General features: G+C 44.3%; 2 protein-coding genes across 3 annotated transcripts; both read right to left on the reverse strand.

Annotated features, from left to right (window-relative positions):
- Positions 1-6,167: 6,167 nt before the first annotated feature.
- Positions 6,168-22,436, reverse strand: UBE2M (ubiquitin conjugating enzyme E2 M). The gene is made up of 6 exons (XM_061590100.1): positions 21,617-22,436; positions 20,316-20,410; positions 17,585-17,623; positions 13,762-13,865; positions 13,034-13,097; positions 6,168-7,201 (listed from the first exon to the last, which is right to left on the reverse strand). Exons 1-6 carry the CDS (start codon positions 21,723-21,725, stop codon positions 7,061-7,063), a joined length of 552 nt encoding a protein of 183 aa, XP_061446084.1. The 5' UTR covers positions 21,726-22,436; the 3' UTR covers positions 6,168-7,060.
- Positions 22,437-24,491: 2,055 nt separating this feature from the next.
- TRIM28 (tripartite motif containing 28) lies at positions 24,492-59,429 on the reverse strand. Of its 2 annotated transcripts, XM_061590098.1 has the most exons (18): positions 58,827-59,429; positions 47,378-47,490; positions 47,080-47,212; positions 46,568-46,703; positions 45,821-45,937; positions 44,717-44,831; positions 44,184-44,330; positions 43,723-43,837; positions 41,588-41,718; positions 41,128-41,265; positions 40,836-40,866; positions 40,432-40,474; positions 38,811-39,054; positions 36,135-36,445; positions 34,533-34,653; positions 30,128-30,202; positions 29,191-29,325; positions 24,492-25,728 (listed from the first exon to the last, which is right to left on the reverse strand). In XM_061590098.1, the coding sequence occupies exons 1-18, from the start codon at positions 59,095-59,097 to the stop codon at positions 25,501-25,503; spliced, it is 2,604 nt and encodes an 867-aa protein (XP_061446082.1). In that variant the 5' UTR covers positions 59,098-59,429; the 3' UTR covers positions 24,492-25,500. The 2 variants fall into 2 exon arrangements, with proteins under 2 accessions (XP_061446082.1, XP_061446083.1); XM_061590099.1 differs by lacking the exon at positions 41,128-41,265 and having other exon boundaries at positions 58,827-59,428.
- Between the last annotated feature and the right edge of the window lie 4,114 nt (positions 59,430-63,543).

The raw sequence follows: 63,543 nt of genomic DNA on the forward strand, positions 1-63,543 counted from the left end.
TTTAAGTTGAGGCCTATCCCAGTCTGTGTCTGTGTTGGAATTGCTTTTTAATGTGTTCTTAAACCTTTTTAAAATGTATTTAATCTTAGATGTTTTGAAAGCTTTTTTAAGTTTTTGAAGATGCTTTGTTTTAATGTGTTTTAAAGTTTGTATTTATGATGTTTTAATGTTTTTGGTACTTTTGTTTGCCACCCTGGGCTCCTGCTGGGAGCAAGGGCAGGATATAAATCAAGTAATAATAGTAACAGTAACAACAACAAAGGAAGCGGACCTTTAGTATGGTGGCACCTGCGCTTTGGAATTCCTTCCCCTTAAATATTGGACAGGCACCATCTCTGTTATATTTTCAGCACCTACTGAGGATCCTCCCTCTTTCAACAAGCCTTTTATGTAGAGACTTTATTCCAGTCTGCATCTGTGTTAGAATTGCTTTTTAAGATGTTTTAAAAGATGTTTTGTTTAAATGTTTTTAGTCTTTTGTTTTTAAGATGTCTTGGAATGCTTTTTGTGTTTTTGTTTGCCACCCTGGGTTCCTTCAGGGAGAAAGGGATATACATTTAATTAATAAATATGCCAATCTCATTTGGACCTAGTGCAGGTGTGGGAAATCTTTGGCGCTCCAGATGTTGCTAAACTATAACTCCCATCAGCCCCACTAAGCATGGCCAATGGTCAGGGAGGAAAAGAGTTGTAATTCAGCAACATCTGGAGGTCAAGGTTCCCCACACGCCTAGTGTTTAGTGTTCCTCTTACGTCTGTCAAATTAAGAATACTATCACGTCATGCATTTGACATGGACTGTGGCCCATAAAAGCTTGTGCCATATTAATCAGTCTTTAAGGAGTCACTACATCTTCTGTTTGGGATACATTTCAAATCTTGAGAGTGTGCTGGGGGCACCAGTCACAACATGGAAGGGCAGGATATAAATTTAATAAATAAATAAATAATAAAATAAAATGGCTACCATGAAGGTGTGGCGTAACACATGGTGAAGCTTTTTCTATACCTATTCCCATGCCATAAACAACTTGACTGTTGAAGTCCTGCCTGCCACACACCTGTTGAAGGCACCAGAACCCTGCTTTCCCCAATCAAAACAGCTAAATTGGGATGGGTGGCCACTGAATTATCCTGTGGGAGAAGTGCTGAGAGAGGCCAGGCCAATTGCTCTGCGCTGGTAGGAAGTCTCCCTAACCACTGCTGGCCTGGCTATGCCAAAGTGAGTCAAGAAGGCACTTCCTTTTCCTACACAGGAGCCTTCCCAGAACCAGTCGCCGCAGCCACCATGTGGGACATGTCCCACATATGCCCTTACTGCAGGAAAGGCTTCTAGCACAACCCACGACTGACATGACACCCTGCCACCTAACTCTGTGTTTCAGCACCCCTTGGGTGGGAAGCGTGTTGCCCAGCAGGTGCAGGAAGATTGTCCCTATTGCTGTAGTTACTGAAGGAAACCATTTGCTCTCAGCACTCATCTGACATGGCATCAAGAAACCCATTTGGGGGAGAGGCCCTACAAGTGCACCTACTGCAGGAAGGCCTTTGGGCACAACTCCCACCTGATCCAGCAGTGACTTCTTAATGAATGCCTGGACATCAGCTCCTGTGCAGCAGGACACATGCCTAAGCCTGTCTGCAAAGTTTTCACATTTTGCATTTGCCATTTGGGGGAGGGATCCTTGAACATCCACTTGTGTAGTAGTATTTGCAGAAAATAACTTCTAGGGACTAATTGCTCTTAGGCAAGCCCATTATAGAAAAGATGCATCCTGGTTGCTAGGGGGAAAAGGCAAACGATGGAGATTCCAAGGACTAGAAAAGACAGAAACAGGAAAAGCATTAAAAAAGAGGGCAAAACAGCAGCTCTTTAGGACCCAAGAGATTCCTATGACCAGGTGTCCAAACAACTCACTTATCAATCATAGCTCTGACTTCATTCATTAGCTAATAACACTGATGGGCAGGAACAGCCAAGCTGGCTCATTTCACAGAAACCTCTTAGAAGGGTACCTGCACATTTTGCTCTTTAAGATTCTTTCTAGGAGGGATAATCTTTGTAATAAAAATGAAAGTTCAGATTCTCAGCTACCTGCTGCGTTGCCACTGAAGGCCTTTGTGGGTACCACTGCACCCATGGGTGAGATTGGCAAGCCCTAATTTAGCTATATGGAGGGCAAAGGGATACTCAGTGCTGCTCCCTGACCTTTGGCCATACTGCCTGGGGCTGATGGGAGTTAAAAGCCCAACATGCAGAGGACCAGCGTTCCCTATTTCTACTGTAGGCTGTTTCTGCTCTCAGTGCAGAAGCCTACATGCTTCTGTGGAGGTCAAGTCAGCCCCTGCCCTGATGATCACACCACACACATGCACTGTACTTTTAAAGGATTATGTATCCTACAGAAGCACTAGGGGCATCATTACGTATTGGGGAGGGACTGTAGCTCAGAGCAACTGCCTTGTATACAGGTTTCAGGTTGAATCTGGATACCTCATTTGTATTTTTCAATATCAGCCATCAGGTGGTGGAAAAGACCTCTACCTGAAATCCTGAAGACCTGCTGTCAGACAGAGCAGCCAAGACTGGTCTAGATGGACAAATAACCAGACATAAAGGTACTTCCCAATGCCCACAGTCAGAATCATACAAGCAGTGCTGGATTAACTCAAGGGATTCATTATGTGTGTGAGCACCGTGACCAAAAGTTGTCTGGAGGCACAAGAAATGCTTTTGTAGATGTACAGCAAGCACTGTGAATATTCAGTGTAAAGATAGACACGAGAGCTGCTCTGCCAAATCAAAGATCCCATCTAATACAGCATCCCATTTCCAACAGTAGCCAAGCAGATGCTTCTGGGAAGTGCAGGATATGAATGCATCAGCCTTTGCGTACAGGCACACCCCTCAATGTGTCCTAAAGAAACATGGCTCCAGAATGGCACAGAAGGATGCGAAAGCAATGACAATAGAAAGAGGGAAAGGGAGGGATTAAGAAACTGAGCAGACTCCCTTTTGAGATGCTGCTGCAAAAAGCATCTAAAATTTATGAAGCACTATTTTAACTACACACTTTTGTTTTTAATGTCAGCAGTTAGGGCCAGCTTGATAATAAAGATGTGATTTCAGCGCCAGATGGGAGCTGAGCACACATTTCAATCCTAAAACAATTCTTTTTCAAGGCTGTAACCTAGGGAAACCAATTTTCATAAGCCCACCTTTTCTTCCCACCCCTCAGCTCCTGAGCTCTGCATTGGTTAAGTCCCCAGTAGCTCCTGCAGTCTACATTACTGGCTGGAAGACTTCCGACACATGACTGCACCTTTGGGAAAAAAGCAGTAGCCAAGAATTCTCCCTGAAGCCGACTTGTTATCATCCAGTCCAGTGCCAAGAAAATCTGATGCAAGATGGCACTAGCTCCAAGAATTTGTAAGTTGAAACCAAATTATCACCATTCTACAACAGATTCTGAGGACCGCGTGTAATTTTGAAAGCTTGTTACATTGTGATAATGCAAGAGGGCACTGCTGTACATGAATCAGTGCTAGAAAGGATCAAGTTTCTAAAGGGCTTATTACATGCTAAGGAAACACCACACTGCAGTGTGTAATTGTGCTATCTAACCTGGTCTAGTGCATCATACCCAAAGGTTGCAGTTCCTATTCCAGAAATAGCACATAGCCAGACCTCATTGGTCTTCTGCTTGTTTTTAAAAGTACAACTTAAAAGTGAGGATCAGAAAGCCAGCCAGAGAGAAGCTACTGCTGAATAAGTCTCCAACTAGCAAAGGACCTTCTACTGATTAGTCTTCTCCCCCTCAAGCTTCTTGAGCATACACCAACTGCCCTCTAAACTTAAAAGCACTGCAAACTGAAAATGTCTCAGAATCTACTAATTATCATGGGCTTCAGATTAGTTTTTTATGCAGAAACCCAGCACTGCCTACCCTGCACTGACAGTGTTTACTTATTGAAACACAACAGATCACATCCTCTCCTTTATTGTATTCCTACGAGGCACAGTTCACAGCGTAACAACCCTGGATTACAGTGCTTGGGACCACCAGGACAGCATCTCTCGTGGTGGTGGTGGAGAAAAGCACCTTCCCAAAGATTAAAATTGTGAAAGAACTATTGTAGCCAGAACAGGATTTAGTAGCGTAAAAAATCAGCTCCTTGCTAAGCCCCACAGCAGAGTGGTCACAAAGCCAGGCCTGCTCAGAGGGTCATGACAGTGTGAAGGCAGGTGTCCAAATATGCATGGAGATTTCTGCACCAGCTATTACAGCTGCACATGTATCAATGCACAGGGGTGGGGAGAAGAGAGATGTCAGCTGGAACCATCTCCAGCAAGTGTGCCAATGCTGAACAGAAAGATCATGAGTAACTGAGATCAGCTGGCATAAATATGGAATATGAGAAAGAGGATGGCCAATTTGCAGCTATTTCTTCCTGTGTCCAAACCAACATAAACCATTGCTCGTACACTAGATGAAACCCAAATACATTTGATAAGCAACCAGAATTTTTTTTGAGGGGGGGAAGAGGGCCAAGTCTGCCCATATCTCAAAAGTGCTGATCTAATCTAGAAGTGGCTAAGCTATGGCCCTTCAGATCACATTGGACTCCAACTCCCATCAGCCTGGTGAATGGTCAGCAATCATGGGAGTTGCAGTCAGCAACATCTGGAAGACCACATTAACCACTCCTGGTCTAATCAGTCCTGTCCCAACCACCTCCTCAAAAACACCATAGCTACTTATCATTCTACAACTCATGCCAAGGCACCCAAGATGTTTTAGCAAGATAAGGCTGAAAAAAGAACTAGCTACTTAACAGTCCAATCATCATGTACCATGGTTATATTTAGCCTTAACACTTGGAGGTGCTTTACAATTTCTCTTCAGACTTTTAATTACTAGGAATAGTACATACTAGGACTACACAACTCATTCATCCTTTCATTCAAGTGCTTTACTTGTAAATAAACTCGTGCACCCCTGCTCATGAATGAATTTGCCCAAGACCACTGGACATTTTTCTCTTTGCCTGCATTCATCACAGCACTTTCCCAGACTTTTCAGCTCAACAGTCCCCACAAGGATACCAACCACATTTCAATAGGAGCAGATAAAGCTGGAGGATGCAGCAGTACTTAACAATTCAGAATAACTACTTCAGGAATCCCCACAGAAAAGATCAGCAGAGATCCTTTTCACATGATTCCTTCATAATCTTTCACTGAAAGCACAATTTTTCCTCACATTGGAAGCAAGCCAGGAGAAAATAGTAGCTACATTTCAACTGAACTTTGCAGAGGAACACCCAAATAGCTGATCTGAAATGATCATAGAGCAGAAGCAGATGTAGTCAGAATTCATGATGGCTCAGCCTATAACGTATTTAGGAAAGTCAATCTCAGGTTCATATCTATAAAAATGGGAAGTAGGTTGAACATTATGCTTGCTGTGTGAACAGGTTAACAGCAAAGTAGTTTTAAATATTTAAGCTGTAGACATATGCACTTAACTGGGAATAAGCCCCACTGAATATAGCAGAAATTACTTCTGAGTATATATGCAAAGGATTGTGCTGTTGAAGTGCTGTATGTAGCAAAGCAACAACTTTCTGAGGGCAAGATCCAGTGCAAGAAGCTCGAGAGTCAACATTGCTCCTCAAGCGGCAGAGCAACAGATACCACACACAGCTTAACTGTGCAATATTCCCATCTGGATTTGGCTGCTGTGCTACGCTAAGAGCAAGGCTTTTGCCAGTAGAATGGCTGTCACACAGGCGGGCTGCCACAATTACATACCACCCTGAATTTCTAGACCCTCGCTCGTGACAGGAGAGAAAACGAAAGCCTTGTTTTTGTTTTTAATTTTGATGGTGTTCTAATATAGAATTGAATCAAGTCTTCAAATAAAGAAAATGTGGTGGGGAGGTGAACATTCTCTCAAAAGGTCTTGTTTCTATAGCCTCTCTTTGGCACACACCTCCAACTCTTCCTTTCATGGATTGTTTCCAGCAATGCAAGGATGGCGCACTGGCTCTGAGGACAACTGGACCATACAAGGCATCCCTACTGACACTAGACTTCTCTTTCTCCTCCCGCGCCTCAGGCAGAAGGAAGCAGAACACAAGATAGAGGCAAGGGGCAAGTTGAGTGCACTAACATTCCCCTTTAATAACCCAACACACTAGAAGTACAGTGGCTTTATTTTGGCCAGGGGCTCACAGGAGTCACTGGAGAGGCAGAGAGTGTTCGTTGCTGGGCAAGCCCTGGTGGACACAGTGGAAACAGCACTGCTGCCATTACATTTTTACTACTACTATTATTAGCACTGGTCGGTTTGGTTGTTTTTATTTTTCCTTAAAAACCAGACACACAAGTGAGTTGATTCTAAAAGAAATATTCCAGGCCTGACCCAGCCTCCCCAGAGCCACAGTGCATGGGGCAGGATGGAGGTGTCTGAGCACCCCCTCAGCCTTCCAGACTCACCCAGCCCTTGAGAGCCTCCCCTGTGTAATAAATATTTACGCTCGGAAGCCTTGGTGCCCAGCAAGGGAGGAGGAAAGGACAGGCAAATGGCCTGCAGTTTATGTAGTGCGGTTACACTACACTGCAGGCAGGGGGTGCCAGAGCACAGAGGGAGCCTTCTGTTCTTAGCAGCAAAACCACAGCCCCCAGAAAGGCAGACAGGCACCAGCATGGGGCCCCACACACCCAGCTCCATGGGGCAGGTGGCTACCCCAATACAGTGGGTGGGGTAGAGAAGCAGCAGTAACCTCACCCCCTCACCCCGCAGCAGCACATAGAGAGGTACAAGGATTTGGTGAGGCAGCAGCTGCTGAGGCCCCAGACTGGCAGTGGGCAGTAGGAAGGCGAGCAGATGGGGGCAAGGAAGGGGGGAAAGATGGAGGGGGCCTTCTGCCAATTCCTGACTCCTGTGCCCCCTTGGTGGCTGAAGGCAGCGGTGTTGGCAGAGTCCCTTAGGAGAGCTGGAAGGGAGATGAAGGGGCAAGGGGAGGGCAGGATTGTGCCCGGAGCCGGTCAGTTCTATTTGAGGCAGCGCTCAAAGTAGGTGGAGCCAATGTAGCCGCCCCGCATAGAGCGCTGGACATTCTGCTCAAACAGGCGCCTGTTGTTCTGAAGGACTTCAGCAGCCTCTTTGTTCAGGGGGTCTTCAGGGTTTGGCTCCTGGGAGGGAAAAAGAAACAAGATTATTAAATGCCAAAGAGCCTTGTAGCACCTGAAAAGATTAGAACGTACAATAGTAATACCTTGGCTAACAAAGTTGATGTGTTCCTGGACATTACTTCTTTAACAGAAACTTTGATACTAGAGGTAGGAATAACATGGAAAGAAAAGGGATAGGTTCCTACACCTGCTCGTAGATGGTGGGGGCGGCTTCAACAGGGGTTTACCCGGCACCCACCCCCTCCCCCTCCTCCTCTTCTGTATTGTATTGGATCCTTCCCTCCCCAGCCCTGGGAGAAAGCAACAGATCTCTTTAACGCAAAACAAACACACAGGCTTACCAGTTTTACCCTACAAAGCAAAGACACAGACTTATTCATTCATTAATAGGGAAGCAAAGACACAGTCTCGTCAGTTTCACCTTTAAGCAAAGGCACAGGCTTGAACTTTTGTCCATAGCAAAGCTAAGCTAGTCAGTTTCACCTTTAAAAAAGCCATCCTTAAAAAGAGGTGGTTCCTGGAGGATTCCTTAACTGAAGTATTACTGGGTAAGGTTTTATGGACTAGAGCAGTGGTTCTCAACCTTTTTTGCTCCATTCCCCCCTTTCACCATTGTTCAGAATATAATTCCCCCCTTCCCAAGATAGTCTCTCATAGCATGTTGATGTTTTGCGAATGACGGTGGTGTTTCTTGTGAGAGAAAAATTTCTTAGTTTATATTACAACAGAATTTCTTGGAGCACTTTCTGGTCTTTAAATAATAATTTAATTTTGCAAATGAAAATAATGCTGCATGTTCAAGAATCAATTTTAATCTGTGACATTCAATAAACTTTATTGAATGTCACAGATTAAATTAAAAACAAACTACAATTTTACAGATTGTACATAATCTACAGGACATCACACTTTGCTGAATAGTGGTCCCAATTCCCCCCCTGGAACCCTAAAATTTCCCCCCGGGGGAGAATTCCCCCCTTGTTGAGAACCCATGGACTAGAGTCTACTTCATCAGATGCAAGAGTAAATGTCAACAGTCGACTCCTGTTCTATTTACCAGTTCACAGAACTGCCGGGGGGCTCACTCTGCTCTTTTCACCACTACTCAAAAAAGCCCATTTCCACTCAATATAAATTCACCTGTGTACCAAATGGCAGCAGTTCTGTGCATTCTGCATATCTGAAGTTTAATCGTGTGGCAAAGTCTGCACTTGCATATCACAGAACTTGGCATCCTGAGAAATTATTTTTAAAGCAGTTTTCTAACTCTTAGAGCTTTTGAAATTAGCTTGAAAGTTTTGCTAGTCGGGCGGTATATAAATTTAATAAATAATAATAATAATAATACTGGTGGAGCCTGGTGATGTCTCTCATAAGCTGGAGGGGTGCCAAGTAGGACATCCAATGGCTGGCAGTCAGCCTAGTTCCTTGTCCCTCAGTTGGCCAGCAGAAGCAAAATAAATTGCTCAGAATAAGCAACACGGAAGAAAAAGGTGCATCTCTTGTGCACAGCAGTATCTCTCTCCTGTGGTCTGGCAGCCTTGCTCAGTCCTGGATTTAATCTGCCCTAGCCATTGCCTGACAGAATTCAGAACTTGAGAGAATCTCTCTCAAGTTGTATGAGCTCTCAAAAATTTAGATGTACTTTTCCACTCTTAGTATAGAATCCCCCTCCTCCAGACGAATTAAAAACTGAACATTATGCAGTGCTTAGCAGGATCCATGGCAAAAAAGATTCAAATTTCACACTGACTTTTCTGCAAATCATTGCTTTGCACAAAGTGATGGCTGAATGGAACACACTTTGAAAATGACCAAAATGGAAAGAAGAAGATGAAGGCAACAGGATGAGACTAAGAGCCAGAGGACGAGACAGTGAACTGTACAGTGCACAAAACACACAGGCAAGCCTCCTTTCAGTTTCTGAACCACAACTTGAAAATGTGGTTCTAAAGAAGAGCTTCTCCAGAATTTCAGTTTGACACCAGTTTAATTTTACACCAGCCAAAATTCAAACTGCCATGGGCTATGGCTCCTCTCAACATCTTCCCCAATTCTGGAGACCTATGGCTATTTGTCGAAATATTCAGTTCCACTCTGATCCATGACAATCTCTCTCGCTGTTCTACAAAGAAGATTTTTGCCTTCTGCCCACTTGTTTTGAAATGCTGACTATTATTCTTGTACCATGCTAGGAGACTAAGAAAACGGCACTGAGCATCTGAAGTAACAATGACCACGTTATCTTCCTTTGCTAGCCCTTCTCAAGTCTAGCAGTCTATTTTGCAAGAGGCCATATCACCAGAAAGGACTGGCAAGGACCAACACACAGAAGAGGCACCTTGACTAAGAGGAAGGCTAAGCCCAGTGCTGCAGAAAAACAGCAGTGACATACATCAACTATTTTCTAGAAGAATTCTGTAACCTCAGTTAGCATATGCACACTCATACATACATTTATTGTTTGTTTCTTTGTTGGATTTCTATCCCACCCTTCCTCCTGAAGGAGCCATCTTGGTTAACTTCCAGAAAGAAATATTTTTCATTTTAAAAATATTTTCAGAGTTGGAATCAGCAGACAGATAGAATCCAGCAAGTGTCTGAAGTGCCTCTTTGCAGGCCTCCTCCAAGCCTTCCAGGTTGAATTTGCTCCTTGATATTTAGTGCACAAATATGCTGAAATCCAAATTACATTACAGAAGAGTCATACTTGAGTGCAGATGCCTCACTCATGGTCCAAGATGAATACCCGATGTTCCAGAGCATGAGCGGAGAACCACTTTGGTCCAGTGAGACAGACCCCAAAGTAGCCACCCCTATGGGCTACTTTAGATAGGCTCCCAAATGGAGCAGATCTCAGCAGAGCTGGCATTCAGTGCTGACTTTAAAAGGCGTCAAATGCAAGACATGCTTGCAAAGGAAAAAAGGAATGCCAATTGCTCCTTTGCAGCTGTGGCTTCAGCTGCCCCACACTGGATGTCATACACGATCAGATGTTGGGAAGGTAGAAATGGCTGAGGAAAAACAACCTCGCAGGCCAAACCAGGAACCTTGGAGGACTTAATGTGCCCCAGAGGTTCCCCCACGCCTGTTCTAGGAACAGCAACAGAGGTTTCAGGGCGGATGGGTGAAGGGGTAAAAGGTGAAAAGTGAAGCTGCAAAAAGCACTATTAGACCAAAGCATATCAGTAGGCTATAACAAGAACTGAGGACATCATTAATCCCACAGAAGTGGAAGCAAGGTCTGTTGGTCAGCAGATTAATCCATATCCCAAAGCAGGCCCACCTGCAGAGAAACCTATGCAAGCTTAATAACAGAGTTCCACAACTTGCTCTGCACTGAGCCAAATTTAGTTTTGATGTTCCATTAACATCAGCTTCATATCATTTTCATCAATGTGGTCAATGCCCAAATTCACCTGAAGAATTCTATTTCCTGAAGTAATTTTCCTCCAATATGAAGGAAAACGCAAGACAGCCCTTAAAACTACATCTTTCATAAGCGGCTAGAAAAGGCAGAGAAATAGCAAAAGTAGCCTATATAAAAGCCAGCAGAATCAAGTGGCAAAGCCCTTCCTATGCCACTGTTTATCACTTGATCCCACCAATTATATAAACTACTCCCTCTGCCCCCTCAGTACTGTCTAATCAATGAATGACATGAAACAGCCTTCAGTTTCTGTGATGAGAAGAGGCTTGCAACAACTGGGTTTGCATTGCTCCAGGGGCAAAGATTATCATGTTATTATAACGAACCCCTTTCTTTTCTTTTCCTCCCAAACAGACAGAACATCTGGGGCTATCCTAATATAACAAGATAAAGCATACCACTCTGCTTGCCTTCCATTATCAACTCTTGCCCTTAGCAAGAAGTCAAGCACAAAGGAAAGGTACTGGGGCAATGTAAACCCAGAATTCTCTGAAAGGCTCCATGCAAGGAACTCTACAAAAAAATAATCAACAAGCCCACAAAAGCAACATAATTGCCTCAAGGAGCCTCAGCAATGATCATTAATGTAGGAACTGATGTATAGTCACCCACTACATTTCCTTATTATGTTGGCACTCCCTCTTGACCTAATGAAGGCACTCTCTGGGATGGTTCACAGAGAGGCCTGAGTCTGCCTGGAAACAGCCTACATCTCGGCCTGTCACCAAGAACTTGTCTCCTAGGAGACAGTGTACGCCTTCTTCCCTTGCACTCTTCAGCCAAAGGCAAACTAAGGCTTTTACAACTACCAGGACACATGAGCTCAAATGCTCTTCTCCCTCTCACCTTGGCCAGTGAGAATTGTAACCTGATAAGTGGGTCAGTTACAGTTTCCCCATTTCCTGGTGTAAACATTCCCAGCTGATTTAAGAAAAAGATGAGTCATCACTCTCCAGCTCCAAACTCACAGAATAGATTTTTTAAAAGTATGGAAAGTCTGGGACGGTAGTTAAGACACATTATGGGATCAAAAGTTGCCAGTAAGACAGACAGCTGTGAGCCCAGACGAGTACCAGCTGTATTGCAGCCCGTGCAAAACAGGCTGTATAAAAATAATTTAAACTTTTTAAAAGGTAAATACATTTAAAATCTGAGTTTAAAAAATAGTTACATTAAACTATATAAACACCCCTTTAAAATAACCTGGTTTATCAGAATGCAATAACAATAATTTAATATTAATGTAATACAAGCAGGTCTCTTAAAGCTGAATCCATGACCCCTGGTTAAAAACAATGAATTAAAGTTTAAATTTCCATGTAAAAGCATGAACCAGGAGCAAAAATCTTGCGAGCATTATCGACATAATGGCACACTGAATGCATTAATTATATAAATTGTGAATGTTTAGACTGACTGCGAAAGGGTATGGATGTTTACTTTCTAGGTCATGGAGAAAAAATGTTCTGCCCAGTAACTATCAGCCTTTGCATACATAAAGTTGTGGGCACATGATCTTCAGGTAAGTAATTTTTGCACCATTAGACATGCACAGAAAGCCAAACAGAAATCCTTAATTTCACAAACTGCTTAGGAAATTAGATACAGGCTTAAATCCTATGTACACTTGCCTGGGAGAAAGTCCCATTAACGTAGCGAGACTTACATCTGAGTAAACATGCATAGGACTGCAATGACAGATTCTGTAGTGGAAAGGACATGGGGACTGGATGACCAGAAGTTTTAAGATTATGCCCCCAGGTAAGGATTCCATTTCATTGCAAACAGATATGCTTTAATTGCTATTGCAACCAATGAGTTTGCATGCTTCTTTAAAAAATAAATGCATTAGAAAGCTGAAATCTTGATCTAAGTCAGTGTCCTTCGACCTTAGGTTTCCATATGCTATTGGACTGCAACTCCCATCATCCCTGACCACTCGCTAAACTGGTCAGGGGATGATGGGAGCTGTAATCCCAGAACATCTGGGAACCCAAAGATTAACAACACTGATTTAAGTCCACCCATCCTGGCTCAGAGGCTGTCACATCAGTCCTCTGCAAAGGCTTTAAAGTGCTTGGGCTTTGCTAATATTGTCAAGTTCACTGCTGTGCAAAGGCAAATCCCCATCTCAAGCTATTCTTGCAGGCTGGAACACATCACGCTACACACAGCCTACCGAAGTACAACTCTATAATGCCAAAGCCACCTTTATTTCAGGCACGCCCAGTCTCACACTAACACCCCACACACACTAACACCCCCACATGGCTACCTTCTGTGCCATGCGTCTCCCATTCCTATGCCCACTCTTTCTGCTCAAGCCCAAGCATGGATGGGTGACAAGAGGCTTCTGGAATGCACTGCACCCCCTTCACACTTTCACCTCCACATATACTCACCAAGAAGAGATACTGCAGGCCATAAATTATAGAGTTTATTGTTAGTACAGGCTTCCAGTCCTCTCTGTGTGACAGAAAACAAAGAATGAGTGTATGGATAGGAAAGCAGCCGTAAATGAGAAATAACACCAAAGCAAAGCATAGGATAGGATTTAGAATGGATTTTTAATTGATTTTATTTGTTTATATTTTAACTTCTTAAGTCACATTGAAACTTTTTTTAAAGCGACTAACAAATGTTAACAACAACATCAGAATCATCTGGAAGTTATAGCACCAAATAAAGGCTGAAGAGGTCATTTCGCAAAGGATCAGGATGTTATATTTAAAATCCCAATGCTTGAAGGTCACCACTGTTAAGGAACACACACTGGAATGCAATTACCAAAATACATTTGAATCAAATTCTTAAACCCCACTAATGATGCACCAAGGACAAGCCAGTTCTAAACTTTTTACTCCTTTTAGTTTCATTTTTTCTTCACGTCCCAGTACTAACAAAGCCCAGCAAAGCAAACATTAATGCCATTAATTACCCACAATGAAATGCAATTAATTACCTAAAATGAAATGTAATTAATTACCCAAAATAAAAGTATGTCCTAATATCCAGTTGAAAAATAATGCCATTCATTATCCAAAATGAAATTATGTTTTAATATGTTGCAGAAAAACAACACAGAGGCACGAAGAGTATAGGGGTTAGGACAGTACAGCAGGCTCTGTACCTGAGGATATTTAGGCAGACATTGCCTTCTAAGTCTATGTTGGGGTGATACACCATGGTCTCACACTTCACCTTGGGCGGGTCATGTGGGTACCCTTGTCCCACCTGTAAATGAAAAACAGGAAAAATACAGCTGTCAGTCTTGTGTTCATTATAAGACATTCAACATCCCTTAAGTCCACATCAAAACCTTAAGAAGATTACCAGTCAGAACAAAATGGGGACACACGCACACCTAGCAGATCACCTTCCTCCCTACCACACACCAATTTCCTGACACAGTATCATAGAGTCACTAATACACTAAGGTTTTACCACCTCTTTGCTCTAAGCCACACAGGGTGAGCCTGTGGCCATCCAGATCTTGCTGGACCATATCATAGCCAAAATGGTCAATGGCCAGGGAAGATGAGTAGTCCAGCGATATCTGGAGGGTGACAGGTTCCCCACCTCTCCCCTAGGCAGTTTGTCTCAGTGACTTGCAGATAAACAAACCACTCCTTGGAGCACTTAACGCGCCATATTTATTAGGGTTCTCTGGCACCTCTTAATCACGTGCACAATGCAATGCTGCTCCAGAAGCAAACAGGTCTTACCTTTCAGGTTGTAATTTTGTGTATTCTTTTAGTAAATCACCTAGGGAACATGACTCAAGGATAGTATTAAAAACACTTACAATTTAATAAAAAATAAGGGGCAGAGATGAAGTTGCTGATATTGTACAATCTTGATCCTTGTGAGTGGAGACACTGGGAGGCTCCAAGTAATCACAAAGAAAAAAAAAGAATAAGTCCAACATGCCCTCTAGAGACAAGAATCTGCCTGTTTTACCCTGGTTAGGGTAAACTTTCCAAAGTCCTCAGGAAAGAAGCAGCTTTAAAATCTTGAACAAAGATTTGATCGCTTGTTACCAGAGGGCACCATCTTGAAAACACAGATTTTATTGTGGCATAAGCTTCAAAAAAGGATGAGGTATATAGAGGTTACATTGTTGGGACGTGGACTGGGAAGACCCAGGTTCAAGCAGCTCAATGGGTGCTCTGGGGCCTGTTGTCATCTCCCAGTCAGATGCACCACACAGGGTTGATGAAAGAACAAAACAGCATGTGGGGGAGGAAGAACCATGTATGACACCCCGAGATAAAAATATAATTACTGCCACTATTTATGCATCAAGTCCAACTGACAAAGGGAGAAAAATCCTCGGGGCTACTCACAATTACAAAATTCCACAGCATGTTTTTGGAAACTTTCCAGGGTTCTTTACATTAGTGCTGCCTTTAAATAGCTGCGATTAAACCTGATTTTAAAGGTTTGTGTTTTATACTTTTGCCAGCTCCCCTCTAGTCAAAGCAGACTACTAATCAGCAGAAAAACCCTTCACCTTGGCTACAAGTGCAAGCTGACTTGAAGCTGAATATTATTCCCTTTTCTCACCCCTCTACATCTGATAAAGCTCCAGCAGAAATCCTAATTTCTACTGACAGTTCTGGTTCACCAGATAAATTTTCAGTACATTTTAAGACCTGCCGAGGAAGAACAGAGCAGAGGCCTAAATGGCACAGAGTTTCTTTCCTCTTTTAACGCCCAAGTTAAAAGCAAGCCAAGTTCTCTGCCAAGCCACACATGCAATATTTATCTTCATTCAAGTCATTTAGCTCAGCTGCTGCTATGCTTTCACAGAAATGATCCTGACTTGGAGAGAAAAGTATAGAAGTTCCACCTTGAAGACTTTTTTTTAATTGAAAAGGCAGGATAAAAACATTTTAAAGAAAAAACAGAGAAGGTCAGAACTGCATAGAAAACATTTCAGCTACCATTTGTTTTGAGTCATTAACAGCCTGTGGACTGACACATTTTCTCCTTATAACTAGCTTTTCTTTCTGTGAAAATTAAAAGTTTAAAGGGACAGCAGAGATTGCAGGGATGCCAAATTGTGAGCCATGGAGTGTGCACCCAGGACAGACTAACTCACTTCTAATGTAGACAGACACTAGGGGTAATGACTACAGAGTGAGAGTCATGGGCAAGTCTGTTTTACAGTGAGAAAGACCTCCTAGGTTACTTACTTTTTAAAAAATGAAACCTGATTTGTAAACTTCAAGTTTGGAAAGAAAAGTGTGAAAACATGTAGACAAATTTAACTAGATGATCACAACAGGGCAGCCTTCCCCAATCTGGTGCCTTCCACATATTTTTAGACTACAACTCCCATCAGCTCCAGTTAGCATGGACAATGGTCACAGACAATGCAAGTTGTAGTCCAAAACATCTGATGGGCAACAGGCAGGAGAAGCCTAGACTAGAGGATCTCTCAAGAGTTTCAAAGCCCCAGACCTCCCTATCATCTTCTTACCCCAGCCCATTTCTTGGCCAGTGTCACTTCAAGCACAGCAAAAAAATATTTTTTTCAGCAAAAATCAACAGCAGCCAAAAGCAAACAACCTAAAATCCCAAGTAATGCATGTAGCTGCAGAATTTATTCTCAATGCAGAAACTGCATTTCCGTAGTTTATAAATCATCCAGCAACCATGTTTTCAAACACAGTCTATCCCCAGTTTCTGTGGTGCTCTGAGAAGGAAACTCTATCTGCTATTATCATAGGCAATAGCCCATTTAGGATGCACAAGCCCATTTTAAAGTCTCTCCTTCCCTATAAGTTGTTTTTCCTCCATCAGACAGCCTTGAGGAGAGGGAGGAAACACCTGTTTGACAAGAAGAAAAACAAGGACAAACTCTCTCCCCCTGCCCCGCCACATTCCCAATCACACTAGGAACTCTGCTTGTCAGATCTACTACAGGGTGGTGCCCATGGCCTGCAAAAGCTGAGACACCCCTCTCCCCAAAGTAAAATCAAATCTCTAGGGGAAGCACACAATCCCATTTTACCTCTGAATGAACCGATCTATGACTTATTATTTATTTATTTATTAAATTTATATACCGCCCGACTAGCGATAGCTCTCTGGGTGGTGAACATCAAAAATACAATAAAATTACACAATCTAATAGAACAAGTATATAAAAACTGTACAATATAAAATCAGATTACAACAATTTAAAATTAAATTAAATTACATTAAAATGCCTCAGAGAAGAGAAAGGTCTTAACTTGGCGCCGAAAAGATGGTAGTGTCGGCGCCAAGCGCACCTCCTCGGGGAGACTATTCCATAATTCGGGGGCCACCACTGAGAAGGCCCTAGATCTTGTCAGCACCCTCCGGGCCTCCCTATGAGTCGGGACCCAGAGGAGGGCCTTCGTAGTAGACCGTAGTGTACAGGCGGGTTCATATCGGGAGAGGCGTTCCGACAGATATCGTGGTCCCGCACCGTATAAGGCTTTATAGGTTAATACCAACACTTTGAATCTGGCCCGGAAGCATATTGGAAGCCAGTGCAAGCGAGCCAAGACAGGTGTTATATGCTCAGACCGCTTAGTTCTTGTTAGCAGTCTGGCTGCCGCATTTTGCACTAGCTGTAGCTTCCGAACCGTCTTCAAAGGTAGCCCTATGTAAAGCGCGTTGCAGTAGTCCAGACGCGAGGTTACCAGAGCATGTACCACTGATGTGAGGTCTTCCTTACTTATCCCTCCCTCCCTCCCCCCAAGACCACAGTACTTGTACCCCTACACATCCACATGGCTACCAACACAATCTAATAATTTACCCCTCTTATAGTCAAAGTACAAAGGGGTAGCTAAAATGCAGTGAAAAGCAATTAGCTTCATTGTATGCCAAGACAAACCCCTACAACCAAATGTATACCGCCACCCATCCCCATAGAAGCCTGAGGCTTAGACAGAGAAAACAGGGATGTTACTTACTTTAAAACTGAAAACAAATTTCCCGCCTTTATAGAAACCCTGCAAGGCAAAAATTAGAAATTTTAAGCAAGTTTGGCGCCATATACAAGGGAACAAGATTTCCATAAAGGTCACCTTCTTGGGTAGGGGGAAGAAGGACTGAAGATAGAACAATGTAATAAACTCAGCAATCTCTCAACCAGAACAGTCAAATTTGAATGAAATATAGCAAGGTAGTTAATTCTGCATAAATCTTCATGCTTTGCATACCTGGCATTCTGGATGTACAACTGATGTCTCCAAACTAGAAATCAGAATGATTTGTGGTAATCTACCACAGGTTGGGGAAATAGCTGCGAATGGGAACTTTGGGGTGTGTTTGTATGTAGAGAAGCACAAAAAAACAGACTTTGAACCATGGTGGAAGGACTGCGGTTAGCAGAGGGGCTCCTTCACTGTTTTCCACCAATTGCCAACACTTATCAGTATCCTTGACAGCTAGAAACCCTTTGTTTGAAAATGCAAACACAGATGCTCAAGTTTTTAAGATCACACTTGCAGCTCTAGCCAACAGCAGTCATCAGAGATTACTGCTTATTGTGCTACCCCAGCAGGGCTCCAGCTCTGGTTCAGATGGTGGAAGACAACAATGAATGACTCATAGGCCCAGTTTTTGACACAATAAATACACACACAGCAACTTCCTCCTATAATTTCTGTAAAGCATGAAGCTTGAATGTATACCTATGTGACGCTCACCCTGAGGATCCTGGGCTTTGTTCATTTGCCATAACACCATGCAGAGGCACATTCAGAAGGAAGATTACTGACATGGAAGTGATAGCAAAAGCCATCTCAAAATGAGATTCAAGCCACAGATGCCAACAGTTTCATGTACCCAGTCACGAAATGACCCAAACCTTAAAATATTTAAAAACACTTAAACCCAGCCCAAATTAAATGTCAGATTCAATGTTTTGTGGCCAAAGATCAGCTATACAGATTAAATTTCTTTCTTTCCCCTTACAACGCACACTTTATCTCACCTTAGGTGCAGTTAGATGCCAAGCAGGCAGATAAAGAAAAAACCACTAAGGTTTACCACACCTTCACTCAGATCAACCACTGCCCAAGATTTGACAAGACTGCAACCAGAGAGCATTTATGGAGCTGAGAGTTACAAGCAGCACTGCCTGAAAAAGTTATTTATATGGATATGCTGTGGACTAGAAGAGAATATGAACAGTGAACTCTTGGTTGTATGAAATGAGCTAAACTAGAGGAGTCTGGACATTAGTTGTGTACAGCAGCGGCCTGACACAGGCAAATAAGGATGCACTGTCATTCATCCTGAGTATTTGAATAATATGAGGTGTGTAAAATGTGCTGAACAGCCCTTTAGGGGCAGCATGTCAAGGCTAATAGAATACGCACTGCAAAACACTAGGGTATGGTTAGTTGCCCTCTTCAACCTTCTCGTGCACGCCAATACACCCATGTTAGCGTGATATATATTTTATTTAGACATTTATCCCATCTTTTTGGCCTAACAGATCTTCAAGGTGGCTCGCATACTTAAAATGTGAAAAATACAAATTACAACAGTCACAACATACGATCAACTAGGAAACAACAAAAACAGGTGAACAAGCAGCTAATTAAATAAGCAGTGGAAACATGTAAGCGATTCCTTGCAAACATTAACATATATAACAGGATTCCAGAGACCTTAGTTTGGCATCTAAAGATCAAGAGCAAAGAGGCAGAGGGAACCTTCTCATAGAGGAGTGGCTAACCTAGTGGCTCCCCAGATGTTGTTGGACTACAACTCCCATCATCCCTGACCATTGGCCATGCTGGCTGCAACTGATGGGCGTTTTAGTCCAACAACACCTGGATGACCATAGATTAATTACACCTCCCATAGAGATAAGCTCCACAACACTGTTCTGATGGACAAAGCATCCACTGTATCCCAGACAGCATAGGGACCCAGATCAGTGCTTCTGAGGAAGACCTTTAAAAAGTGTGGTCAGGTCATGTGGTACTGTCAGAAATTTGTAGTCTGGATCAAGGAAACTATGTTGTGCCTCCCAAATCTGTAACAAGTCAAAGAACAAAAAACACTTACTTGGCATGCATTTGCTATCTGACATTTCAAGTTTTAGGAGCATCTGAATTCATTTACCCCAGAAGCAACATGGTGGTAGGAAAAGAGACAGGGCAGGTGGACTACAGCCTTATGACACAGCAAGAAGATAACAGGTATAAGTTAGCAAGAGGCAACAAGAGGTGTAAAGACAAGAAACGTCACAGAATTCTACGGGAGAGGAAAGGATGGAGCATCCTTGATCACTGATGTGGCTCAGACACATTGCTTGAACAATTTCAAATGCCATCGCAGCCCTGACGACTAAAAACATTTTTAACAAGTAGAAAATAACAGAAATCTTAAGTTCTGCAAGAGATTCCTTACACACGCAGAATAACAGAAGAAGAAAACCAGCCAGATCTGAGCACGGCCTGCCCACGCCATGACGATGAGGCTCAAAGATGTTGCACAAACAACTAGATATCACCTCCTGTCTACTGATGCAAGCTTCCTCTCTGCTGTAGCTGCACCATAGAGTTGGTCTGTTATGCAACACAGTTCCCTGGCACACCCACTGGGGCTTTCCACAGTCACAAAGAGACTGGCAAGTCCCAGAACAGTGTCTGGCTAGATGGCTCCTCTCCCCTGCAAGTCACTTACCTCATCAGGGCAGATAACTAGCTTGAAGTTGAGGAGGTCATCTTGGTCTGAAAAATCTATTTCACATGTTTTCGGCAAATTCAGTTCATTAATATCTGGGAAGAAAAGCAGAAGCAGTCAGTCACAGAGAAAGGCTATTTAGTGAGTTTCGTGATCAGACAAAAAGGAAAAATAAACTAGTCTTCTCACACCAAAGTCCATCCGTGTCCTTTTTTTAGGGTAAACTGCCAGGCTTTGTGAATTGCTGAAAGAGCTGCCGTTTCATCAAAAATCTTTAGAAACAGAAAGTCATTAGCTTCTTGGCCACAAGGCAGGAAGCAAAAGAAATGCTTCTCTATGAATACAAGCCCATGCTAGCTTGCTAGACATATAGGTCCATGGAATCCTGTGCAGAAATTACAAGAGTGAAAGGCATGTATGTACAAGAGCTAGCAGCTCCCAACGAGCTGTCGGAAGAGGACCTAGAGATTTTTTTCCCATTTCTCGCTCTAAGAGTAAGCAGAGGGAAGGACTTATTTTAAGAACAACGTACACTCTAGATACATTGTTAGATGGGGTGCAAGAAGAATGGAGTTCAAATTCTTGGTTAGGCCTTAAGCTCTTAGGCCAGTCATGCCCTCTCTCGGCCTAATCAATCTCATAGTTTTGAAATATGGATAAAAATGGGATGACACCACAGGGGGCAACCTGAGCTCCCGGAAAAAAGGACAGGAATAAAAAAATACCATAAAATAGAACGTTTGAACAAGGATGCAGGCCTGGGACTAAAGGAATAACAGACCACCTTGGGCATAAGCAGAGTGCTTTTGCTCAGTCTTCACATAAAAAAAAAACTGAGATGCTGCATTCCAACCAGAGTACAAACCCCATCTTTATACAAAGTGACTAAGATACTGGGTTATCAATAGGCACTCTCCAGTTCAAGTTTCACCTCTGCCACTCAGCAGGCTGCGTTTAGAAAGCCACACATTCTCTTTCTCATGTCTCAGTCCCCCTCCCAAAAAAAACCCCTACAATAAAAATGATACTAGAAAGATTACAAAAAGTGGTCTGAATACTCTCAACATAATTATCTTAGGTATTTTACATTTCAAGCCCGCAAGACGGGAAAATGCCCCCCTTATACTTCGATAATCACTACATGCACTGGTAGCATAACACTAACAATTGATAAATTCAGAGTATATATGCGAGTGCGCGAACGGGAAGAAAAGCCTAATAAGATCATCTCTCTCTCTCTCTCCCTCTCTCTGGAGGAAAAAAAGGGAGGCTAATTCACTTTCCCCCTTCTCTTTCCCAACCTTTCTGGATGCGGAGCTGCGCGGCAGAGGCTTTCTTGCTGGAGCCTTTGGTACCGCCGGCCGATTCCTCCTCCTTCTTCTGCTGCTTTAACGAGAAAAGCTTGATCATCCTGACTGACTGGCGGCGGCGGCGCAGCAGCAGCGACGGGATGGTTGGTTGGTTGGCTGGCTGGTCTCTCACCCTTACGGCCCCGGCCTATCCCACCCGGCTACCACAGCCCGGCCTGGCCCGTCTTGGGGGAGGGGAGAGGAGAGGGGGGAGAGGGAAGAGGGAGGGGGGCCGGCGGCAGCGACTCCCGAGGCCTGCCCGGGCCGGCGTGGCCTGCTGGGATCGGCCGAGAGGGACTGGGTGGGTAGGGCAGCCGGGGCAGGGATGGGGGCAAGAGAGCGGGAAGGGGAAGGGCAGGAAAAGGAGAGGCGAAAGAAGGAAAGAAGGAACGAAGGGGCCAAGCAACCGGGCCCGCCCCGCCTCAGAGCGCCGCCGCTTTTCCTACTGCGGGCTCTGTTCGTGCGTGAGTGAGTGTGTGCGTGTGTGTCGGACGGCAACGGACAGCCCCCTTCGGCCCTTCCCGGAAGACCGTCGGCAACTTCCGCCTCACGCCCTCAAGCTCCTCCCGCCGTCCCTCCGGAAGCACTCGGCTCCTCTCGTTGGGAGCGAGCGGCTTTCAGAACTCTCGTTACTTTCCGCCCGGACTTCGGCCTTGTGCGGCTGCTCAGACAAATATTCGTTTTTTCCGACTTGGCTTTCGGTCTTCTCTTTCTTCTCTCTACCACACGCTCTGGTAGCGCGGCCTCGTAAGCCGGGTGACGAACTGACCTCGGCAACTTCCGTCCGGTATTCGGCTCCGAACATAGAATTCTGGGACTCAAAGGGTCACATACGCTGTGAAGGTATGCAAACACGTCCGGCTCCCAGTTGAATGTGGCCATATGCAAGCAAACCCATGCACAGAAGCGACCCAAGGCACCATCCAAGGTTCAGTCTATTTATTTAAAACCTCGCCATAGTAAACACCATACAAATGCAAGGGCGAAGAATCGAGCCCATCCTCCGTTCTGCATTATACACCTGCCCCGCACAGGGAGACATCCATAGGAGAACCGGCAGTAAGGGACATAATATAGCCATCTCTTCTTGTTATATCCTCTGCGTCTTAAGTGTTCAAGCTGCGGTTATTTGCAAGCAGCAACGCCTCCTTTGTGCATGAAGGAGACTGTTGGGGGGGCCGCGACCACTGTCCTATTTAAGCTTAAGTGAGCCCCGTAGAAATACATGGATTGGCTTTGCACTATTTGCTACAGAAAAAAAATGTTCACCGTAGATCGCACAGCTACCTCCTGTCAACTTTTGCACCATCTATTTTATCAAAAACAGATGTCCATTAACACATTGCTGAGGAAAGTCGCTTTATGTTTGCATTGTATTGGCATAAATGCAAATTTACCATTTTGTAAAAAAAAAACCAGAAAAGGCCTTTCCTGCCAGTTTGAGAAAAATAAGTTCTAACGGAGATAGGGACTTGAATGAACATTTTTTATATTGCATCCTATTACTTCATTAAAATATCAAGGGCATTTACAAGTTTATTACAAGGGTATATAATAAAGTCCTTGACTCCATCCCAACTATCAGAAACAAAGCTAGGCAACACAAGTCACGCACATTTGTATTACCACTTTCCGTCAATTTCTTGGTATAGAAATGTAATTGTGAGGATCTGCATTATTTCAACAGCTGTATCTTTACAACTACAAACGAATCCAGGCAATTTTGGAAGAAATCATCCATCAGTGCTGTGTTCGACGAAAACCTCTACCGGCCTACCCAGTGTCTTCCACCTCCCACTCGACCAGACCAGCAGAGTTCAGGTCCCTTCTAAACCTTAGCTCCCGAACCTTTCTGAATGTTTGCATCTCTGACCTTAACTAACCCCAGTATTTCTTAACGTTTATAGACGTTTAATGCCACCCATTAAATGCAAGGAATATTGCTGTAACACTCCTAATGCCCCTAAGACAAGAGTCTTTCCTGAGACTGAGGGGTACCTATAGGAGCAAATCTGGACACTAGTACTTTCCAAAGGCATGTAGCTTGTATCCAGGCTTCTGCCAATTCAGTGATCTAGACCAGAGCTGGAGTTCATCACAAAACCATCTATCCATTGTTTCATCCAGAATAAAGTTATGATTCTATTGCAAAGCCACATTGATTACAACTTTTAATGTCAATTTTAGTTGATTTGAAGCCATTTTGAAAGCCTTGCTAAAGAGCAGCATATAAATTATTTAACAATGGACATGTTGAGCTGAAGTAGCCTCAAAAATAATTCAATCTCGTCTATAATCCAACTGAGCGGGGATATAGGTGTGCAGAATTTGATGTTCTGGGTCCGATATACAAGAGGTCAGAAGCTTATTAGTACACACAACAGATGGACTGGCTTTAAAATAACTTCAAAATTGTCAATAGTGCAGAGGTATCAAGAGCATGCAAGTGTTTCCCAGTTCCACTGCATTATGACTAGTGGAGGCCAGCTCATTAAATTCATTCTGCCTTCAGTCAGCCCTCGCCTGTCTTCTAACTTACAACCAGTCCAGGGGATGGTACTGCCTGCCAACTTCCTCTTTCGTTTCAGTGTCATCCTTGTAGACTTCAGCAGGGAGAATAGGCACAAAACTATTATGTTGGTTCTGCCCATCATTGGCTCTGGCTCCTCTTACTGTTGGTTGCCCTGACTTCCACCTTACCAGTTACAAAGGGGCACTAGCCACTATTATGCCTGCGTGGATTCTGCCAACTGGGCACAGATTGCATCTAGTGTAACCCAACCTGAGGCAGCCCAAACATTTTTTTTGAAAAAATTGACAAGACACACAAGTTGCAAACATCTTTTATTTTTCTCGAACATGAAAGAAGCAAAGTCTAAAATATACATAAGCAAAAAAAAAAAGCACATTTTCATGATAATGGCTCTTGGGATAGTGAGGATAAACTACTGGGCCAGAAAGCATTTGAAGTTACGTACAGCCAAAAAGTACGGCTACACGGAGGGGACAACTGGATTTAAAAAGCTACAGCTACCTTGACTTATGAAAACAGACATCTCTCCTCTTGAACAAACTGAACAGAATGTTTGGAGCCCGGCTTGGCCACAGAAAAAAATTAAAATGAACCGCCACTACCTTAGAAAACAGCTGTTATGGAGGCCCAACAGGTGCATCTATCAGATGTCCACGTGAGTTGTCACCAGGACCACATGTAAGGTCAGAAAAACACTCTATGCTCAAAAATGCATACAAACTTATAAAACAGACAAGGAAACAGAGCAGAGTCTCTGCCCTCAACTCTCAATAGTGCTCTCTTTGAAGGGGCAAAAAAATTACTGTTGGGAAAGTCAACTTGTTTCTGGGCCACAACAGATTCCTCCGTGGTTGTGGGGGCGGGTGAGGACCAAAGGACAAGGGTGCAATAATTTTTTTAAAAAAAGAGAGAAGGGAACTACAAGTTTGTTCCCACTAGCAAGAAAGGAATCCAAGAGGAGAGCAGGTTATAGGGTTCTGGATTTCCTCAATTTAATAATTTCCATTTCATTACAAAAAAACACAAAGTGTGTCTGTCAGAACAAGGGCATAAAATTTGTCAAGCAAAAAAAAGAGAACAAGTCAGACCATTTATAACCATTATCTAAGCAGTCAAGTTCTACAATAACTCTCCAAAAAAAAAAGGCAGAGAGGTGCAGAAGGAAACAAAGAAGGGCTGCTCAAGTGGGACCAGAAGAGTGGGAGAGCAGAGACAAATGAAGGCAGCAGCTTCAAGATGGTGCCCCCCACATTTCCTCTCCTCCATGGAATGCTGGTCCATTTGACAGGTGCAGCTTCTTTTTTTAGGCTGCCATTCCCTCACCCCCACCACTCCCATCAGGCTTGGAAGAGGTGGCCTCACCCGGATCAGTGACCGGGGAGCCACGAGGAGGAAAGGTGCTGCTTTCCTGCGGCTCATCTACGTTGATCGGGTCACGCAGCACTGAAAACTTCCTGTCACCGAAGGCTGCACTCAGCTTGGCCTCAAAGAACCGCTGGAGTCCAATGATAGACTGGACATCCTCTTTGTCCTGAGGAGGCAAAGGCAATACAGGAGTAGTGAGCATCCCAAGTGAGAGATCAGGAACATTTATTACCCACTTGGCATAGTAGCCATGCAGAATGTTCAGTATTGCCCTTGTCTTCATTATTCAGAGTAGGAGCTATATGACATTCACTCAGGATTATGCCAAGTCCCTGTATTGTAAGATTTGCATAAGATTGTTGTAGACACAAGGAGTTTAGGTGACATTCAGAAATTGCCTATTAAATGCCATATTTAGGGTCTATGTGGGATCTTGCATAAGGATTAGCGAAGTTCATCCACTCTGCAGTGGATGGAATTAAGCTGTTAAGCAGGCTGCGTAGAAGTGTATTAAGCAAGAGAAAGCTATGGACTCTTTCACAGCAGGTCAGCACAGTATCTCTATTAGGTCATGGGAACAACTCTAGCTGAGAGGAAAAACATTCATGAACGTGTGAATATTACTTATGAAACGAGTCGTTTTACTATAAGGGAGGGGTCATGAGACTATCAAGACAGACAGGAAAGGAGAAATAGACACAAACACACACAGAGAGAAGTCCATGGCGGAGGCCTGAGAAGAGGGAAGAAACATCACCCTGCAGAGCTAAAGATCCATCTAAGCTGTGAATGACAGAGTGGCAACTGGCTGCCCCCAGAGGATCGCCCAAACACTGCTGCCAAGGACACGAGATCCATGCTTGTTTATGTGTTTATATATTAGATGCTTATATTTTGGTGCTCTCACTGTACTTGCCTAACTTGGATTAACGATCTTCGGCATGCCCCTTCCCTGAATGTATTCCGCAAAGCCTTGAAGACCTGGCTTTTCAGACAGGCCTTCGGGACTTACGGGGAGGGTTAATTTTCAGGACTAATTGCCTATTACTCTGAACTGTTATCATTTCTATTTATAGTTTCCTTGTTATATTGTATTTTATGTGTATTTTATTGTGCTGCATTTACTGCAACTGATTTGTACGTCGCCTAGAGTGGCCATTGGCCAGATAGGCGACACATAAATTAAATTATTATTATTATTAACAACTGCATCTAATTAATGAATTGGCAGTCACCCTGGCACAGGAGTAGCTATCCCATGACAGAACAGCCCCACAGCTGTGTTGTTACCACAAATATTGGAGAGAGGCTGCTGACAACAAATGCATAGAATCAAATGCCCATTCAATGTGGTCAATAAACAGGCTCTATTTAACCTGTGAACACACATACACACACTCCTGTGCTTTCCCATAGCAAAAGAAACAGTGCTCAAATTACAGGGAGGTGGGGGGGTAGCCCCCTTACCTATTGTTTTGGAAGGCTACTGAAGGGGGAGGTGGGGAAGAACAACATGATTTGGTTAAAACTGGGAGGTGTTCATGGATTTCATTCAGGGATCTCCTGTCTTCCCAACAGATACACTTCCGTCGTCTAGCCCCACGAAAGAGAGGTGGCGTACTAGATGCATGTGCAGATCTTGCACGACCTCCACCATCTGAATACTTTTAAATTAAGATAATTATCTGACTGGTTGAAGGGAGCCTGGTGGGGTAACCCTGGGCTCTTCATCAATCTCAAATAACTGTTAAAACCGTGAGATCACTATCAAATACGCCATATAAAAGACCTGACCCAGCGTATAACCTTTAAAAAGGGGAAAGACTACAAATTGGTTTTTCAGTTAATGTGTCTTGAAGCTGTTTCAAAATAAAGCCTCAGGTAGTGTTTAAACAAGCTTCCCTAAATCCATCAAAGCAATATGGATCAATACTGGAAATGTAGCATAGACATAAATACTATACACTGATGTAGTTGTATCAAACCATGTATTCCTATTCCAATCCTCTGATAAAATATTACAAACAAATCTAATTTTGGATCCTATACTACGTTTACTGAATCACCTAAATGGCAAGATGTCAAGGAGAAGGCAATTTTAGTGCAACCCTAAAGTACTCTGCCAAATACAAGGGGTTCTAGCCAATACTGGTCCTACTCAAGAGTAGATCTATTGAAGTTAATGGCCAGGAATAACTTTGGTTCATTAATTTCAATGGTTCTATTCAGAGTAGGACTATAACAGATATTACCCTTGATATCCACAAAAATCTCAAAACCAGAATAGTATATTAAACAGTTGCCATCTTAAATAATAAGCTGACTTGGTTTACCTACTCCTGAATCCAACACTTATCACTGGAGGCTCAGGTGGCCTCAGTGGCTAGGAATGTCTATTTCCAGTTCTGGCTGGTTCAGCAACTATGGCCCCTTTTGAACAGAGATTACTTGCCCAGTGTACTCCATGCCCTGGTAACTTCCAGACTTGATTACTGCAACATGCTCCACATGGAGCTGCTCTCGAAGACAACTCAAGACTTCAACTGGTCCAAGCTGCAGCAGGCAGATTGCTGACTAAGATTCCATTCAGAATTCACATAATCCCCTACAGACTCAAGTGTTGAGATTGGCAGATGAAGCCCACTTAGCAATTCCACTACCCTCAGAAGTTCAGAGGGACAGATGGCCCAGAAAGGGCATTCTCTGTGGCAACATAACCTGTGGAATTCCCTCCCCCCAAAGGTGTATCTGGTACCTTCGTTATGTAGTTGTCGTATGACACCCCTCCTTACCGTCGCCTTGGACAGGTGAAATAAAAGATCCACCGTATTCTCTTGACTGTAATCAGTTTTAACTGATTTTATTATTATATTATTGTTGTAACCCGCCCTGAGGCCTCACAGTGAAGAGCAGGAAAGAAATCTTATATTGATATATAAAAATAAGGGAGGTGCGAAACAAAATAGGTTTACACAGCAAGTTGAATGCTTCCCCCCCCAAAAAAAACTAAGAACACTGTTGATAAAGTAACCCTTTCCTTTGTTAAGATCTCATAATTTTTTTTATTAACAGCGGTTAGACTTGAAATAGCTGCCATCATTAGGATTACAGTTCTCCCTTTTCAATGAATGGTTGGCAGCTGAAAGTACGGAACTTGGCTTTGCTTGAAAAACCAACTCAACACAACAGACACAAAGAGGATAAGCAGACAATTTTCTAGAATCTTGGTGGCCTTTGTTCACATATGGAAATAGTGATGGATGTACCACTCAACCCCAATAGTCAGATATTATATAGAGACATTAATTGTTAAATATGTTCTGTTCGTTTGCTGTATACTATCTACTTACCTGTTCTTCAATGTATTGTGCTTTACGTGGAGTTACTGGTCTTTCATTGTCTTTTTACTTGTACACATTAGGGTATGAATTCAATAAACACAATTTAATAAAAATAATAAACTCAGTATATATAGATTAGACATTTTCTTTTGAACAAAATAAACTTTGAAATGGGGAGGGTCAAGTAGCAGGCTGGATGGAGACACTGCTACTGTACTCCCAGGCCCCACATTCTGTCCCCTTAAACGAGGTCAGCCTCCTTCCCTTTGAGCCAGACAAAGCCTCACCTCCGTCAGCTTGTTAAACTGCCTGAACATCTTCCAGACATCATCTGCAAACTCATCAGGAGAGCCATAAGGCGGTGAGAGTTTCCGCTGCAGCTTGGCTCTGATCAAGGTCAAGTCAATGGTGTTCTGCCCCTCCTGGAGGACAGAAGGAGATGCAAATAAAAATCAAGCTGTCTGATGAAATGATATAGCTCCCCACTCCAAGCTGTCGCAGGGGCACACTGAGTACTTGCATTTTAAAAGTCCACAAGACATCCGGCAAAATTGCCTTGTAATTTGGGAAGGGGTGCTCACACTGTTGTGTCAATGGCTCCTAAAGAGCAGGTGGGAACTAGTCTGCCCCAGCCCCCTTCAGAGAGACCCTCTATCTAGACAGTCCATTTATAATGCTGGACTTGTTTCTTCCCTTGCCTTAATAGGAAACTTCGCCGCCACAGTATCTGTGTTCCTTTTCAACAAACTAAGCAACTTATTTTTTTAAAAAAAAATTAATTGCCTCTCTTTTCCCACCCTAACTCCTTCCCTTAAAGGGAAATGGAAGAGCGAAGTGGATAGAAACAAGCAAGCTGTAAAGTTTGGTAGAGCTCCCACCAATGTGTCCTTGGAGCCAGGTAGGATTGTAACTGAGCCATGGAAGGCAGCTGCAAGCATTGTCTGCACAGATCTACATTTTAGAGCAAATGAGAAGCAACCTATTCGAGGATACCCTCCTCCATTGAAGAAAACAGAACTAAACAATTACAACTATGAAAGCAGAGCCCCAATTTGGTTATATATGAGTAAAAATTGGTCTGGCCCTTTTTTTGAACCGGGATGGGGGTATATAATGAGAAGGATAATACTTGCAAGAAACTTCTTAACATTTTATAACTAAGTTAGCACTGTTGGGGTGAGATATATTCAAAGATTCCCTTTCCTGCACATAAAACAGACTCACTGTGGCATTGGAGAGTCGGTGAAGAGGCCTGCATGGCTCATAACACAGTAATTCAAGGAGAACTTGTTCACACCTCTGTGGGAAACAAGGTAGAAAACAAGGTGAGGGGGGAAAGATCTAGTCTCATCAGAGAATGGAGAGGTCTCAGGTTACATTCCGAAGAGCTTCACTAAAACAAGCTAATCTGAGATTCCTTGAAACCTCAGTAGGATGGACAGTTAAGGAAAATTACTGCCTCATTTTAGTCTGGAACAGACGAACAAAAAACAAAATGATTGTCCCTGACTATATTGCAAGATGTGTGTGTGAGTACTGCCTTCAATTCAATTCTGACTTATGGTGACCCTATGAATAGGGTCTTCATGGTAAGCGGTATTCAGAGGGGGTTTACTATTGCCTCCCTCTGAGGCTGAGAGGCAGTGACTGGCCCAAGGTCACCCAGCGAGCTTCATGGCTATGTGGGGATTCAAACCCTGGTCTCCCAGGTCGTAGTCAAACACCTTAACCACTACACCACACTTGCAAGGTAGGAAGCTTGTATTCAAGGAAGAGCAGCTTTACTGCCAAGTCCTCTCATTATTTCAGTTCTTCGTGACTGAGTAAAACATTGGGTTTTCACTGAGTGAAACGTGTGAAGCGTACCTCATGAACCACCACCACCAGAGTTAAGTCTCGGGATCTTAGTTAGCAGGCAGTTCACACATTCAGCAACAAACAATATGCTTGCCTGTGTTAACTTGGAGAAAAAAATCCAACAAATCATTCAGAAGGTTCATATTTGAGCAGAACTAGAACCAGGGTTCCCCACATCATAGGAACAGCCTGCTTGATCAGGCCAATAGCCCATCTAGTCCAGCATCCTGTTCTCACAGTGGCCAACCAGTTGCCCAAACCCAACACTACTCTGCAGCTATAGCATACAAGGCACACCAATGCCCTCAGCAACTGCCCCTTTCAATCCATTCCCTTCTGTGTTTTGTGTGTCCTCTTCTATTAACAATACAGAATACTTATTTTATCCCAGGAAAAGGGGGTGATGGGGCAACATGACATCGTTGGACTGCCTATCTTAGGAGGCCAGGAAAAACCTTTTAACAAAGAGGAATCCAATTGATATACAAGAGAACACAAAACGAAATGAAAGCCTCTGCCTAAGCAATTAGCTGGTTAATTCAGGTCAGTGGGGAACTCTGCTCCTGGCTCCTCTACTTCTTGCACACCTTTGCTCCTGGGGCTATTAGGGTTATAAGACTACAGCAACGAGGACAGACATCTCAACTGGCAGAACTCCATCTTCCTGCCAGGCTCACCCTAATGCCCTCAAGGTGTTTGGGACCATAACTCTATAATCATCCCTGAACGCTGGCCATGCTGGCTGGGGGAGTTGCTGTTGAAAAAATTTGGAGGGCACCACACTGGGGGAAGATGGGTCTAGATCAGCCTTTCCCAACCAGTGTGCCTCCAGATGTTGTTGGATCACAATTCCCATCTTTCCTGACCATTGGCAATGCTGGCTGAGGCTGATGGGAGTTGTGGTCCAACAACATCTGGAGGCACACTGGTTGGGAAAGGCTGGTCTAGATTGTAGCTCTAGCAATCCACAGACCTTACTGGCCCCATCCCTCTAACCCTTTGCTGCCACCTTTATGCCAACAGTGCACCATTTCTTCTGATCATAGGCCATCTGTAGGATTTTGCACCAGTCCTCCTTCCTTTTACTCTATGCATCTTCACCATCCATCACTTCTTCAAATTCCTGTTCTTTAGTCATCTACTCTGCCCCTTGGCCAGATTCACTATATTATAGTTCCCCCTTTCCACGATTAGACTGAGGTTCCTTCCTCTGCAAACATTCTACCACTATTTCCAGAGGCTTAAACATTTTCAGTGAGGGATATCAGCACAAGCATACTTGACAATATCCAAACACCCAGAGGCAGAAAACATATTTAGAGAAGGTAGAATTTTTCTGAGCAGTAAACACTTGCCCCTTCCCTTTGGGTATTGAACAAACACTACAATTTCTGGTCCTTTAAAAGCTATGGTTTTTATTTTCAATTACAAATAAAAACTATGATTTAAAGTGTGGGGTATTTTCTGGCCCCATTAATAAACCTGCAAGAAAACTGTTTAGCATAACGCCCCCAAATGCTACATAGTTTTTGCCAACCTATTAACACCATTTCAAAGAATATGTTTCCATCATGCTGTAATCTCTGAAACAGAACTTCCCACACCTGCTACACTGTTGGCTGGCTTTTTATCCTGTTCCTTAGCATAACTGTGGCAGAGTGCACCTTGTCTGGATGCTGCAGGTGGAGGTTGTGATGTGACTGCATGACCAAGAGCAGATGCCACAGCCCAGGTGGTTGGATTTGGAAGAGGCACAATTTTTATCCTTCTGTCTACCTCTGGACCAATTAGTTCTTCCCCCAGAGTTGTCAGCACTAGATGCCTTCTACGCTGTTTAGATGTATGCTTCCAGTCCATAAAGTTCTGTACCAATAGCACAAAGGGTACTAATGGTGGCAGTATCAATCATGTTGAAGCAAAGCACTACTGACCACTGGCTAACTTTACACTTGCATGTATAACATATGCACAGGTGGGCCAGACTATCCATCCCACCTGTATTTGCTACATAATGTCCTCTAGATCAGTGGTTCCCAACCTGAGGTCCATGACGTAATCCAGAGGGGGCCGTGAACAGTAAAGAAATGAATTTATTGCTTTTTAAAAAAAAATCTTCACTACTTGGATGCTATCTGCTCTCCACTGTCGCTGCAGATGACACCTCCCCCTTGCTCCAAATTGGGGGGGGGGCTTTGCTGAAGCGCTAGCGCATCTTTCAGGCACGCCAAGGGCAGGCATCTGCCTATACCACACATGGCAGATGCCAAAGGAAGCTGAGGGAGGTGCTACCAGGAAGAAGAGGGGATTACTACCCCGACTCCCATCTCCTCGCACTGCCACTGCTGACGTCCTTACTCAGAATGAGATGAGAGGGCTTTTCATGAAGCAAAAAGCAGCAAGGCTGCAAGAAAAGGCTACTTTCCTCCTTCCTTCCTGACAGCCAGCCTGCCTGCCTTTCTTAACTCCTTTGCTGCCACCTCCTTTTAAAAATTATTCTTATTTGCAAGGCCGCACAGATCAGCCCAGACGGACCCAAGGAGCAGTGAGGAAGCTCAGAACTTGCTCACCCCCCACCTCTGAGGCTGTGTGTGCCAGTGCCCCCCTTTCTTCCACCTACATTCCACCCCCCAAAACTCTCTCAAAGATACTGCAGCAATTGAGGGTCCCCCCACCACGTGCCCAAATGCATGCACGCCTGCAGATGCTTGCAGGAGGAGCTGGTGTGTTTGTGTGTGCGCGCTGATCTGTCTTCTGCTCCACTCTCATTCCCCAAGTGTATGCTAACCAAGGTATTAGTCCTTATGATCATCCCATGGCCTAAAAGCAATAACGCCCCTCCTCAACCTATCCACCCTTTTGTCTTCACAATGTAGCATCCCCACCACCATATTGCTGCTTCTTGATGATTATTTTTTAAAAGCTCAGCCAATTGGCCGAGATCCACATACTGCAGCTGAAATGTATTTAATTATTCTTGCATTTATATCCTACCTTTCCTCCAAGGTGCTCAAGGTGGTGCACATGGTCCCCCCACCTTCCATTTTATCCTTACACCAACCCTGTGAGATAGGTCAGGCTGAGAGCCTGTGTCTCGCCCATGGTCACCCAGTGGGCTTAATGGCTAGGTGGGGATTTGAATCTGGATACAACACTGTAACCCACTGGAGCTGGGAGACAGGACTGTACTGTGGGGGGGAGGGATATACCAATGTGATTGGACCTTTGCACTGAGAAGAGAAAGCAACACCTCCCTTGTCTGCAGGGACCTTTTTATGGAAAGGGGTATTTGTAGATGTGATTTTGCCACGCACCATTTTTTCAATTAACAAAGACTAAAATTACAATTAGTGTGGGGGAGGAGGTCATGAAATCTTTTGAGCTTAAAAAGGGGGTCCCATACTCAAAGGTTGGGAACCACTGCTCTAGATATTGTTGGACTCCAAATCCCATCGCCCTTAGCCAGCAACGCCAATGATCAGAGATAATAAGAGTTGTAGTCCTGCAATTCCTGATGGGCACCACATGGGCTACCCCTGCATTAAATCTTTCACTCCTAACATCCTGTCCTGGGCCTATATGTGGTTATTGTCAGCCTTGCACACTGGATGCTTCTTTGCCCAGCCCCCTATGCTGCCTTTAAAAAGACAGGTCAATCCTAATTTAACATTTAACTCTCCAGAGCACCACGTGAGCTCTGCCCATATCATCCACCCCTTGAGTTAGAGAAAGCTGTGTTTCTCTTCCTACTCAAGGCAGGACAGACAAGACATACCTGCTGGTCAGCACTTGAGAGTATCTTCAGCTCCCCATCTAAGGAGACAGGAGTCAAATCAGTTCCATCCTCTTCAATGGCTGTCACGGGTGCCTCACACAATAGACACTTCCATTCCTGGCTGCAGGGTCATATAGAGGGGGAGGGAGGGAAGGAGGGAGAGGGAGAGTGAATATATGCAAAGGTTGCCCAACGTTGCAGTATAGCTCACTGTGTGAAAGCCATGGAGAAAGCAGACCCTATACAGACCATCCTAATGACTTCTATACTGTTATTTTTATTTGGTGATTTTATTTTCATTGTTGTTACTCATAAGCTGCCTTCAAAGGTTTTTTATCCTGAAAGGGCAGGATATAAATTAAGTCTAATTAATCCTGCAAACACTATCCAGAAGCATTTAAGCAGTGGAATTTTAATATTTATTTCTGTTTGGGTGGGTGCTGTAGACCAGGAGTGAAAAACATTTGGCCCTCCAGATGTTGCTGAATTACAACTCACACCATTCATAGCAAGCATGACCAATGGCCAAGGATAATGGGAGTTGTTGTTCAACAACTGGGGGGGGGGACAAAGGTTCCCCCACACCTGCTGTAAACCCATTACCTTTTGAATGGAGCATAATGAAAATATCAGCCCTGCTGAGAGGCTACCACCTTCAGCTCCTACAACAGTTTTTGTGCACAGATAAAAAGTCACAGTTCCACTCTGCTACGCAGACAGTTCCCGAACAAGCCTCACCACACCTTTTCAGAGATTTAACTGAAGATAGATTATAGGCTCAGTGAGAAGTCTACTATTCAAAGACGTTCTGTAACTATTTGGGCAACCTGAGCCCCTCCAGGTTTCGACAGCCCTAGCCCATATGTTCAGGGATGGTGGCTGTTGCAGCCCAACACTGGGGAGGGCCAGAAGTTCCCCACTGGTTCTATATATTCAAGTTTCCATTCACCACAGAACATATGCATGGAGAAGGAAATTAATTTGATGATTTCCAAAGAAAAAACATGGACTCCTATCAATTTCCATGTCTTCACACTCTTGGAAAATTCTCTACACAGTCAATGTTTTGCTATGATTCAATAATGCTTACTCTGAATTGGCTGAATGCAGCCAACTTAGGGATACAGGATTCGTCTCAAATGCTTGGCTTAGTAGCAAAGCCATTATTTGTGCTCCACCCACCCATGCCCAGGTCCTCTAACTGTACCAGACTTTGGTGGGGATACGAAGTATTCATGTACTAACAGGTGCATTTCTTCCAGTTCCAAACCTGAATGACATAAGAAACCTGACTTGGGAGAAGGGAAGAGGAATCTCATACTGATCAGGGCAGACGTCCCTGGCAAGCAGGCCGATTTGTGGAAACCTGCCTGATTAGAGACAAAAGGAAACAGTTGATGCTGCAAGCAGAAGCTGCTGTGGGCTTCTTTTCTGCAGTGCTACAAGGATAGCAATATCGGACACAGATATCCCTATACTAAGTCTTCGTAAGGCTTGATTGTACCACCATCCCGGACTTGCAAACCCTGCTTTCTCTTCCAGAGCCAATAGGAGTGATGCCAAGATGCACGAGTCAACACTTAGAAAGTGGGGAGCCCATACCCGGGGACTTCCTGAAGAGCAGGCAGGTGGCAATCCAGGTGGTAACACTTCTTGCAGCCGTCACACATGACTACGGCACCAGCTTTCAGGCAGACCCTGCAGGAAGCAGCTTCTTCCCCATTGGCTGTACCGTCATGGCTGTGAACAGACTGCATTTCCATAGCAGAGCTGGTGCTGCCACTGGGGGAGATGAGCCGGGGGGCTGAGGACCCTTCCGGAAGCAGAACATCCTGTGGCAGGACAATTGGCTTGGTATCTTTAACATCTGCAGCAGAAGCTGGGTGATCAATAGCTGCCTCCATTTGCTCCTCCTGGAGGAAGGAGAACAGAGAGGGAGTCAAAAGGGATGCACAGTGCAATGAGAAAAGTAGCAACAGCACTCCGGTAATAGTGCACTGAGTAAAATAAATTGTGCCCACAAGCCAGCTGGCATGAAATTAGCAAATTATTATGCTGTAAAAAGTATCTCCCTGCACTACTCTCATGCATAGTCCTTGGTACTTCCTTAAGCCCTGTTATCATGTATTTAAAAGCATTTCTAAACTGCTTGATATTTAAAAGTCTTCAAGCAATTCAGCATAAAACTTTTAAAAAACTTTTTGTATATAAAAATTAACTCTGTGGGAGGAAGAACACACCCTCAAGAGGCATTGCAAGCCCAAGCTCACAATATTGGGCTAGACTGACACCGCCTGGATTTGATATCCTGGGGCACATGGTTTTTAACCCCCTTGATTAATATCGAGGGGCAGGGCCAGCACCAGGCATGACTGGGCCCTTGGGCACCAGCCTGCCCCAGGCCTGCAGTGCCATAGCCCAATACACACCCCTCCATACAGGTGGCATGGGGCTAACCCTGACGCAGATCACAAAGAGGGAGCTCCCACGCACCCCCGCAATACAGACAGCGCAGGCTTCAATAAGCCTGCATGCCCCACCTACCACCTCAATCATGTGAATGACGTGGGTGCATAGTGCGCATGCCTACCATCACCCAAGATGGCAGCAAGGGGGTCAGCCCCTTAGGGAAGTCTCCACCACCATCTTGGGTGATGGCAGGCAGGCATGCTCAGTGCCCATGGCATCCACACTGATGGGAGAGGTAGGGGCATGCAGGCGGGCTTATTGAAGCCCACGCTGTCTGTATTGGGGGATGCCTGGGAGCTCCCTCTCCGCATTCCACAGCAGAGTCGGGTTGCAGAACTTGCTGCTGCCGTGGATCACAGAACAGGAGCACCACCCTCCCCACTCTAAGGATGGGCCATGTCAAGGGGCACACATGTTCACTCTTCCACTCAAAAAGTACTTCACATTTTCCTTGATCAGCTCAAAGAGTAACAAACAGGGATCCTCTCTGCAGCTACCAAGATAGACTTGCTAATACTGCCTCCCATTGCCCAGCTGACAAAGGCTCAGAGGTCTAGGCTATTTTCTGAACAATGATGATACTCTAGACATTCCCTTTTAAGCTTTAATGCAGGCTGAAGACCAGTAGATTGTACTCCCCTTCCTTGTGATTTTACAACCTATACTGACTGCAGGAGGATACAGACATTGATCCATCAGTCAGACCACACCAGGCACCCCTCCTTCAGTGGTCAGGTTTCTCCAGACACACTTCAACCCCTTAGGTACCGTAGTAATATCTGGTTTGACTGTGTGCAATGTCAATTCTGTCACGGGCTACTCAGATTCCCCAAATTCAGGGAAGCCGAATACCCAATGAGACACCCACAGTGCCACCCATGCCAGAACTGACAAGAAGCTAAATGCCAACCCTGCAAGGACAGTTGACTGCCACCACCCCTTATTCCAGTCTCACACCTTGGACCAAGGGAAAATTAAAAATGCCTGAAAACACACTTGGCCAGAGATTGCAAGAAGCAAAAGTTTACACTCACTGCTTCTGCAGCCTCAGGCCAAAACCCTAATTACTCAGTAGCACCTATCTTCATGGTGTAGGTACTGGATTTAGGGCCACACTGTTCTCCAGTGAACACACATGGAATTAAATGAGATAGCTTTATTAAAAGAAAATAAATTCATTTAAATGAGCAGCATAACAGTTCCTCTAAGCCAGACATTTCCAAGGGCTAGGCATAACCATCACCCCATACAAAATAGTGAGAGTTCACATCACAGATTTAAATCACAGTGTAAGAAAGGAAGGAACCTGACCCCACAGGATTCACATGAGGGAGATGTAACCTCAGGGTAGATCAGGATAAGGTGGAGCAACTAACTGAGGGAAGAATCTACAAGAAAAAGCATCCCAACAGCCAAAAGGCTGGATGGCCAATCAGAGGGCTTTCTGATAATGGAATATTCCCACTCTGGCCTACGTGCAGATTCACAGTGCTCCCAGGCCAGTGGCCTTGAGTTGCCAGCCTGGAACCGATAACACAAGTGTCTTCACTCAGGCGGTAATGAGCCCAGCCACAGCTAATAAACAGTCTAATTTTCCCAGCAATACATACAAGATATTGCCCACAATTCTCTATGGCACAGACATTTTAGTTATGTCAAACTCAGGTCTTCTGTACCAACTTGTCTTAAACATGGAATCCCTGTGGCCTTAATTCTTAAGTCTTGAAAGGTGAGCAGGATCGCTACATGTGCTACCAGTCCCTACCACTTCACCCAAATTTAGGCAAATCCCAAAGCGTTAATTCTCACCTTCACTGTGGTGCCTGCCGTTGGCAGCCCTGCTGCTTGCTGGGCGGCGGCAGCGGCGGCAGCAGCTGCAGCTTGCTGAGCCCCACGTTCAATCACAATGAGATTGAAGTCTTCAGTGGAGGTGCCTGGAAATACTTTGAAGACAGGTGGCTGATTGTCAGATGTCAGGTCCACGTCCAGCCGCTCCAGACTGACACGGGGCACTTTGCGCACAAGACCACTCTCTCCATCTTGGCCACGGGGCCTGAGACACAATAGGAGACCATGTTAGGTGGAAGACCAGACCTACTTCTACATCAGGCATCAGAAATCATAAGCCTTGCAGCAGATAGGAAAGTGTAGGGAATTTAAGTTCCTGGCCCCCATGCCCAAGATTTGAAGTTGAAAGTCACATTGAAGCTCAGAAATTACAAGGATTCTGGGTGATGTTTGAAGGGTCAGGGAACAGAAAGTCTTCCACAAGTACCCTCCTACCAAAACACCTAATCCCTGTTCACTGGCACTTACTGCTAGACTACTTCTAAAGGACTGCCGCAAATACAACCCATTCAACTGTTACAGCGTTATGTGAAGTTGGACAATGGGCACACATCAGCCTTCTAGTCCAGCTCAAGGCAAGCAGATACAAGCAGCCAGAACACAGAATCACGCATGCTTTCCATCAATAGAATATTGCTTTTGAATGAGTTTCAAGAATGAGCAAATGAAAACCCTCATTTGCACCAAAAATCCCGGTTCAGCAACACATCTGATTTTAATACCTTCTATCTCTTGCAGACAGGGTGTCTTGCTGGTTCAGTTTTAGTCCTAAACCAAACATTATTCACATCTATTTTCAAGGAATCCTAGTTTATGTTATTTAACGCAGCAAGAATTCTTTGTTCCAACCCTTAGGGGGGCATGCGTGAGTCTCCCTCAATGACTGTCTCATCCACTTACTGCCAGAGATCATGCATAGAAAATCTCTATTTTAAATTAGGTTACCACCCCCCTTTTCTTTTCTAGGTATCGAAGCAGCTTACAAATCTAACAGCGGAGGGAAGGGAATTTTCCAGAGCGAAGGAAGCCATGTCTTATAATCAAAAGGGATTAGGAAGGAGATATGTATCTGCAGTCACTTATGAGACCTTATGCAGAAAGTAGCTTTGTGTCAGGGAATTTACATTGCTACCCACAGCCACAAATTCATTCCTATGTAGGGCAATTTTTCCTGATGCATCAAAATTATAATACTAAGTGTTTTCTGTAGATGATCTGCCTTCTTGGTCACCAGCATTTACCATAGTGAATTGGATGTGGCAAGAGAAGCATCTCAGGGGCACAAAACACCACGTAACAAGTCAAATGTCATTTTATTCTCACATCCTGCTCAGAAGACAGAGTCCTCAAAACACTAACCTGGATTCAAACACTGTTTGCTATGCCAAATATATATTTTTCCCCTGGCACACACAGATTCTTAGCAGTGAAAAATGAATCAGATACCAGAAATGGCACACATGAGTGGTATAGAGAAGACGGGAGCTTGAAAGTTATAGTTTGCAAGCCTCAAGGACCTAGCACAGAATGGGGTCCCAGCACCTCAGGAAGACACGACAGCACAGGAACAGAATAAACTTACCTCTTCATTCCAGATACATTTGCTTCACCAGAGTATGATCCTTCTGTTATAGTGAGGGGAAACAAGTGTCAAGAGTGGAAACAAGCACTTTGGAGGATAGATGTCCCCACGGACTCTACCAACCCTTCTAGGCCCAAATGAAGAATCCTGTAAATCTGTGGAAATGCCGTTGCCTGATATCAACCCTCCTGGATTCTCTTAAATGCAGGGGTGGCTAACCTGTGACCTTCCAGATATTAAGACTACAACCTCCATAATTCCCAACAACTGACCATGCTTTTGGAACTGATAGGGACTGTCTAACATCATATAGAAGGCCACAGGTTCCCCACACCAGCCATCAATGGCAAGTTTTACCTGCCCTCCCTCTGAACACCCCCTTGAATTCCCTTCACGTTGCTTACCTACACCAAAGCCATCACCGATGTCCATTGGCTGCAAAACAACAGAGCACGAAATCAAAGAAGACACCCAACACAAGCCCAAGCTACTTCCTCACCACCTTCTGCCAATATTTATTACTTTTCATATGTCCTGTATAAGACAGTGGCCCCAGACTGCAGGCTTACAACTTAAAAGTCACATCTTGGGAGGGATCTGCACTCGCAAAGACACATTCCATCTCCTGTAATCAATGCCAGGAACAGCGCCCTCCTCCATCTAGAGACCCTTCCTTCCTTGTCTTTCCCTGCTCACCTGTCCAGCAGAAGAGGCACTAGCATCATTGATATAGCAGTCGGGGATTGCCTGCCGCTGGCTGTTGGAAGGCAGCACAGGCTGAAGCAGAGCTCCCTTATTCATTATGCTTGTCTGCAGAGACATCTGCTGGACACCCTACATGGAAAGGTGGACCAGGAAGCCCGTTAACTGCGTGTTAAGCCAATGATATGGATCGTTTCGTGGACCATAGACCACTACGGGAGCCACGGCAGGCTAGTCCAAGGCATGCAGCAACAAACTATCTACTTGTAGGAAGGAGGGACACGACTGATGATGCATGGAGTGTTGTTACTGTGCCAGTTTCATGCATGAACGCACCTCCCCGCCACTGAGCCAGGCACTCCCAGAATGCAGGTGGACCGACCAGCTGAGCCTGCTGGATCAACAGAGACAGGCAATCATGGGAGAGATAGGTGGTACAATGGAGAGCCAGTACCTGAGAAGGAGGAACAGAGCCCTGCCTGACTGCTACTCCTCCCGATGCAGCAGAGGCAGCATTGGCCCTCTGTTGGGGAGTCTGGGCATTGGGGGTCACTGGCAAACCACTCCGTTCCGAGACTATCTGACCTAGGGAGAGGAGAAAAAGGAAGGTTATGTTTATTGAGAGCTGGCATTTGTTACACCATTCTCAACACAAGAATGCTGAGATAGGGCCAGAACAGTGATGTAGCTCAGCATTCTGGCATAGGGGCATAACAACTGCTATATACAGGTCATGAAAGCCATATCCAGATGCTGTTATCCCTGGGCACAATGCTAGTCAGCACTGTACATTACAAAGCCTACCACCTACTGAATGCCACACCAAAGAATTGTTCAAGAATTTTCTGTTGTCTCTCTCGCACACAAAAATCCGCTTTCCACTAAGGACTTTTATATTGAAAATACACTGATATTTGCAAGAAGATCAGAGTTCGGAGATTGCACTCCTATGCTTCCTATGGCTTCCTCTCCTTCCTTTGTTGCTTGTGGATATCTCACTCTCAACATGCAGACTACTTGCACAACATCCCAATATCAATATAGTGCATCAGTGTACTTGCAGTTGATGGAGTAACTAGAGAAGACCTGGCAATAGAATCAAATTCTTCCAAGCTCAGGAAGCCCTGGTTCAAACCATGCTGACTAAACATTTCGAGTCTGAAAAATTGTATCCAGTTTCCCACAAGCAGAAAAATGTAGTCCTGGTGCCACTTTGTGTCCCAATCAAACCACCCTCTTGAAAAGAGAAATAGGTTTAGTATTTTATTTATTTTGTATTTCACTTTATTTAGTGATATTTGATACTTCTTACCATTAAAAATATCCCAAAGCAACTTTCAAAGATACAATGTAAGTTTATAACTACTTCAAATTAAAAAAAAATATCACAATTTCACTAAAAATCTCATGATCCAGTCCTAACGGCTGGGAAAGCCTGAGCAAACAGTAATAAGTGTTTGAAATGCCCAACAGCTGGCGTCTCCTGAAATGCTTTAATTTGGATTCCTGCACTGAGCAGGGGGTTGGACTCGATGGCCTTATAAGCCCTTTCCAACTCTACACAATCTATGAATTAAAGAAGGTAGGGGAATCCAGAGGATAGGAGCCATCACAGAGAAGGTCCCGCTTTTGTACTGCTGCCAAATGACTAACAGGTCACAGCACCATCAGCAAGGCTGCCTCCAAAGATCATAATTATCTACAAGGTCTAAAGAGAAGGAGGTTCTTTTGGTAACCATGTCCCATTAACATTGTTATATTTATATCCCTGCCTTTCCTTCCATGGAACGTTCCCAGGCTATTAAAGCACTGACCACACCTGGCAGGTTAAAGTATCATTTTCAGGAAATTTCCTTATGGGAATGTGTGCAAAAGCAGAACAAAAACAGTCCAGCTGTCAACATCACTGGTACACAGCTGTATCAACATGGTACAAGAGATGATACAATTAGTGCTCTCCCTCACCAATGAAGCTGCAGACCATTCCAAATAGCAAGCCCAAATTTAATTTATCTGTGACCTGGGAGACCAGGATTCAAATCCTCACACAGCCATGAAGCTCACTGGGTGACCTTGGGCCAGTCACTCCCTCTCAGCCTCAGAGGAAGGCAATGGTAAACCACCTCTGAATACCGCTTAACATGAAAACCCTATTCATAGGGTCGCCATAAGTCAGAATCGACTTGAAGGTAGTCCATTTCCATTTTCAACCCATCTCTCAAAGCACATGCTCCTCAAATGGGAAGCTCTTTTTAAAAAAAAAAACTGCTTTTGTTACCATTTTAAATGTTAATTGCTTTTACTGGTTATTTTAAATTTTGGAATTTTAATGTTATTTTGCAGGGGTATAAACATGACACCCTCCAGATGTTGTAGACTACAACTCCCACCATTCCTTCCCTGGCCATGCTTGGGCTGGGGCTGCAGCCGCTGGGCATTTTAGCACACAATGTCTGGAGGGCAACACATTGCCTAGCCCTGTTGCCTTTTATTCATTTCTTGTCAACTGCCTGGAAGGGTATATGCCCTAAAAGGCGGATAGGAAATCAATTCAAAAGAAAAAAATTGTTCCACTCCCCCATTGCTCACCAAACGTCTCTGCGCTCTTCGTCCAGGCATTTAAGTCCCACTGTAATTTCATGTCTCCATGGGGTTCCACAGGATCTACTATCATTTTCAGAGCCCTGTGCAGCTGGAAGTAAATCTGAAGCAGAAGAGTGGTGGAGAAGGAAAGAAAGCTTAATTGCACCTGGGAGAATTAAAAGCTCGTTCATTGCTATCAATATAGTATATTGCAGCAGGTCAGTCACCATTCTTCTGCACTGAACTTGGATACCCAGAACGGAAAAAAATTCTAACCAACTTGTAAAAGGAGGAGCCAGCTTGTTGGCAACACACACAGAACCATGGCAGGTTTCCAGTGCTTCATCTCAAGTGAATGTAGCCCACCAAAGTTTGAGAAGTGTCAAGTAACAGCTCGAAAACTCTCAACACCACCAACATCCGGCCTCCTTCTAGGGCATGTGAGAAAGGGGCAGAAGAGCTCTTACCAGCTTCTTTGAAAGCAGCAGGGCAGTGTTGTTGTCACTCTCCAGAGCCCAATTGGCAAAGCGCAGGATATGCTCCTGATGGCGCTGGAGCTTTGTCATGGCCCAGTGCTGCCTCTCCAGCTTCTCCTGCTGACCTTCAGTGACTTTCTGCAAGGAGGGGGAAGAGGAGAAAACACTTACAAGAAGACAAAACACTTTCTCTCTCATTAAGTTAACATCACAGCCACTGCCACTTCACCCAGCCTTACAATACCTGGCATGTTGGGAAAACTGTAACTAAGGACTGTACTGTGCAGATCTGTAGTGATGGTAGCCTGTGCAATAAGGTCACCTCAAGCGCAGTGCCTAGTTTTAAGAGTCAGATTTTATTCTGCTTTTTTAAAAGCACAGATTTGTCCTCGATTAGATAAAGCTGCAGACTAACAAGTCTTTCACTGGAGGCATTTGCATAAGATTACTATTTTCTCTCCCACCTTTTCGCAGAATCCCTACAGCATGCACACTCATAGCCAGAGTTGCCATTCCAGTCTCACCTGTGCATCATTGACCAGCACTTTGCCCCGCTTATTGAGCTCCTTCATGATTTGCAGGATAGCCATCTTCACGTCCACCTGCACTCGCTTCTGCACATCTGCTACCTGCCGGATCCTATGGAGTTACGGCAATAATATAATGGCTTTCCTTAACTGAGTTCCCTGGTTCACACGGGGACTGCTGCCCAAAGGAGGAGAAATGAAGCAGCACACCACCATGGCTCTTTCCACACGGGAAACAAATGTCCCTAATGAGGTGCACGTAATTGCAATAAAAGTAAAAATGGTTACCTGTGGCCCAGATGTTGTTGGGTTCCGAACTCTCATCAGGCCCAACCAGCATGGCCATGGTCAGGGCTGATGGAAACGGTAGTTCAGCAACTTCTGGAGGACCACAGATACCCCAGCAGAGAGGCCAGGTTTTACTCAAGTTGAGAAGAGAGACAGTGACTTTCAATCTCACTGTCCTCCGAAGAGCTTAGGCCTTCACAACCACCCTCCAAGGAAGTGGGGCTTGAGAGATGGTGAATGGCTTCCCAGCCCCCAGGTAAGCTTCATTATAGTGGAATTATCCACTATACAACAGCCATCTATGGTTAATCCTGCCTTTGCCAATCTGGTGCCCTCCAGGTGTTTTGCACTACAACTCCCATCACTCTGCTGGCAGGGGCTGATGGGAGTTGGTGCCTTCCAGGTGTTCTGGACTACAAGCTACAAAGGCTGGGCTAATCTGCAAGAAAGGCAGCCACCAAGCCACTGCCTAGACAACTGGTAACATGACCCTCTCACTTCCATGTTATCAACGTGAAGGAGCGCTTGTGGATAGTAACGATTGGGAAGAAACAGCTCAGGGGGCCTCTAGAAGGTACAGAACTGCCACCCTTTGGTAGGAAATAAGGCAAAATAGATTCCAGAAAGGGCTACACAAATCCCCGAGAACCAAGAAGTTTTGTACAATTCTACTACCCGCATTTTGTTTATCATCCTTTGAAAAGCCTGTGACTCAAAACCACATCAAGATGAGCAAGGATGACTACCCCCCAAGGCTTACAAATGCCAATTTTGGCCTCTAAGAATCAGGTCTTCTGCAAAATGGGCACTTACGAGGTTCGCACTTCCTTGGTCGATTTCTGGAGATTAGCATGCTTATCTCCCAGGCGCTTGACCAATGAGGCCAGCATCTTGCGTTGGTTCTTGACGGCATCCTCCAAAAACTGGTACCTGCAGAAAAGACAGCCTCAGTTATTTTGTGTCAATGCTGCTGCTCTAAAAGTTAGCATAAAAAGCCTGCTAGCATTTATCTTGAAGTATTTATTTTATTTATTTAACATAATTTATATACCGCTTAATGCATCTTAATGTCTCAGGCTAGAAGGGGGAACAGCAATGCTAGATCATAAAACATCTAGTATAGTATTTCTCATACGTCACCCAGGCTTTTTCCACTTACTGTCACACCAATTTAGCAGAAGAAGGAAAGGGTGATAAAATAAGCCTATCCAAGATAGGAGAAGCACAATCCTACCCATGTTTACTTAGAAGTAAAACCCACTAAGTCTGATGGAACTGACACTGATGGGCATGGGACTGGCACCTTAAGAGTCAGAGAGGCAGCACAGAACCGCCTTCCCCAACCTGGTATGCTCCAGACGTTTTTGACCTACCAACCCTTATCAATCCCAGGCAGCATGGCTAATGGACACAGCTGATGCTAGTCCAAAGCATGTGGTGGCCACCAGGTTGGGGAAGGCTGGCAGAGGTTAATGAGCTCCATAGTTTGTCTCAGGAAAACAGACTGCATCGTTCTAGATTGACGGATACATTTCCAATATAGCCTGAAAGAATGCTTACTGGTGATCCTTGTGTGCATTCAGCTGGCAGTCCCGACAGGTGAGGGTATCACAAGTGTCGCAGAACAGCACCAGTGGCTCATGCTTGTGGACAGAACAGTAAACGGTCTTCTCTCTCTCCTGAGATTTGGATGAGCCTAGCAAGAAGTAGAAGCCAGCCTGTTACCCTTGCAAGGTAGTCCCCTTACATACATCAACAATGAGCTCTATGTGGGGCTACTTTTGCGGTTGGTCAAAAAGTTGTAGAATGCAGTGGCTAGATTGCTTGTGGGGGCAAAGTACCAGTACCACGTTAGCTCCTTGCTTGGGGGATTTGCACTGGCTGCCAATCTACTACTAGGCGAAGTTCAAGGTGATGGTACCATACAGCTCAGGATCAGGCTACTTGAAAAACTGCCTTATCCCTCATATAAATCCAGTAGGTCACTGAGGTCTGCGGGATTGTTTTTCCTGCAAGTTCCAAAGATATCAGAAGCCCACTCCACAATAAGTTCTCCCTGGGCGGCCACTTACCTGTGGACCGAACAGTGTGGTCCTTAGTGTATTTCACTCTCTGATGAGCCTCCACACAAGTCTCACACAGGGGCTCTTGGCACTCCACACAGAAGCTGGTCGCTGGGGCATTATCTTCACAGCTGGTGCAACACTGATGGGAAGAAGGCACACGGTTAATTAACCAAGAACAAGCAGGTATTTCTTATCTCCTTTGCCTTCCCCCACCCCCAGAGAGATGGAAACAGCCAAGGCACATACAGAGACCAAGCAAAGCAATGCTGGAGTAAGAAGATCTTATTCCAGGAGACTCCACTACCTGGTTAGCATCTCTGGCATCCGCAAGAGACTCTGTGCCACCATCCCTCAGGAAGTAGTTCTCCACTATGTCTTTTAAGTAACATTGGTGCTTGCACACTGGACAGTCGACTACTGTAAAGAGAAGGACATGGGGGAACATCAGACAAGAGCCACAGGAGCCCCTCTATCTGTACTTTCCAGAAAAACGGAAGACCTTTTTCGTTTCGAGAAGCTTTTGCAGCTGGATGGAAAGGTCTCTGCCTCAGGTTTAAACATAATACAAAATTAACATCTATCCGGGGGGTATGTGTGTATTGTTTTAAAAATGATTTTAAGCTTTTTTACGATGTGTTTGTAAATTGCTTTGACACACATGTAAAATGCAATTCATGAATAAGTAACATGCAGCTCAGGGCAGAACCTGCTTCCTCTACAGGTTTAAGCTGTTGGCCATATTTGTGTAGCCATTTCAAGGTAAGGAGCTTTGCAGATGGAGAGAAGCTACACTGACACAAAATCAATGCTTCTCAACTGCTCCCATGATTCATTCTGCCTTGCCAGGTCAGCAGCCATCACTCCAACATAAAAAGGGACACACACACACCAAATCCCCTGCTAATGCCTTTTAGTTTCCCTCAATTTCACAAAGTTATAAACCGATACACTTGTTTTACAAACGGCTGCAGAGGGCAAAATGGGACAGCAGGGCTCACTCCATCAGCTCACTTGTAAGACTCAGCCAACAGTTTCCATTCCAGCTTGTCATATTAAGAACTCAAAATTTTTAAAAAAGCAGTGCCTGGGCTTGCTTTCTTCCTTTACCCTACCCTCTTTTGTCCCTTTTTAGATTATGAACCTGTGAAGGAGGAGCATCCTGTTCCGTGTACAGCACTTACTACATTAAGCCCTTTATAAGCAAGGGCTTATAGAATCATAGAGTTGGAAGGGGCCTTGTAGGCCATCGAGTCCAACCCCCTGCTCACAGCAGGAAATCCACAGCTAGAGCATCTCCCGCAGATAGCTGTCCAGCCTCTGCTTGAAGACATCCAGCGAAGGGGATCCCACCACCTCCCTAGGCAGTCGGTTCCATTGCTGAACCGCCCTTACTGTCAAGAAGTTCCTTCTAATGTCCAATCTGAATCTACGCTCCTGCAACTTAAAACCATTAGACCTAGTCCTACCCTCTGGGGCAGCAGAGAACAAATCTGTACCCTCCTCTATGTGACAGCCCTTCAGGTACTTAAAGAGCGCAATCATGTCACCCCTCAGCCTTCTCTTCACCAGACTGAACATGCCAAGTTCCTTCAACCTTTCCTCATAAGACTTGTTCTCCATACCAGCTATCATCCTCGTCACCCTCTTCTGAACCCGCTCTAACTTGTCTATATCTTTCTTAAAATGAGGCACCCAGAACTGAACGCAGGATTCCAGATGAGGCCTGACTAATGCAGAATATAGTGGGACTATTACTTCCCTCGACCTGGAAACTATAGCTCTGTTTAAGCAGCCCAAAACCGCGTTTGCCTTTTTTGCCGCAGCATCACACTGCTGGGTCATGTTCAACTTGCAATCCACTACAATTCCAAGGTCCTTCTCGCACACACTACTGCTAAGCCGGGTATTTCCCATCCCGTACCCGTGCATTTTGTTTTTGTGGCCTAAATGCAGAATCTTGCATTTGTCTTTATTGAATTTCATTTTATTAATTTCAGCCCAATTTTCTAGTCTATCCAGGTCCCTTTGGATTTTATTCCTGTCTTCCATTGTGTTAGCTATCCCTCCCAGTTTCGTATCATCCGCAAACTTCATAAGGCTTCCCTCCACCCCATCATCTAAGTCATTGATAAAAATGTTGAAGAGTATCGGCCCCAGGACAGAACCCTGTGGCACTCCACTCGAGACCTCCTTCCAGTCCGAAGCAGAGCCACCGACGACCACTCTTTGAGTACTGTTTTCCAACCAGTTGTGAATCCACCTGACAGTATTTCCATGTAGTCCGCATTTGACTAGTTTGCTAATCAAAAGGTCGTGGGGGACTTTGTCAAACGTTTTGCTGAAATCTAGATAGATGACATCTACAGCATTTCCACCATCTACTAAGCTAGTGACCCCATCAAAAAAAGAGATGAGATTAGTTTGACAGGATTTTTTCTTGACAAACCCATGCTGGCTCCTTCTAATCACAGCATTGTCATCTAGATAGTTGCCAATGGACTCTTTTATTATCCGTTCTAATATCTTTCCCGGTATTGAAGTCAGACTGACCGGCCTGTAATTCTCCGGATCTTCTTTTTTACCCTTTTTAAAGAGCGGGACGACATTTGGCCGTCTCCAATCCTCCGGCACCTCTCCCGTTCTCCAGGATTTCTCAAAGATGATGGCAAGAGGTTCCGAGAGTACATCCGCAAGTTCCTTCAATACTCTGGGATGCAGTTCATCAGGCCCTGGAGATCTGAACTCATTTAGGTTAACTAGGTATTCCCTATCTCCTTATCAATCTTGAACTGCAATCCCGACCCCTTACTGAGATTGCTACTGATGCAAGGTTGCACACTGTTCCCTTTTTGGGAGAAAATGGAGGCAAAATAGGTGTTGAGCAGTTCTGCCTTTTCCTTGTTATCTGTCAACATTTTGCCATCCTCACTGAGCAGCAGTCCCACCGTTTCCTTGGTCTTTCTCTTGCTTCGAACATATCTGAAAAACCCCTTTTTGTTGTTCCTCGCTTCCCTCGCCAGCCTCAGCTCATTCTGGGTTTTAGCTTTCCTTACGCTATTCCTGCAAGCCCGAGCCGCTCGTCGGTACTCTTCCTTGGTGATGCGTCCTTCCTTCCATTCTTTATACATGTTCTTTTTTACTTTTACCTCCTCCACCAGTCTTCCGTGTAGCTACATTGGCTTTTTCCGATGTCTTCCGTCTTTCTTCCTCTTTGGAATTGTTACAATTAGGACAGCAAGCAAGCCACAAGCCCAGTCACTAACTAGCCCAAGATTCCAAAAACACCAATTTAATCACCTACATTTTCCTCACAACTTATACAAACTCAACTGTACCGGTTTGCACTTATTCCATGTATACAAACAGTAGCACCAGCGAGAAGATAATGGCAGATGATCATACCCACGGGCTCTACCAAACAGGGCTGTGGAGTCGGAGTCGTGGAGTCGGAAGCAATTTTGGGTGGAGTCGGTAGAAGTGTACCAACTCCAACTCCGGCTTCGAAATAAATATTTTAATACATTTGCCATTTATGAAGGAGTCAAAGTTTGAGTCAGACAGTAGAAAAATAGAAAAGCCAGAGTCAAAGGTTTGACGTACCAACTCCACAGCCCTGCTAGCAAACAGTATACAAGCTAATATAATAAAGAAATATGCTTTTGGCTAGTTTTAACCCTGCACCCCAGTAAGGATCTTCTCTCCAAGAACCATCATAAATAGGATTATCATTAAGTATATTCTTTGCCTAGTGTTAGCAAAGTTGGTATGAACACAATTCTCTTTTAAGGGAAGCTACTATGAGAACCTTTAATCAGCCAGCTTAGCATTACCACAAAAGTTGATAATGGGGATTAGTTTAGTCGTTTTTTTCATTATTTACACCAGCCTTTCCCAACCAGTGTGCCTCCAGATGTTGTTGGACCACAACTCCCATATTTCCTGACCATTGGCAATGCTGGATGAGGCTGATGGGAGTTGTGGTCCAACAACATCTGGAGGCACACTGGTTGGGAAAGGCTGATTTACACTGATGCAGGGAACACAGCTTACCAACAGTTATTAGCCACTGTTTAAATGGAACCTCTGTGCAGATGCAGTCTACCTCCAAACAGATTCTAGGAACATCTAACAGGAGAGCTTCCCAAAGGTACAGTAGGGCCCTGCTTCCTGGCGCTCCGCTTCCTGGCGTTCCGCTAATGCAGCGACTTTCCTCCTCTCTTTTAAAGCCGATTTTGCCACTTCTGCAGCATTTTCACGCAACGCGCCCCATTAAAGTCAATGGGGTTCCGCTTTACGGCGGGGGTCCAGAACGGAACCCGCCGTATAAGCGGGGCCCTACTGTATCTGCCTGATACAGCCAGGGACAGTTCACGTTCTTCAGGGCAGGCAAAAATTTGGCTTGGGGGGGGGAGTAGAAAAAGAGGGGAAGGTACTTGGAACATATTAATGCTACCATCTGATAGCAATCCCCTCATGGAGCCTGACCCTTAAACTTTTGAGATGGAAATCTAAGGATCTCTCCTGTAAGTCTCAACTCCAATTTCTGAAGGAATCTTTGAACAAGGAGGCATCTGATTTAAACTTTGTAAAGAAGCATGCCTACAGATTATGCTGCAATTCCGCCCACCATCTTCTACCATTCAGAGGCTTGTTCTGCTGAATGTAGTTCAGGAAAGGTGTCCTGCTTGGCTCAGGAGACAGTCCCACGAATAGAGCTGCCCCACCAAGAGGTGACATAAAGAAGCCTCGGTTTACCACTTTTATTGTTGCACACCTGAAGATCAGGAGGCACATCTGTGCGTTCCCCAAGCGAACAGGGGAGGACGCCATCAGGAGGAATACCTCTACAGAACAAGGTGAGGAAAGAAAAAGGGGGGGGAGGGAGACTGCAAGGTAATGCAGCTTCCAAGTGAGTAGTGGTAAGACAGGCACAGACACCAATCCCTACTAGAGGTGGACCAAGTTCCTCTGCATCAGCTGCCTTCACAGGACCCCTAAATACACTGCTGTTCAAAGGCATCCCTGTCACCAAGGCAACACAAAGCACCAAGTATGAATTCAGAGGAGCCTTTGGGCTGTAAACCTTTTAACACAAGCCACATTAAGTCCAAATGGGATTTCTTCCCCATCTATAGGACTGCAGCCTAAATTACCTGTAGACGGCCAAGATCCTCCCTTACAGTTATAAGGCCTACCAACTACCATTATCCAAGTCTTGTCTTGAATTAGTGTTACAATCTATCCTGAACCTTCAGGATGAGTAAAGAAAGCCCAGTCTAAGGGCATTATTCATATCACTTACACCCTGCTCTTTAGCCACAAAGACTCCCAGAGTAACTTACAAATCAAAAGGTGACAATGTCTGCCCTCAGGTGTATGAACTACAAGATAGAACACAGAAATGAAAAAGACTGGGAAGGAAGAAGACAAGCAAAGTTGGGCAACAAATTCTTAATATTTACAGTGTTCTTACAATGACCATCTTCTATGGAAACAAGTTACTTACAGCACAAAAAAAACAGCCATGGGGGCCTCTGAACAATAACTTGGTGACCCAGCCTTTCCAAAAGCAGCTGTAACACAGCCAGAAATTGTTGACCTTTCAGGGTTGTATCAAAATTCTACTGAGTAGACTTATCAATTAGATGATTAATAGACCTGAATTTTCAATTTCCATTAATTTCAACGGACCTACTCAGAGGATGACTTACATTGGGTACAACCCACAGTGGGCCATCTGGGGCCTAGCTGGAATCTGTTGACTTGTCACTCTAATCACAGCAGCTAGGCTCACGAGATCCTGGTTGATACCACCACACCCACACACCGGAGTAGGTGGTTCTCCTGCTCTTCCTAATAGGCAAGTTGTGTTCAAGTTATTGGGGGGGGGGGAGAAGACAGTTCAGACAAGCTGGTGAGTGTAACAAGTAGAGATGACTCTTTCCAGTTCTATCCTTTTTTTACTTTCAATCATTTTTGCTTCGCCATCATTTCTGAAGACTAGAAAGCACTTAGAAATAATAGCCTTGGGCCAGGCATTACATCATTCTTCCACTGAGATACTGTAACAAGGAAATTGAATAGGCATTGAGCTTCCTTTCTGCTTTCTGAATATGCAGAGAACAGGAAGCATGCCTGGATGGAGTGAATTGTACATATTTCTTATCCAAAATCCTTGCAGTGCACACTAGGACAGGGCACCAAACATCGATGGCTGAAAGAAGTGGGTAGCAGGAAGAGTTCAGACGGCTGAACCTCAAGGGATGATTAATTTCACTGTAGACAGAACAGCACTCAGTATTTTTTCATAGCTCAAGGGCACACAAGAAAGCACAGAACAGATTCCCAGCAGCAGGACTATAATTCTGTGTAATGCTGCTATGTGTGCAAGCAGCACAGGAGTAAAACAATCCATGCACAACAAAAATAGCTTCTTCAAATGGCATGTGCAATCACACACACAACAACACCCCAAATAAACTATGTAAGAAGGCAAATGCTGAAATGCAAATGTTAATCCACCAGTGCTAGAAAGACCCCTTTCTTATCATAGCCTTGGACGCACAGCCTTGTTAATTCAGTTTTGCTTTCGCTGGCATGTTTATTACTAAATTTATATCCCACCCTTGTTCCTTGGAGGCCAGGTTACACCACTCCAAATACCACATGGGCATACATGGACTTAATAGTATAATATGCACTGCAAACAGAACCACAGTTATTCTAACTGAGCAAAGTAGCTCACAAATTTACACAGATATAAGTTTAGTGAGCTACACTTCCAAATGCATAAAGCATTTGGTATTTCAAAAACTTCTGGAAGAACGGAACTGCAGTTGCACCTCTACTAGAGGGATTTTCAATTTAATTGCTTGTGTTTTTAAAAGAGACGACTCCAAAGTCTTTTCTGCACAGCATTTATATCAGCTGAATGGAAGTTGTAAAGCATGCCAAAGATGTCCCCATCTTCTGCTAAATCCTCCATCTTGTTCGCATTTGCTTTACAAAGCAAGGTGTCAGCAATCATTAATGGAGGAAAAATTCCTTATCTCCTTTCTCTCCACTTCTCAGGCAGCACTTGAGGGGGAGGTGGGGGTCATCAATCTTCACATAAGTAAAGGAACACCAACTCGCCCTTGAACAAATGGGGAAAAGAACAGGCTGTGGGTGATAAGGAACCGCCACATGAAAATCTTGGCATTTCCTTGTGGGGATAAAGAAAGCTCAGGACTCATAGCCAGGCCTTTCACAAGAGGTTTTTTTTTGGGGGGGGTTGTTTTTGCAAAGAGAGTTCTGTTCCACTGGCTTTGCCAAAAGATGTCACAGATCTAGAAGCAAGGACGGGGAACTTGCTGTCCAGCAACATCTTGCAGGGCCACAAGAGCTACAGGAGATAGGGAAAAATAAAACGTATAGAAATTAGGCTGGATGTTGTAGCCATGAGACCAGCTTGTAGCCCGATTTTCAAGATGAAGATTGCAGGCTGAGCAAATCCCTCCCAGGTGCCACAGATAACAGATTATGCAACTAGGATTCTGGAAAAAAAGGAGCAATGGCTGGTCACCAATTCTGAGAAATTAAAGCCTGGCTTGTAACCTAGATCATGTACCAGATCTTTGAAAGACTTCATTTAGATTACATTTTCCCCATCTTGCTCCAAGGAGTACACATCATTGTACATGTGTGCTGCCCATTGATTTTATCCTCACAAGCATTCTGTGAGGTACGTTAGTCAGAGAGGATGGCTAGCTCAAAGTCATTCAGTGATCTTCACTGGCTGTGTTGCAATTTGAACCTGGGTTTCCCCACTCATAGTCAACAGAATAAAGAATCCACCAACCTAGCAGCACCGCTGTAATTCCTAACTGTTCTCTAAGATAGGTCAGCTTTACTATCCCCATATTGTAGATGGGGAACTGAGCCAACTAGTTTGTACCTTGCAGGTGTCCAAGGCCACCTAGAGGTGTGGGGCAGAGGCAAGATTCCAGCTGTTTCATAGATCAGTCTTAGCTATTATGGACTGAATTTCAATGGATACAGTAGTCAGTTGTAGCCAGCATATATTTATGGATTCATCTTTGCACTAGTGTAGCAGAGATTAGTCTCAAATTGCCCTTATCATTCAAATTTTGTTGTTCTCTGGGTATGCCTCTGCGTTCAGTCACACTGGGAGGGGGGAAGGAGTGCATTATACTATTGAGCTTTATTGAAAACCATATGCCAAAAGCCCTTAACATAATCTCAAAAGAGCTCACAGTACTACAAAACAATCAATTTAAAGGAATAAGATATATTATTTATTACATGTACTTATTGCTTGATACATAAAATTCCTCAAACACACTAACAGAGGCTGGAAAGAGACTGAGAGAATGTGGGAGGTACCTCCTAGTCCAGACTTTTCTTTTCTTTTAAGGATTCTACCTCCTAGTGCTGGGGTTGGGAGCCTGTTGTGGGACCCAACTCCCTTCAGCCACAGTCAACATGACCAAGGGACAGGGATGATAGATGAGTCAAGAAACCTTTGGAGCGCTACAGGTTCCCCACCCCAGGCCTAGAGGATGAAGAGAGCACTCAGAATCTGGGCCACAGGATGGCAACAAAGTAGGAAGAATGGGATTTCTGAGGATGCTTTGGGATAGTTCAAAGCAAATCACCTCTATCTTTCCTATATCGACCTGTTGCTGCAGCAGCTTTTAGCTTCAAACTAGTGGTGGCAGCAATTGAAGCCTTTTCAGTTTGAAAAACGTCCTATTTTGAGCCAGACAGCTTTGAATTCAGGTTGACTTCAAGATGGTTCCAAGTCCACTCAGGAGCATTATTTCCGAATGGGGAACATTGGATTTTTAGTTGTCTGCCTCTATCTCCCCTCTAAAAAACATTTTTAAATGGGTTTCAAAGCAAACTGAAGAGAGTTCAATCATTACTGCTTCCAAAATAAGCCCAAAAGCATTTAGATAATGAAACACACAGCTATTAATGTGAACATGATATTAGTATTAAATAGGGAAGTTATCTGAAGTCTTTGGATCCTGAAACATTACAAAATTAAGAGTCTGAGACAACTACCAATTGTACAGTAAACTTTAGAGGAGGTAAGAATAGAATTGATAAGCTGTCTGATAAGCCAAGCCAATATTTACAGAAAAGACTAATTTAAATGTTCTCTTTAAGTTAGATGGCAGAGTGGAAGCCTTAACTTTTATTTTATTTTTAAATATTGAAGGCAGTACATTTACATTTTTATGATGCATTTCTGAATGAAGCCAGTGCAACGCAGCTTTCAATTAAAAAAACCACTGCAATGCCACTGTAAAACAGTGTACCTTAAGTCTAATTCTGACAGATTATCAAGGAGGATACCAGAGTCAATGGCACTGATAGGAGCAGAATTTACAGGGTCGTATTCCATCTGCCCCCTTCTCCAATATAAGCCATCCAGAGAACTGTTTCCGTTCAATAACCAGGCCTGAAGCCAGACTATAAATAGCCAAATAACCAGCAGCATCCAAGACCATCCAGTTGCGAGACTATCATCCATTCCAACACTTAACCCAAACATGGCAAATTGGAGACTGGACAGTAAATATCCAATGCCATGGGAGCAAACTTTGGCTTTTTTTAGGAATAGGATCAATAACACCACTTTAAAGATATCAAGAACCGCTTTCTCCCTCAAAAAAGCATTAGTCACCTCCAATGTCCAGACACCCAGTCAGGATGGGCAAGGATCAAGTAGATAGGTGGTAGGCCAAGCAGCTTGCCCACGTTTTGTCCCCCTGAACAGTTGCTACCAATTCCTGTAGACCCATATTTCCAAGTACTGCTGGAACTTTTGCAAATTACTGTGGTAGCATGGTAAACCTATAGATTTGAGCTTGGATTCGAGCCCAAAGTGTCCATGGACTCATTGCATAACCTTGGGCACCCGAATTTGGTGCTAGAGTGGAAAAATGTTGAGGGGAGACACACAAGATATGGTGGCAAATATTTTGCATTACACATGACAAATAAATTAATTATTCCAGTTGAAACTGCTATGAAAGCCAACAGCAAAATAAAAGCAACCTGGGATAGGAGAGATTTCTGCTCCAGAGGTGTTCGGAATACACCCTAAGAAGTGACCAAGTGACCCTAAGATACTTAGGGCACACATGGGGATGCAGTCAACAACTGGGAATGTGGGGATGAAGACAGTCAAGGAGCAGGGTATAGAGTCAAGAAAATGCACATATGTTGGATTTCTTCCCTGGCATGGAACTTTGGCTTATTTGTTTCGGTAACATGGAGCTTAGGAAACAATTACCACCTGAATTAGTTTCCAAAATAGTTGCCATGCTGGCTCAACTATGCTGAGCTGTGTGCAAACACTCTTATCCGAAATAGCAACAGGAACTTGGCACCTTTAAGTAACCCACCTTGAGATGTTTATCTGTATACAGGGCAATCCTATGCATGTTTACTCAGATGTAATCCCACCAACCTCAGCAGGCTAATTCACTACTAAATGGGTTTAGAATTGCAGTCTAATGTGCTCTCTTCTTTTTTTTTGTAGGAACTCAGACAGCTTACTTTGGACCACACACCACTTCAACTCAGTGGGACTTACCACCCCACCAAATAGGATGCGACAAAGTACTATAAGCACAGGTAAAATCAAATTATACATCCAATATCTGTTATTTTAGCTTCCCTCCCACCCACACCTCATAGAGCAGTGATTCTTAACCTTTTCCACTGCCAGCACCCCTTGGATTTCCAAAATATGCTCTCGCACTCCCTGAAAAAATACCGTTTATTTTTTATTTTATTTTAATGTGCGCTTTAGCCTAAATTAGCTAAGATGACAGTTTTCCAAAATCTTTGGTTGGGCCTCGCACTCCCAGAAAAAATGTCTCGCACCCCCGGGGATGCGTGCACCCCAGGTTAAGAACCAATGCCCTAGAGACTAAGGAGGACGGTTTCCTTTGGGAATCCAGAGCTCAAGTAGGGCGGGCCTGGCAAAGGCGGGAATATAAAGGACGAAAGATAAGGACCCGCCGCCTCCCTCCCACCCAAAAAGGCAGAGCAGGAGCTCCACTTCTCGCGATACGCGTTGCCGCCACCCTGGAGCTATGCCCCCCTCGTCGGAATGCACGTAGCCACGCCTCCCTCGCTGCACCTCCGCCGCCGCCATACACGCATCCTTCTCAGCCACCATTCTCTTCCACATCCTGCCACCCTTCGCTCCCTCACCGCCTTCTCCGCTCACGACTTCGGTCGCCCCACACCACCAAAACATGCCTTTTTACTTGGGGGGGGGACACGTGCACGCACACGCAAAAAAGCATTCACCTCCCACCACCACCCCTTTTTTAAAATGTATCCTCCACTTCCACCATTTTTTACTCCCATTTACACGAGTCCAAGCCGATGGAACACGAATACCCCTCCTCCTGCCTCCCAAGGCCTTCTCTTGCAAATAGAAAAGAATGAAAAAAGAGCTGCCTATTAAGGAGAATAAAGCAAGGACGCTCCCTCACAAACTAAAGACTCCCGAACGTATTGCAAAGACCACAATCGGAGCTGAACGGCGAGGGGAAAAATATAACGACAATGCAATTTGCTCCTCGTTCCGTTGCAAGGTTCCTCCACCTCAGCCCTGTTTTTCTCCCCATGGACCCGCCTGCCACCAGGAGCTTCTCTAGGATTCCTTTTTTTCCCCAGACCCTGCGGCCACCGTCGCCTCAACCCTTCCCCAGCATTCCTCTCACCTTGGCCATCCTTGTTGTTGCCAGCCGGGGCGGGCTCGACCTTAACGCACTCCTTGCAGACGGTGTGGAGGCAAGGCAAAAGGCGCGGGTCCCGCTCGGACCGCAGCCGCTCACGGCACACGCCGCATTTCTCCAGCAGGTCGATGCCTTCCACGTTGAGGGGGGCGGTGGCGGCGGCGGAGGAGGAGCGCTGCTTGTCCCCAGCGGCGCCGCCTCCACCACCGCCAGCTTCCGCCGGAGCAGGGGCCGTCGCCGTCGCAGGGGCCGACATTGCCGCCACTGCACCGACCAGTCGCTCGCGCGCACGCAGAAACTGGGCCTCGTGGGGCTGGGACCGCCGGCAGCCTGGTAGGGAATGCTCTCGCCACCAGCTGGGGCCGGCCGCCTGCCTACGAGTCGCACGCGCCGCGAGGCTGCCCAAATGTTGCGAGACCAAGAGAAAGACAAGGGAAGCGGCGCGCGCAGCGAACACACACACACGCACAAGTCTGCTTCGGTCACCGCTCACTTGCCAGCTCCCTCCTCCCTAAGCACCACCCACTCAGCCAAAGGGACGATGGGTAATTTTCGGAAAAAGAAAAAAGGGAGGGAAAGGAAGAAGGTATAAAGCTTTGCGCGCGCCTTCCAGTCTTTTATGAGGCGGATATAGCCTTCCTCCGAGCCAATCAGCATCTCCGGAGAGGACGTCGGCATTATCCAACGACATTCAATCCAGCCAACCAGTAAAATCCCGGCTACTGTTTAAGGACGGACCGTCCCCAAAGAACTAGGGAGGAAATAAACAGTTATCCAATCAAACTCCGGGACGCTCCAACAGGTCGCCCAATCCGCTGTATTGGATTTGGAAGGAAGGCGAATAAATCAAGATCGGAAAAAACTATAAACTCAGGGCCCGTCGTTTGCTCGCGGGCCAGGATAGACGAAAGAAGATTAAAGAGTTTGAAAGCATAACAACCTTGAATTCACCCGGAGGGAAGGGGAAGAGTTTTGGATTGACGAGGAAAGAGCCTGTAAAGGCCTTAAATTGTGAGGAAACCTGCATAGAATCATCCAGTCTTTTTTGTTCGCTGTTTTACACCGCTGCTTACGCTAATCCCTTTTATCCTCCATGTTGAAACCCGAACAGAGGCTTCCCTGTAAGCATTAAATTGCTGAAGCAAAGCATACGGGTCAGGAATCAGATATTCTGAATTACCAACTCTTTCATAAGGAAATAAGAAATGACTGAAGTGGTACTGATCATCCTTATCCCCGTATTCACAACCCAATGAACTCTAGAATTAAGTTCCCAGAACAATGAGGAATAACTCCGGATTCACAGCTCTCCCATAAACCACAAGTCAGTCCCTCCCTGTCGCCCACCACAACTTAACATACAATAACTTAATGCTGCATAGATGACTGAGGAGTAATGCTGCACACATCTCATTCCTATACAGAGAGCTTGAAACAAGTAATAAAATGGAGCACCTTAAGGCATAAACTTTTAGATTAAAGCCCGCTGTTGTCAAATAATTATTTATTGTTAAATTTATATCCCATCCTTCCAAAGGAGCCCAGGGCAGCAAACAAAACAATCCAACAGCAACAAAACGAAAAGCATTCTAAAAACAGTTTAAAAACACTCTAAAACAGTTAGTTTAAAAACATTCTAAATCTAGATAGCACTTCATGCAACTAATTATGAGGTCTCTGGTGACTATGAAATGTTTATACATTTGTGTGTCACAAAATTCCTTTCTTATTTTGGAATTTGTCACTTCAGCTATTTTTTGTGGGTACTATGCATACATCAATTGATCCATCTAGGTTCAAAGTTTAGGTGGCCATTTATGCATCATCACAAGAGAATACAGATTTGTATCAAATTTGCATGTGCTGATTTATACATATAGATGGAAATTTAGAAATAATAATTATAAATAAGAATACCTTTCATCATAGTACTGAACATTGTGATCAAGTGATCTGTGTGCCTGCTCAGTCAGCTCTTGATAGGCAACTTCAAGCCTTCTGCTCACCCTTTCCTTGTGGTTCTTATCTTTAAATGACTTGGCCTGGACTGTCCTTCCAATAAAGGATCCCTTCAAATTTTTATTCATTTAGTTCATTAGGAGTGTACATGATTTCCCCTGCCTCCATTTTATCATCATAACAACGCTGGAAGGTAGGTTAAGCTGACAAATAAAGACTGGCCCAGTCACTCTGTAAACTTCATGGCTGAGTGGGGCTTTGAACAAGGTCCTACACTAGACACTGTACTGATGAAGGGTCTCTAATAGCCCTTCACATAGAAGACCATCCTCTGTAAAGTAGAACACCTGGCCATCCTATTCTAGGTTTAGTTATCAAAGACACATCATGGAAGTCTCAGCAATTCTTCCTCAGTTATTCATCTCTTTTCCCAAAATCCAAGTTTGAGCCTTTCTCTGAAGTCATGTAACAGCTATCTATTTTTGCAGGCAGGTTTATACTTTAAGAGGATCAAAGCATCTGTGTTTAATTCAGACATCATAAAATACCACTGTTGCTGCATCTCATTCCCAAGGCATTACTCTTCTAAATTCAGGAAGGCTGTAGTCCTTTGCTCACTTACCTGGGAATAAGCTCCACTGAAGTAAATGGGACATACTTCTGAGTAGACATGCAAAGAATTATGCTGTAATAACTGGAGTGACACACCACCACCACCCCCAGTGACTCTGAAGTCAATCTTTCCTTATGCATTAATATGTTTGAAAGGCTCCATAAAAGTCTGCCATCACTAAATTACAAATTAGGGATGTTATGTTTTATTTATTACATTTATTCCCTGCTTTCGTTTCAGGAAGCTCAGGACGATTAACATAATGTATTCTATTTTATCAACCCTGCAAAGTCAGCTGGACTGTAAGATGCTGACTCTTCTAAGGCTACCTCATCAGTTTTGTCAAGCCTCAGCCAGCATCTAAACAAGGTCTCCTTAGTCCACTCTCTTTTCTGTCATATTACTTGTTGAATCAGATGTTGTTTGAAGCACTTGAGAATGTTGAGCATCTGAAGTGTCAGCCATCCATACGTCAAATTTGACTGAAGGACCAATAGTTGCCAAACAATGATATATAATTTGACTAAATCTTATAATAATATAACTTGTTAACTGTCTCTCAGAGAGGAGGTCAGGTCTCCTGCTCCACTGGTGCATTAACTATAGCTGCCCAATTTCACTACTTTTTAAAGTTTGATAGATGTATCTGTTAGCTATAGGTACATTCTTAAACCGCAAGGGTTTTTGTTTCAGAGAGCTACAATCCCCACAATTCTCTGGGGAAAGGGGCTGACTTAAACACCCCTGACCACTGGAGCTCTGTCAGGGGAATAGGAGTCTCCTAACAACTCTAGGCACCCTTCACAAACTACAATTCAAAGGATTCTTTGGGGGAAGCCATGACTATTTAAAGTGGAATAAATGTCTGGCCAGGGTGTGGCCCCCTGATTAGCCAGAACAAACAGCTGTTAGTCTGGCTGTTGAAACACTGACCGTTGGTTCCTACTGAGCATGCCTGTGCTATCATAGACTCCAATTTTAATTTTCTTAAATTAATTAAAGATCAGCCGTGCATGTTCTTGTAAACTGTAGAAGATAAAGGTCAGAGTATGGGGGCAAGGTCAGTAATAGGGTTACAGGTACTCTGTGAACATGGCTGGTTTTTAGTTAATTTTAACAAATTATGAGACCATCGACAGAAAAAAGTCCAACATGGGGTTGGATTATTTTACTCTCGTTTTAGATTTTGGATTCTCTCTGAGTGTTTTGTGTATCACCTTGAAAACTTAAGAGGGTTATTAAGCAAGTGTTTCTGAGTTCAGGACTATAAGTATTGTAACTTTTTGTTTTGAAATGAGCTTATGGGAAGCAGCATAATCGCATGGGGATATTTTCAATTTTACATGGTGGACTGTTAAAAATCTGTGCTGGCTATAGTATACAGCGGAACATCACAGTCTCCCACTACCTGTTAAATTGCCCCTTATATGAGCACCCCAGACACAAGCTTATTTGTATCCACCAGTCTCTGTCAATCAGATCCTTCCAGGTATGTATCTTGCTTGCAGGCAAAGACATATTTATTACCATATAAGTAATATTTGTTCTGGCAGCTTAGAAAATACAAGCCAGGTTCCAAATAACCTAGAGGGATGGGGGTGGAATGTGCTTCTGATTTATTGTCTTTTTAACGCCTCTGTAACTTATTGTAGAGGAGTAACATCTGATTTACATGTGGGAAGCGGAGTATTACTTCTCTCTCTCTCTCTCTCTCTCTGTGTGTATGTGTGTGTATCTGAATACATAATTGTGATTAATAAAACAGGTTTTTATTTTACTAGCAAAATGTTTTGGCTTCTGCCTTCATCACCTGCTAACGTACAAATGCTGTTACCAAGGTGGCAGTTATAGAGCTTTAAGGATGGAATGGTCAGAGGGCCTTCATCTGCAGAAGCTAAGTACAGTAATGTCTGTACTATCATCCAAGTTAGGACCATGTGGTGCCAATGTGTCCAGGGAGTATATCCAGAAGTTCTTCCTCTTAGTCAATGCTGTTGGATCTGTTGGCATCTTTATAACTGTTATAGATAAGTCCAACAGGCTGCGGCCCTCAGTGTTAAAATGTTTTGCAACCAGTTGCTCCAATTTTTTAGTCAAGATTGCTGATTTGTGGTTTCTGAAGCATGTGCG

The sequence above is a fragment of the Rhineura floridana genome, chromosome 11, assembly GCF_030035675.1.
Source record: "Rhineura floridana isolate rRhiFlo1 chromosome 11, rRhiFlo1.hap2, whole genome shotgun sequence".
In the NCBI taxonomy this organism is placed as follows: Eukaryota; Metazoa; Chordata; class Lepidosauria; order Squamata; family Rhineuridae; genus Rhineura; species Rhineura floridana.

Bases quoted from the DNA above. Each gene is read 5' to 3' on its own strand.
- TRIM28 (XM_061590098.1), bottom strand. From the start codon at position 59,097: ATGTCGGCCCCTGCGACGGCGACGGCCCCTGCTCCGGCGGAAGCTGGC. The intron at 44,832-45,820 runs GTAAGTGCCCAT...GTAACTCCATAG, and splicing joins ACCAAGGAAGTGCGAACCTC to GATCCGGCAGGTAGCAGATG. The intron at 41,266-41,587 runs GTACTGGCTCTC...CTTTCCATGTAG, and splicing joins GCTCTGTTCCTCCTTCTCAG to GGTGTCCAGCAGATGTCTCT.
- UBE2M (XM_061590100.1), bottom strand. From the start codon at position 21,725: ATGATCAAGCTTTTCTCGTTAAAGCAGCAGAAGAAGGAGGAGGAATCG. The intron at 17,624-20,315 runs GTAAGTGACTTG...TTTGCCTTGCAG, and splicing joins TAGTTATCTGCCCTGATGAG to GGTTTCTATAAAGGCGGGAA. The intron at 13,866-17,584 runs GTAAGTAACATC...TTTCATTTACAG, and splicing joins AATTTGTTTTCAGTTTTAAA to GTGGGACAAGGGTACCCACA.